General features: G+C 40.9%; 1 protein-coding gene across 1 annotated transcript; it reads right to left on the reverse strand.

Annotated features, from left to right (window-relative positions):
* Positions 1-21,037: 21,037 nt before the first annotated feature.
* On the reverse strand, positions 21,038-55,932 carry MPG (N-methylpurine DNA glycosylase). Its single transcript, XM_053694511.1, has 4 exons — positions 55,709-55,932; positions 34,567-34,836; positions 27,020-27,224; positions 21,038-22,067 (listed from the first exon to the last, which is right to left on the reverse strand). The coding sequence occupies exons 2-4, from the start codon at positions 34,765-34,767 to the stop codon at positions 21,700-21,702; spliced, it is 774 nt and encodes a 257-aa protein (XP_053550486.1). The 5' UTR covers positions 34,768-34,836; positions 55,709-55,932; the 3' UTR covers positions 21,038-21,699.
* Positions 55,933-72,089: the final 16,157 nt, after the last annotated feature.

A 72,089-nucleotide genomic window follows, 5' to 3' on the forward strand; every position in this document is an offset into this window, starting at 1 on the left:
GGTATATAAGGCGGGTGATGGTGTTGGGGTTATATTGTTTATAGGTTCTTATTTAATGGAACCAGATTCTGACATTTTACAAAGGTATGCGGAACACACCAAAACGTTATGTCTACCTTTTATTGATGCAATAAACGCTATGTTCTATAATACAAGACCAGTGAGTGCCTTTTTTGGGATGGAGTATTGAATCGTTATATGGAAGTGCACCCTGGCAGCTGAGACACTCGTAAGACTGTGCTTATCCTTTCTTGGAAGCTTTTATACATATATCACATATAAGAATATAGGAATAAAAAAGTGCTGGTTCTTATAATGGGTTTAGAACATTTTGCTATACATAAAACCTATACACATATGTATACAGAATATATATGTTGATATTCACAAAGTTCCCAATGGGATGTATATATATATATATATATATATATATATATATATATATATATATATATATATAGATGTAAAAGCAATATAAATGGATTTTAACAGTTCTCCTTCAGGTCAGACAGTATAAGACCTTTTATTTGATCCCCCTTTGGGTGTCCACTTACTTTATACTACCTCAATCGTTATGAGGTAAGTATTAGACGTATCCAGTGTATCTGCTCTCAGGTAAATGTTTTCACAGTAGCTTGTCTTGGGAAAATAATGCCTTTTATCAGTGGTAGAAACCTCCAGGTTAGAAACTTTCTCTCAGGTCACTGTATATTCTTGTATTTTTTTATGAAATATATTAAGATTCTTTTTTACTGCAGTTATATTTCAATAACCAAACTCCACCATCCATGTGCCTTATTTGGAGAAGCCAATCTGGGTGTTAGTCCACATACAACAAGGCAAGTCGCAGTCATAAAAATTGTATAAAGTGTTTCGCTTTGCAGTTATCTGATGAAGTCGGTAAGGGACAGATATGTCAGCCTTGAGAAGCCAGCAGGGAGCATTCCAAGTTCTGGCTGCAGGTCACTAAACAGCTCCGCCAGCTACCCAAAACTCTCTCCCCCTGAGTCTACACGGCCACAAAAACAGTATATATATATATATATATACACACAGTATATATATATATATATATATATATATATACTGTATATATATACACAGTATATATATATATATATATATACACACACACACACACAGAGCACACTCACAGGAACGAACAAGCGGCTCAATACCATCTATGGCGATTTACCACCTGGGTGCAGCTTCTTTTAGCCCGCCTATCACGGTCAGTCCAGCACCGAAATACTAGGCAATGCCTCTCTGAATAAGGGACACAGCAACCCCAGACGATCTTTTCAGCCTTCATTGGGCCTCGTCAGTGAGGTGTAGCCATGTTCCTCTAAACACAATGAGCAAGGAGTCCACGTCTGGTTTCCCCTTTTTCCCATAGGGAGACTAAATACACACAGAGAGAAGCACACTCACAGGAACGAACAACCGGCTCAATACCATTGTTAGCCTGTTCTATGGTGATTTACCACCTGGGTGCAGCTTCTTTTAGCCCAGTAATGCTTTTCACAGAGTAGAACTTTCCTGTAACATATCAGTCTGATCCCGCCTATTACGGTCAGTCCAGCAATGGAGGCCGAAACGATCGTCTGGGGTTGCTGTGTTCCTTGTTCAGAGTGGAATTGCCTGGTATTTTGGCGCTGGACTGACCGTTATAGGCGGGATCAGACTGATATACTACATGAAAGTTCTATTCTGTGAAAAGCATTACTGGGCTAAAAAGCTGCACCCAAGTGGTAAATCGCCATAGAACAGGCTAACAATGGTATTGAGCCAGTTGTTCGTTCTTGTGAGTGCACTTCTCTCTGTATGTATTTAGTCTCCCTATGGGAAAAAAGGGGAAACCAGATGTGGACTCCTTGCTCAGTGTGCTTAGAGGAATACGGCTACACCTCACTGACAAGGCCCAATGAAGGCCGAAACGATCGTCTGGGGTTGCTGTCTTCCTCGTTCAGAGTGGAATTGCCTGGTATTTTGGCGCTGGACTGACCGTTATAGGCGGGATCAGACTGATATACTACAGGAAAGTTCTACTCTGTGAAAAGCATTATTGGGCTTAAAAGCTGCACCCAAGTGGTAATTCGCCATAGAACAGGCTAACAAAGGTATTGGGCCAGTTGTTCGTTCTTGTGAGTGCACTTATCTCTGTATGTATTTAGTCTCCCTAAGGGAAAAAAGGGGAAACCAGATGTGGACTCCTTGCTCAGTGTGCTTAGAGGAATATGGCTACACCTCACTGACAAGGCCCAATGAAGGCCGAAACGATCGTCTGGGGTTGCTGTGTTCCTTGTTCAGAGTGGAATTGCCTGGTATTTTGGCGCTGGACTGACCGTTATAGGCGGGATCAGACTGATATACTACATGAAAGTTCTATTCTGTGAAAAGCATTACTGGGCTAAAAAGCTGCACCCAAGTGGTAAATCGCCATAGAACAGGCTAACAATGGTATTGAGCCAGTTGTTCGTTCTTGTGAGTGCACTTCTCTCTGTATGTATTTAGTCTCCCTATGGGAAAAAAGGGGAAACCAGATGTGGACTCCTTGCTCAGTGTGCTTAGAGGAATACGGCTACACCTCACTGACAAGGCCCAATGAAGGCCGAAACGATCGTCTGGGGTTGCTGTCTTCCTCGTTCAGAGTGGAATTGCCTGGTATTTTGGCGCTGGACTGACCGTTATAGGCGGGATCAGACTGATATACTACAGGAAAGTTCTACTCTGTGAAAAGCATTATTGGGCTTAAAAGCTGCACCCAAGTGGTAATTCGCCATAGAACAGGCTAACAAAGGTATTGGGCCAGTTGTTCGTTCTTGTGAGTGCACTTATCTCTGTATGTATTTAGTCTCCCTAAGGGAAAAAAGGGGAAACCAGATGTGGACTCCTTGCTCAGTGTGCTTAGAGGAATATGGCTACACCTCACTGACAAGGCCCAATGAAGGCCGAAACGATCGTCTGGGGTTGCTGTGTTCCTTGTTCAGAGTCGAATTGCCTGGTATTTCGGCGCTGGACTGACCGTTATAGGTGGGATCAGACTGATATACTACAGGAAAGTTCTACTCTGTGAAAAGCATTACTGGGTTAAAAAGCTGCACCCAAGTGGTAAATCGCCATAGAACAGACTAACAATGGTATTGAGCCAGTTGTTCGTTCTTGTGAGAGCACTTCTCTCTCTCTATATATATATATATATATATTATATATACACACACACCTGTGTATGCGTGTGTATGTGTATATATGTATATATATATGTGTGTGTGTTTGATACCTACACTAGTACATATACATAGGTGATACTTACACTAGTACATATATATACTGTATATGTATATATATATATATGTGTGTGTAAGACCTACACTAGCACACACACATATATATATATATATATATATATATATATATATATAATGTGAGACCTACACTAGAACATGTATATAGGTAAGACCTACACTAGTACATATATATATATATATATATATATATGTGAGACCTACACTAGTATATACATATATATATATATATATATATATATATATATAGGTGAGGCCTACACTAGTACATATACATATGTAATACCTACACTAGTACATATATAAATACGGTAGCTCACAAAAGTGAGTACACCCCTCACATTTTTGTAAATATTTTATTATATCTTTTCATGTGACAACAATGAAGAAATGACACTTTGCTACAATGTAAAGTAGTGAGTGTACAGCCTGTATAACAGTGTAAATTTGATGTCCCCTCAAAATAACTCAACACACAGCCATTAATGTCTTAACCGTTTGCAACAAAAGTGAGTACACCCCTAAGTGGAAATGTCCAAATTGGGCCCAAAGTGTCAATATTTTGTGTGGCCACAATTATTTTCCATCACTGCCTTAACCCTCTTGGGCATGGAGTTCACCAGAGCTTCACAGGTTGCCACTGGAGTCCTCTCCCAGACTCCTACCACCATGCTTGACTGTAGGCAAGACACACTTGTCTTTGTACTCCTTACCTGGTTGCCCCACACACGCTTGACACCATCTGAACCAAATAAGTTTATGTTGGTCTCATCAGACCACAGGATATGGTTCCAGTAATCCATGTCCTTAGTCTGCTTGTCTTCAGCAAACTGTTTGCAGGCTTTCTTGTGCATCATCTTTAGAAGAGGCTTCCTTCTGGGACGACAGCCATGCAGACCAATTTGATGCCGTGTGTCGTAGGGTCTGAGCACTGACAGGCTGAGCCCCCACCCCTTCAACCTCTGCAGCAATGCTGGCAGCACTCATATGTCTATTTCCCAAAGACAACCTCTGGATATGACGCTGAGCATGTGCACTCAACCTCTTTGGTTGACCATGGCGAGGCCTGTTCTGAGTGGAACCTGTCATGTATAACCGCTGTATGGCCTTGCCCACTGTGCTGCAGTTCAGTTTCAGGGTCTTGGCAATCTTCATATAGCCTAGGCCATCTTTATGTAGAGCAACAATTCTTTTTTTCAGATCCTCAGAGAGTTCTTTGCCATGTTGAACTTCCAGTGACCAGTATGAGAGAGTGTGAGAGCGATAACACCAAATATCACACACCTGCTCCCCATTCACACCTGAGACCTTGTAACACTAATGAGTCACATGACACCAGGGAGGGAGAATAGCTAATTGGGCCCAATTTGGACATTTCCACTTAGGGGTGTACTCACTTTTGTTGCCAACGGTTTAGACATTAATGGCTGTGTGTTGAGTTATTTTGAGGGGACAACAAATTTACACTGTTATACAGGCTGTACACTCACTACTTTACATTGTAGCAACGTGTCATTTCTTCAGTGTTGTCACATGAAAAGATATAATAAAATATTTACAAAAATGTGAGGGGTGTACTCACTTTTGTGGGCTACTATGTATATAGGTGATATATTGTTTATAGGTTCTTATTTAATAGAACCGGATTCTGACATTTGACAAAGGTGTGAGGAACACACCGAAACGTATAATATATAGGCGAGACCTACACTAGTACATACATATAGGTGAGACCTACACTAGTGTATATATATATATATATATATATATATATATATATATATATATATATATTTCTTTCATGTAATTAGCAAGAGTCCATGAGCTAGTGACGTATGGGATATACATTCCTACCAGGAGGGGCAAAGTTTCCCAAACCTCAAAATGCCTATAAATACACCCCTCACCACACCCACAATTCAGTTTTTACAAACTTTGCCTCCGATGGAGGTGGTGAAGTAAGTTTGTGCTAGATTCTACGTTGATATGCGCTCCGCAGCAAGTTGGAGCCCGGTTTTCCTCTCAGCATGCAGTGAATGTCAGAGGGATGTGAGGAGAGTATTGCCTATTTGAATGCAGTGATCTCCTTCTACGGGGTCTATTTCATAGGTTCTCTGTTATCGGTCGTAGAGATTCATCTCTTACCTCCCTTTTCAGATCGACGATATACTCTTATATATACCATTACCTCTGCTGATTCTCGTTTCAGTACTGGTTTGGCTTTCTACAAACATGTAGATGAGTGTCCTGGGGTAAGTAAATCTTATTTTCTGTGACACTCTAAGCTATGGTTGGGCACTTTGTTTATAAAGTTCTAAATATATGTATTCAAACATTTATTTGCCTTGACTCAGAATGTTCAACTTTCCTTATTTTTCAGACAGTCAGTTTCATATTTGGGATAATGCATTTGATTTAATCATTTTTTTCTTACCTTCAAAAAATTTGACTCTTTTTCCCTGTGGGCTGTTAGGCTCGCGGGGGCTGAAAATGCTTCATTTTATTGCGTCATTCTTGGCGCGGACTTTTTTGGCGCAAAAATTCTTTTCCGTTTCCGGCGTCATACGTGTCGCCGGACGTTGCGTCATTTTTTGACGTTATTTTGCGCCAAAAATGTCGGCGTTCTGGATGTGGCGTCATTTTTGGCGCCAAAAGCATTTAGGCGCCAAATAATGTGGGCGTCTTATTTGGCGCTAAAAAATATGGGCGTCGCTTTTGTCTCCACATTATTTAAGTCTAATTTTTCATTGCTTCTGGTTGCTAGAAGCTTGTTCTTTGGCATTTTTTCCCATTCCTGAAACTGTCATTTAAGGAATTTGATCAATTTTGCTTTATATGTTGTTTTTTCTCTTACATATTGCAAGATGTCTCACGTTGCATCTGAGTCAGAAGATACTACAGGAAAATCGCTGTCTAGTGCTGGATCTACCAAAGCTAAGTGTATCTGCTGTAAACTTTTGGTAGCTATTCCTCCAGCTGTTGTTTGTATTGATTGTCATGACAAACTTATTAATGCAGATAATATTTCCTTTAGTAAAGTACCATTGCCTGTTGCAGTTCCTTCAACATCTAAGGTGCAGAATGTTCCTGATAACATAAGAGATTTTGTTTCTGAATCCATAAAGAAGGCTATGTCTGTTATTTCTCCTTCTAGTAAACGTAAAAAATCTTTTAAAACTTCTCTCCCTACAGATGAATTTTTAAATGAACATCATCATTCTGATTCTGATGACTCTTCTGGTTCAGAGGATTCTGTCTCAGAGGTTGATGCTGATAAATCTTCATATTTATTTAAAATGGAATTTATTCGTTCTTTACTTAAAGAAGTTCTAATTGCTTTAGAAATAGAGGATTCTGGTCCTCTTGATACTAATTCTAAACGTTTGGATAAGGTATTTAAATCTCCTGTGGTTATTCCAGAAGTTTTTCCTGTTCCTAATGCTATTTCTGCAGTAATTTCCAAAGAATGGGATAAATTGGGTAATTCATTTACTCCTTCTAAACGTTTTAAGCAATTATATCCTGTGCCGTCTGACAGATTAGAATTTTGGGACAAAATACCTAAAGTTGATGGGGCTATTTCTACCCTTGCTAAACGTACTACTATTCCTACGTCAGATGGTACTTCGTTTAAGGATCCTTTAGATAGGAAAATTAAATCCTTTCTAAGAAAAGCTTATCTGTGTTCAGGTAATCTTCTTAGACCTGCTATATCTTTGGCTGATGTTGCTGCAGCTTCAACTTTTTGGTTGGAAACTTTAGCGCAACAAGTAACACATCATGATTCTCATGATTTTATTATTCTTCTTCAGCATGCTAATAATTTTATCTGTGATGCCATCTTTGATATTATCAGAGTTGATGTCAGGTTTATGTCTCTAGCTATTTTAGCTAGAAGAGCTTTATGGCTTAAGACTTGGAATGCTGATATGGCTTCTAAATCAACTCTACTTTCCATTTCTTTCCAGGGTAACAAATTATTTGGTTCTCAGTTGGATTCTATTATTTCAACTGTTACTGGTGGGAAAGGAACTTTTTTACCACAGGATAAAAAATCTAAGGGTAAAAACAGGGCTAATAATCGTTTTCGTTCCTTTCGTTTCAACAAAGAACAAAAGTCTGATCCTTCATCCTCAGGAGCAGTTTCAGTTTGGAAACCATCTCCAATCTGGAATAAATCCAAGCCAGCCAGAAAGGCAAAGCCTGCTTCTAAGTCCACATGAAGGTGCGGCCCTCATTCCAGCTCAGCTGGTAGGGGGCAGGTTACGTTTTTTCAAAGACATTTGGATCAATTCTGTTCACAATCTTTGGATTCAGAACATTGTTTCAGAAGGGTACAGAATTGGTTTCAAGATGAGACCTCCTGCAAAGAGATTTTTTCTTTCCCGTGTCCCAGTAAATCCAGTAAAAGCTCAAGCATTTCTGAATTGTGTTTCAGATCTAGAGTTGACTGGGGTAATTATGCCAGTTCCAGTTCAGGAACAGGGGATGGGGTTTTATTCAAATCTCTTCATTGTACCAAAGAAGGAGAATTCCTTCAGACCAGTTCTGGATCTAAAAATATTGAATCGTTATGTAAGGATACCAACGTTCAAGATGGTAACTGTCCACAATAGATTTACAGGATGCATATCTGCATATTCCGATTCATCCAGATCATTATCGGTTCCTGAGATTCTCTTTTCTGGACAAGCATTACCAGTTTGTGGCTCTGCCGTTTGGCCTAGCTACAGCTCCAAGAATTTTTACAAAGGTTCTCGGTGCCCTTCTGTCTGTAATCAGAGAACAGGGTATTGTGGTATTTCCTTATTTGGACGATATCTTGGTACTTGCTCAGTCTTTACATTTAGCAGAATTTCATACGAATCGACTTGTGTTGTTTCTTCAAGATCATGGTTGGAGGATCAATTTACCAAAAAGTTCATTGATTCCTCAGACAAGGGTAACCTTTCTGGGTTTCCAGATAGATTCAGTGTCCATGACTCTGTCTTTAACAGACAAGAGACGTCTAAAACTGATTGCAGCTTGTCGAAACCTTCAGTCACAATCATTCCCTTTGCTCGTTTTCACATGCGACCTCTTCAGCTTTGTATGCTGAATCAATGGTGCAAGGATTACACAAAGATATCTCAATTAATATCTTTAAAACCGATTGTTCGACACTCTCTAACGTGGTGGACAGATCACCATCGTTTAATTCAGGGGGCTTCTTTTGTGCTTCCGACCTGGACTGTAATTTCAACAGATGCAAGTCTCACAGGTTGGGGAGCTGTGTGGGGATCTCTGATGGCACAAGGAGTTTGGGAATCTCAGGAGGTGAGATTACCAATCAATATTTTGGAACTCCGTGCAATTTTCAGAGCTCTTCAGTTTTGGCCTCTTCTGAAGAGAGAATCGTTCATTTGTTTTCAGACAGACAATGTCACAACTGTGGCATACATCAATCATCAAGGAGGAACTCACAGTCCTCTGGCTATGAAAGAAGTATCTCAAATTTTGGTTTGGGCGGAATCCAGCTCCTGTCTAATCTCTGCGGTTCATATCCCAGGTGTAGACAATTGGGAAGCGGATTATCTCAGTCGCCAAACGTTGCATCCGGGCGAATGGTCTCTTCACCCAGAGGTATTTCTTCAGATTGTTCACATGTGGGAACTTCCGGAAATAGATTTGATGGCGTCCCATCTAAACAAGAAACTTCCCAGGTATCTGTCCAGATCCCGGGATCCTCAGGCGGAGGCAGTGGATGCATTATCTCTTCCTTGGAAGTATCATCCTGCCTATATCTTTCCGCCTCTAGTTCTTCTTTCAAGAGTAATCTCCAAGATTCTGAAGGAATGCTCGTTTGTTCTGCTGGTAGCTCCGGCATGGCCGCACAGGTTTTGGTATGCGGATCTTGTCCGGATGGCCTCTTGCCAACCGTGGACTCTTCCGTTAAGACCAGACCTTCTGTCACAAGGTCCTTTTTTCCATCAGGATCTGAAATCCTTAAATTTAAAGGTATGGAGATTGAACGCTTGATTCTTCGTCAAAGAGGTTTCTCTGACTCTGTGATTAATACTATGTTACAGGCTCGTAAATCTGTATCTAGAGAGATATATTATAGAGTCTGGAAGACTTATATTTCTTGGTGTATTTCTCATCATTTTTCTTGGCATTCTTTTAGAATTCCGAGAATTTTACAGTTTCTTCAGGATGGTTTAGATAAAGGTTTGTCCGCAAGTTCCTTGAAAGGACAAATCTCTGCTCTTTCTGTTCTTTTTCACAGAAAGATTGCTATTCTTCCTGATATTCATTGTTTTGTACAAGCTTTGGTTCGTATAAAACCTGTCATTAAGTCAATTTCTCCTCCTTGGAGTTTGAATTTGGTTCTGGGGGCTCTTCAAGCTCCTCCGTTTGAACCTATGCATTCATTGGACATTAAATTACTTTCTTGGAAAGTGTTGTTCCTTTTGGCCATCTCTTCTGCCAGAAGAGTTTCTGAATTATCTGCTCTTTCTTGTGAGTCTCCTTTTCTGATTTTTCATCAGGATAAGGCGGTGTTGTGAACTTCTTTTGAATTTTTACCTAAAGTTGTGAATTCCAACAACATTAGTAGAGAAATTGTGGTTCCTTCATTATGTCCTAATCCTAAGAATACAAAGGAGAAATCGTTTTCCAAAATTCTTTGGATGTTGTTAGAGCTTTGAAATATTATGTTGAAGCTACTAAATCTTTCAGAAAGACTTCTAGTCTATTTGTTATCTTTTCCGGTTCTAGAAAAGGACAGAAAGCTTCTGCCATTTCTTTGGCATCTGGGTTGAAATCTTTAATTCATCTTGCCTATGTTGAGTCGGGTAAAACTCCGCCTCAGAGAATTACAGCTCATTCTACTAGGTCAGTTTCTACTTCCTGGGCGTTTAGGAATGAAGCTTCGGTTGATCAGATTTGCAAAGCAGCAACTTGGTACTCTTTGCATACTTTTACTAAATTCTACCATTTTGATGTATTTTCTTCTTCTGAAGCAGTTTTTGGTAGAAAAGTACTTCAGGCAGCGGTTTCAGTTTGAATCTTCTGCTTATGTTTTTCGTTAAACTTTATTTTGGGTGTGGATTTTTTTCAGCAGGAATTGGCTGTCTTTATTTTATCCCTCCCTCTCTAGTGACTCTTGTGTGGAAAGATCCACATCTTGGGTAATCATTATCCCATACGTCACTAGCTCATGGACTCTTGCTAATTACATGAAAGAAAACATAATTTATGTAAGAACTTACCTGATAAATTCATTTCTTTCATATTAGCAAGAGTCCATGAGGCCCGCCCTTTTTTTGTGGTGGTTATGATTTTTTATAAAGCACAATTATTCCAATTCCTTATTTTATATGCTTTCGCACTTTTTTATCACCCCACTTCTTGGCTATTCATTAAACTGAATTGTGGGTGTGGTGAGGGGTGTATTTATAGGCATTTTGAGGTTTGGGAAACTTTGCCCCTCCTGGTAGGAATGTATATCCCATACGTCACTAGCTCATGGACTCTTGCTAATATGAAAGAAATGAATTTATCAGGTAAGTTCTTACATAAATTATGTTATATATATATATATATATATATATATATATATATATATATATATAGGTGAGACCTACACTAGTGCATACATATAGGTGAGACCTACACTAGTACATATATATATATATATATATATATATATATATATATATATATATATATAGGTGAGACCTACACTAGTACATACATATAGGTGAGACCTACACTAGTACATACATATAGGTGAGACCTACACTAGTGCATACACACACACATATATATATATATATATATATATATATATATATATATATGTGAGACCTACAACGCTAGTACAAATATATAGGTCAGACCTACACTAGAACATTATATATATATATATATATATATACACATGCAGTATATATATGTATATATGTGAGACCTACACTAGTACATATATATAGGTGAAACCTACACTAGTGCATATATATAGGTGAGACCTACACTAGTACATATATTTAGGTGAGACCTACACTAGTACATATATATAGGTGAGACCTACACTAGTACAGATATTTAGGTGAAACCTACACTAGTACATATATATAGGTGAGACCTACACTAGTACATATATATATATATATATATATATATATATATATATATATAGGTGAGACCTACACTAGTACATATATTTAGGTGAAACCTACACTAGTACATATATATATAGGTCAGACCTACACTAGTACATATATATATATATATATATATATATATATATATATATATATATATATATATATATATATATATAGGTGAGACCTACACTAGTACATATATATATATATATATATAGGTGAGACCTACACTAGTACATATATTTAGGTGAAACCTACACTAGTACATATATATATATAGGTCAGACCTACACTAGTACATATATATATATATGTGAGACCTACACTAGTACATATATATAGGTGAGACCTACACTAGTACATATACATATATATAGGTGAGACCTACACTAGTACATATATATATATAGGTGAGACCTACACTAGTACATATATATAGGTGAGACCTACACTAGTACATATATATAGGTCAGACCTACACTAGTACATATATATAGGTGAGGCCTACACTAGTACATATATTTAGGTGAGACCTACACTAGTACATATATATAGGTGAAACCTACACTAGTGCATATATATAGGTGAGACCTACACTAGTACATATATTTAGGTGAGACCTACACTAGTACATATATATAGGTGAGACCTACACTAGTACATATATTTAGGTGAAACCTACACTAGTACATATATATAGGTGAGACCTACACTAGTACATATATATATATATATATATATATATATATATATATATATATATATATATATATATATAGGTGAGACCTACACTAGTACATATATATAGGTGAGACCTACACTAGTACATATATATATATATATATATATATATATATATATATATATATATATATATATATATATATATAGGTGAGACCTACACTAGTACATATATATATATATATAGGTGAAACCTACACTAGTACATATATATATATATATATATATATATATATATATATATATATATATATATATATAGGTGAGACCTACACTAGTACATATACATATATATAGGTGAGACCTACACTAGTACATATATATATATATAGGTGAGACCTACACTAGTACATATATATAGGTCAGACCTACACTAGAACATATATATAGGTCAGACCTACACTAGTACATATATATAGGTGAGACCTACACTAGTAGATATATATAGGTGAGACCTACACTAGTACATATATATATATAGGTGAGACCTACACTAGTACATATATTTAGGTGAAACCTACACTAGTACATATATATAGATGAGACCTACACTAGTACATATATATATATATATATATATATATATATATATAGGTGAGACCTACACTAGTACATATATATATATATATATATATATATATATATATATATATAGGTGAGACCTACACTAGTACATATATTTAGGTGAAACCTACACTAGTACATATATATAGGTCAGACCTACACTAGTACATATATATAGGTGAGACCTACACTAGTACATATACATATATATAGGTGAGACCTACACTAGTACATATATATATATATATATATATATATATATATATATAGGTGAGACCTACACTAGTACATATATATATATATATATATATATATATATATATATATATATATATATATATAGGTGAGACCTACACTAGTACATATATATAGGTCAGACCTACACTAGTACATATATATATATATATATATATATATATATATATATATATATATATATATATATATATATATATATATATATATATATATATATATACTATATATATATATATGCCAGACCTACACTAGTACATATATATAGGCCAGACCTAAACTAGTACATATATATAGGTCAGACCTACACTAGTACATATAAATAAGTGATGCACTTACTGTGCACAAACCATAATTGATGACCATGCTCATTAGCATAATGTTAAATAACTGATTACACAGCATATCTCAAAAGCTAAGGCTGTCAGACTGATTTAAAATGATCACTTGTTTCTTATTTAAATTCCAACACCATAGAAGTTTCAGTGTGACAGGAACTTTTATTTCTGTTTTATACTTTGTTATTTATATTGACCTGGCCCTTACTAATACCAAACATTTTTGTAAGATAAAATTCATAAGAGAAGTGCTCAACTGGGGACAGATAGTGCTTAATAGCCCATCTTGTGAGATGGTACCCACCCAGGGTGCAGCTTCTTTCTGCCCTATCTATGCTTTTAACAGAAGATAACTTTTCTTATAGTACATCAGTCTGACCCGTCCAAAAGCAAGTCCATCCCTGAAATACCAGGGGATTCTCATCAGAACAAAGGATTTGTACAGCTAAACCCAGAGATACGTTTAAGCCTATATGTTCCTTGTCAGTGGAGGTGCCGCTATATCCCACTAGGCACAGTAAGGGTAACATGTAAGGATAAGTGTTCAACTGGTAGAGTGCTTCTCTTTCTGTATGCACATGTATAATGTCCCTGGGGAAGTCTTATTAAGGGTGATGGGGTAAACAAGACATGGACTACTTGCCCAATGTGCTTAGAGGGATGTGGCTGCACCTCTCTGATGAGCCCCAATGAAGGCCCAAACAATTGTCTGTGGTTGTCATGTTCCTTGTTCAGAGGACAATTGCCTGTTATTTTGGCACTGGACTGACCTAACTAGGTGGGATTAGACTGATATACTTTAGGAAAGTTATGCTCTGTGAAAGACACAATTGGGCTAAAAGAACCTGCTTTCAGGTGGTGACTGGGCCATAGAACAAGCTACTGAGCTGTTGTTCTTTTTTGGAAAACTGCTTCTCTTTCTTTATGGTCTAATAATGTCACTGCAGGGCGAAGTATCTGATGAGCAATAGTGTGTTCTTATCTGTGAAGCCCCCGCAGTATTGTGTAGTATTCCAGTAAAATAAAGACAAACTGGACAGATACCAGCAATTTAATCATCCCAACTCACACACCCCAGACAGATATTTATGGGTGGATTTGGAAGAGAGATCACTCCAGGACAGAGAATGCAGCAGGACTTGGCACCTCCCTGTGGGTCAGTTTGTTTTCATATCAATTGGATGTCCTGAGCCTTTATTTTGTTCTCTGCGGATGGGAATGAAATATACCGTTATAAATTCTCTACACAAGACACGGATTAACTTATATCTATTTCTGATGCCATCTCCTTTGTTGCAGACATGATGTCTGCAGAATGTATTCCAGCCTTTAAGTAAATTACAGGAAAAGTGTGCAAAACACATAATTAGCGTATGTGCCCTTGTGACATAAAGTACACGCCCTTGTGACATAAAGCATGCACCCTTGCTTTCATAAAGTACGTGCCCTTGCTGGCATAAAGTACGTGCCCTTGCTGACATAAAGTACGTGCCCTTGCTGACATAAAGTACCTGCCCTTGCTGGCATTAAGTACACTCCCTTGCTGGCATTAAGTACGCGCCCTTGCTGGCATAAAGTACGCGCCCTTGCTGGCATAAAGTACGCGCCCTTGCTGACATAAAGTACGCGCCCTTGCTGACATAAAGTAAAGTACGCACCCTTGCTGACATAAAGTACGCGCCCTTGCTGGCATAAAGTACGCGCCCTTGCTGACATAAAGTACGCGCCCTTGCTGACATAAAGTATGCGCCCTTGCTGGCATAAAGTACGCGCCCTTGCTGGCATAAAGTACGCGCCCTTGCTGACAAAGTACGCGCCCTTGCTGACATAAAGTACGCGCCCTTGCTGACATAAAGTATGCGCCCTTGCTGACATAAAGTACGCGCCCTTGCTGACATAAAGTACGCGCCCTTGCTGACATAAAGTATGCTCTCTTATTCGCATTGCTGGGTTCGGGGCAGAGATTCAAATGTGATAAACTGCACTTGCACATTTATAGGTATAACCAGCTTCCTTTTCAGGTGAGAATTGTTCCTACTCTGAATAAAGGCTCATGTTGTATTGTACAGCGAGAAGGGAAATGATTGAGAACGTTACAAAATAATCAGGGTTGTTCTGCATGAATGAGTCATCCAAGGTTGGCAGAAGGTTTCTCCAAACAGAAGTAACTTTTTAAGTGCCAGCAAAATGTGTCCTCCGGGGCTACACTAGGGCCATGTCTGCTAAGTACCAGCACGAAAAGGGAGAGCAGGGCACATGAGAGACATGGGACCCCCTGTCATAGCTCCAAGTACCAGCAGGCCTTGAAGAGCAGACAGAAGTACTTATATCCCACTGATATTCATTCATGTGTATTCAGCAGAGATGTTTAAAGGGACACTTTGTTACACGCTCCCTAGGTAGACCAGAACACAAATTGCCTAAAGCAGCTGTTGCAGGTTACAGACTTAGGGAGCGTGTGACAAGCGCCGTTGTAATGTCCTTTTAATGACTGACATCAGTCTCACAACATGCCGGTTAATCCCTCAGTTTACTTCAGTACAGTTCAGTTCCTCTAGTTGTTTTCACACATTTCCATTAAAAACTTTCTGTTGAAGGAACTTTCCATATTTGTTGTTTGGTGCAATCTTTGTTTTTATTGAGACCCTTCGGCTTTGCACTGTATTACTATATTATTATTATATTAACCAGTATCTGTATGTTACAATGAGCACACACGGGGAAACCAATATAACACTATGGGCCAGATTACAAGTGGAGGGCTAATTAACGTTGCCCTTGAGTGTTAACTGTGCTAGAAGTAAGCTTTTTGCACTTGTATTATAAGTTGAAAGTAAACTGTTTTCGCTTGTGCGCTAACCCGACAAATGCAAAAAGCTAAACCTTCAATATTGCGTGTGCATTCACATATTCCCTCATAGAAGTCAATGGAGAAAAGTAAAAAAAAAAAAATCTCTTACACAAACCCAATCGCATATTCTCATATGCACTAACCCAACATAAAAAAATTAATATTTCGGGGGCGTGTCCGTGCAGTGTCCTAGATAGGACGCATTTTCTGAAGGCTCCAACGGATTCTTTGATAATCCGCCGATTGTTAAGGGTTAACGGCAAAGATAAGAACTTAATACATGTAAGCTCCAAGATCTGGCATCTGGGACTCTAAATCACATTTCTCTGCTGTTTTTATGACATTGGGGACTCAGCTCGGAGAAAGGCCAAAGGCGGCGGCCTGTTATTTGGTATCCACCCCCCCCCCCGGGAAGAGCCGGGTTACCAGTGCTGTCAGAGCAATCTGGCTTACTGGGCCTCTTCAATTTGAAAAGCAAAGTTAAGGGGTAGCAGCACATCTAATAACTGAGACGTGGGCAGAAAATTCCTACATCATGTGTGACCCTATACTTATTCGACTGGAAGCAATATTCAAAGCACTAATTGACAAGGCTCCTTCGGAGCTGGAAATACAATTGCTCATGAGCAAAATACCGCATAGATCTGCGAGTGCTCCGGAATCACTAGAGCCTATCAATTCAAGCAACAACCCGGCATCATGCAGCAAGCAATTGAGTGGGGATTTCTGCCGGCCATTTGACTGTGTATTAGTAAATTCTTGGCGGCTCACACAGAACGACCATTCCATGCACACAGATGATATCAATTGGAAATCTCTACAAACAACACCTCATTCATTAAAAACAGACAAGTCGATACAATGCATCACCGCTCCTCATATGCCGACATCGGGCTCGAAGCAGCATGGAACTAAGTTTGAAACACCAGATAAAATTCTAACAACAGACATGTATGGGGGCAAAAATACATCGATGAGAGCAAATAATGATAACCCTGAAAAGAAGAGAACTCAACAAGTCAGTCCCATCACCGGCTTGCTGTTTAGACAAAACCTTCAGGTAGAGGCACTGAATGCTATCTATTAGATTAATATGTTGCAAGAGTTCCTCCCGTGGCCAGCGGCCGAGGCCTGGGCGGGGCAAAAGTAGGAGAGCTTCTGGGGCAAAAAATAAATAAAATACATGGATATGTAACATGCTTGGTCGGAGTTCAGACCACCCATAAGGGCAATAGTGAGGGTGACAACCGAATTGTATAGCATCCCACAATGGCAACTGAGGTTTATCTAACATATATAGCATTCCCTATAATGCACATTGCACTTTAAACCTCAATAAAGTAGCTCTATTAACCTTTACCCTCTCATTATTAAAACCATATTTATAGCAAAAGCCTATTTAACCCTTCCCTGATGGCAGGCTATGCCACACATCACTGCTTCATTGCCAGCATCTTGTATATGAGAGGGTCTGCCGGTTGGGACCTTGGATGTTTGCTGTCCCTTCATAGACTTAGTACAGGATTAGCCTTCATATCCCATTAACCCTATAATTTATCTTACATATAGGGTCACCACAGGAGTGCTGAGTCCAAATAGCCCTCTCTTCTCTTTGACTCAGGTTCTAAACTACCCCAACTTTACAATTATTATGCACTATTAATGGACCCTTGAGTGGTCAACCCAGCATGTATTAGAGATAAAAATGAGGATGCTGTTCACCTTTTAATACCAGTTGCGGTGGCAAGGCATGGAATTTTGAAACTTAGAAACTCTTGGATTATATGTAAATTTATTCCTGTTTTGCCTCTATGATGATGCTCAACATGTTAAAGTGTACATTCATGTAAACTGTATACTGGTTTTGTGTTTGTAAACTTCTTTTTCCTCAATAAAAATATAATAAAAAAAAAAAAAAAAATGAATATTTCACATTCTGATGTTCTTCACATACAATATGTTCTATATTTTCATAAATACATATTTCTTTCTATCTATATATGTTTGATTTTTATTTATATATATATATATATATAAAAATATATATATATATATATATAGTACGTAAGCACAAATCACTGCAGTGTGCGCTCCTAGAACAGGTCCGGTGTGTATACTCGAAGTCGGCACAATGGAGAGTGGGCGGGGGGACACCCCCTGTATACGGCCTGAAGATTGGCTGCTACTCCGGACGGGACTGCCAGGCACGCCCCAAACATAGAGAATATGCAAACAACAGGAATAAAGTAGCGCTCAATCGTCGTAAAAGGCTCAAATCCAATATATATGAAAGGAAGAGACTCCCAGCAGCATGGTGTATAAAAAAATATCCAAACTTTATTTCATATGTAAAAAAGATGTAGAAAAAACACATCTCAATAAGAAGCCAGCAATGACACAAACAATCAGGCAGAAGAGCTGATCTCCATGCAGACGCGTTTCGTGCGCATGCGCACTTGTTCACTACTTCATCCGCACGAAACGCGTCTGCATGGAGATCAGCTCATCTGCCTGATTGTTTGTGTCATTGCTGGCTTCTTATTGAGATGTGTTTTTTCTACATCTTTTTTACATATGAAATAAAGTTTGGATATTTTTTTATACACCACGCTGCTGGGAGTCTCTCCCTTGGATTACCTTTCATATATATTGGATTTGAGCCTTTTACTACGCTTGAGCGCTACTTTATTCCTGTTGTTTGTATATATATATATATATATATATATATATATACACACACACACACACACACACAATTATATACAGTTGTGCTCATAAGTTTACATACCCTGGCAGAATTTATGATTACTTGGCCATTTTTCAGAGAATATGAATGATAACACAAAAACTTTTCTTTCATTCATGGTTAGTGTTTGACTGAAGCCATTTATTATCAATCAACTGTGTTTACTCTTTTTAAATCATAATGACAACAGAAACTGCCCAAATCACCCTGATCAAAAGTTAACATACCCTGGTGATTTTGGCCTGATAACATGCACACAAGTTGACACAAAGGGGTTTGAATGGCTATTAAAGGTAACCATCCTCACCTGTGATGTGTTTGCTTGTAATTAGTGTGTGTGTATAAAAGGTCAATGAGTTTCTGGACTCCTGACAGACCCTTGCATCTTTCATCCAGTGCTGCACTGACATTTCTGGATTCTTGGGGAAAGCAAAAGAATTGTCAAAGGATCTGCAGGAAAAGGTAGTTGAACTGTATAAAACAGGAAAGGGATATAAAAAGATATCCAAGGAATTGAGAATGCAAATAAGCAGTGTTCAAACTCTAATAAAGAAGTAGAAAATGAGGGGTTCTGTTGAAACCAAGCGACGGTCAGGTAGACCAACTAAAATTTCAGCCACAACTGCCAGGAAAATTGTTCGGGATGCAAAAACAAACCAACAAATAACTTCAGGTGAAATACAGGACATGTGGTGTGGCTGTTTCAAGATGCACAATAAGGAGGCACTTGAAGAAAGATGGGCTGCATGGTCGAGTCACCAGAAGAAAGCCATTACTACGCAAATGCCAAAACTATCCCGCTTACAATACGCCAAACAGCACAGAGACAAGCCTCAAACCTTCTGGCACAAATTCATTTGGAGTGATGAGACCAAAATTGAGCTTTTTGGCCACAACCATAAACGCTACATTTGGAGAGGAGTCAACAAGGCCTATGATGAAAGGTACACCATTCCTACTTTGAAGCACGGAGGTGGATCGCCGATGTTTTGGGGATGTGTGAGCTACAAAGGCACAGGAAATTTGGTCAGAATTGATGGCAAGATGAATGCAGTATGTTATCAAACAGAACGCCTCATTTTCCACTTCTTGATTAGAGTTTGAACACTGCTGATTTGCATTCTCAATTCCTTGGATATCTTTTTATATCCCTTTCCTGTTTTATAAAGTTCAACTACCTTTTTCCCAAAGATCCTTTGACAATTCTTTTTCTTTCCCCATGACTCAGAATCCAGAAACGTCTGTGCAGCACTGGATGAAAGATGCAAGGGTCTGTCAGGAGTCCAGAAACTCATTGACCTTTTATACACACACTAATTACAAGCAAACAGATCACAGGTGAGGATGGTTACCTTTAATAGCCATTCAAACCCCTTTGTATCAACTTGTGTGCATGCTATCAGGCGAAAATCACCAGGGTATGTAAACTTTTGATCAGGGTCATTTGGGTAGTTTCTGTTGTCATTATGATTTAAAAAGATTAAACACAGTTGATTGATAATAAATGGCTTCAGCCAAACACTAGCCATGAATGAAAGAAAAAAGTTTTTGTGTTATCATTTATATTCTCTGAAAAATGGCCAAGAAATCATAAATTCTGCCAGGGTATGTAAACTTATGAGCAGATCTGTATAGGTATAGATATATACAGATATATATATATATAGGAATATCTATTTATAAATACATAGGACATATTCTACTATGTGCAGAACATTGGAATGTGAAATATTTACAGTAACTACATAGCTAAATACTTTATTAAATATGAATATTGCATAAATATGCTTTTACATGTTTTCATCTACTTAACTACAAAGGGCTCCAATGCATTTATATATATGTCTATATATGTGCACATATGTAGTAGTGTGTTTATATGTGTATATATGTCTGTAAATACATATATACACTATAAAAGCATAAATACATACTGTATGTACACACATATAGGCATATAAATATACATAGATATCTATCATGTAGACATGTATATGTATGTATCTCAATGTTAAAGTCCTTTGCTTTAACAGGCCTGAGGAAACGACCTGCAAATTAAAACCCTTTTTAACTTTTACAATCACTCTGGATTCTGTTTTGTTCTCTTTTCTGTTCGTATTTATTGCTCTCTCGGTAGCCGGATTCTACGTTCTTATTTCCACAGTGCTTGGAACTAACTTGCTTATCAATAGCAGTCCGAGTCTTTGGAGGTACCTGTTGATCATGGAGCCTTGGATACTAGAGGGGAGACCAGTGCCCACACCAGGTTCATCACAGGAGAATCTTCCAATTTATAATCCACAGCCGAGGGTATCGGTCAGTGTGCGGACCACTGTAAATGTCAGTCTGCTTCAATTGTGATTTTCATTTTACCATCTGTCCATCACTGATTACAGAAATATATAAGGCGCCCCTTGTTTTCTGTTTGATTTTAGAGTGACTTGACTTACTTACCTGGACATCACACACTTATTTGGACTTTGCTTTGCCGTATCCTGACCTCTTTTCTCATTTTCAGATTTCTGTTGGATATTTTTCTAGTTTTATAAGTCACAACTTTTTGGTTATTGTTGTAGTGCATTCCACACATTGCCCCTTTTTTAATTTTATCATTTTATATTTTTTATACAATTAGAATAGATACAGTGGTGCCCTTTTGGCATTTGGTGTGGGCAGTGTGCCCCCTTGAAGGTGCTTTGTTGAAGATTACCATTATATACCGTTACCGGTTTTGTCTCATAAACTTGTGCATTTACACCATAAGTGCTTCAGCCATTTTGTCTCGCACACTTACGTATTTGTTTCCTTTTACATAAAATCTAAGAGGTTTTTTAGTCCACTCCCCTGCGTAGCTGATGCCGATTCGTGGGCAAAATACAATGTCTTTGTCTAGTATCTTAGATCCTGGTTCCAACCAGGTAATTTCATCATTAGAGAGATCTCTCTTGTCAAAACTCTTATCCATATCAAGTGCCAGGCAGAGTTTAGAAGGCCCATTGCAGAGTTCAGTGTCTTTAAGAGCTTTAGCCTTTTCTTTTCTTCTGAGTTCTCTAAACTTTCTCATCACATCAAGACCCTCCAAAGGCTCGAGAGATCGCAGAAGAACAGCGGCACCGTCACCTGCAGAGATAAAGGTACAAATAGCATTTCTGGCACTGAGTGGGGAAACACAAAAAGCTCTGCTATTAAGGCCTTTGTACAACTGGTATTCACAGAAAGAGTTTTCAGGTTGAATTACAACTGAGCATTTCTATTGCAACAGACACGGCAATAGACTTTTATTAGTTCAAATCATTTAAAAGCAGGAAATCGGTGCAGCAACACAGCAGGAAAATGCCAGTAGGTTTTTGGTTGGTTTGTTTTGTTTTGTTTAAGGAGAGACACTAACAGAGGTATCAATGCTGCTAGTCAGATATCACCACAAATATTGAGTAGATATCCAAAAAGTTCCAAATAAATTACAAAAAAAGTAAAATAAACTCTTTATGTTCTTCCCGGGAAGAAGACAGTGAATAATTCAGCAGCTACATATGGAAGTACTGTTTTAAACAAAGGAAGTATCAGGGGAGCAGCCTTGCAGACGTTTTGGGGACAGGATACAATAGTTCAGGGACCCTGGAGATATACTGAGGGATATTTGTTAAGTTTGTAAATAAAGAATCAGATCATCAGAGCAGCTGGGCACAAAACTTAATGATGTGCCAGGTGCTGTATCTGCCCACTCCTATGGTTCTTTATCACTTCCACAAAACAGAAGGGTTAATGGAGAATATCTGCAAACTCATCCTGATACAGACAGGCAGATAGTAGGGTACGTTAACAGTTTTAGTAACTTATTGAATGTAATGATGCAAATCTCTAGGTTTTTGTGGTTTTCTTGTTATTGTGCTCTGTGCATGGTTTGATTAAGTCATATGAGCGCCATGTGAGGTGGGTGAGACGGGCACACAGAGGTGGAGGAGGGGCACGGCAGTCACATGGTAGCTCTGTGTATTCTGCCAAAGCTCTTGTTACACTGAGACACAGCTAAGATTGCCCAGACTAAACTAGCAGATCTGTAAAATGGTTCATCAAGCCCAGCTGAAGCCAGGTGCTCCCTCGCTCCTGCTACATATCCCTTTCTGGCACCAGCCAGCACCCTGACTGCTCATACAGTGGCACTAGGGTCTACTATTGCACCTTTATAGAGTGAGATCTTTGGGGAAAGAATTCCATAAGGTTTTAGAAGCAGGGTCTCTCCTTATACCACTCCTTGGGTTACGGTCTCTCTAATATATTTCAAACATCATTTTTATTACACCGCTAGTCGGTGCTATGGTCACTGTCTTTGGAATAGGCAAGGAAGGAGCTAAGCAGGATGTAACCTATTTAAGGGCCACTCACTTTTGGCCTGGGCTTTAACCGTGGATATTATTGTGTCCTAGCAAACCCCCTTTATCGTATACTGACTGTAAGTCACTACCCACAATGTTCAGCTGCAAGGAAAATGCTGCATATGGAATTATTCATGGCAGAGCTAAGGTTGTCTAGTGACTGAGTGCAGTGCTAATTACTGCTACCACTCATGCAATAACTATGATTTCAGATTTTTGTGTGCATCGGGTACAGCACGTATTACAAGTTGAAAGTAAAAAGTTTTAACTCACACGCTAACCCGACATGCGCAAAAAGCGGAGGTTAATACTGCATTAACGTATTTACCCATAGACTTCAATAGAGAGCAAAAAGCAGAGGGGAAAAACTAACACCCAACAAGTCGCTCAAACCCAAGCACATTTTTCTCAAGTGCGCTAACCCGACATGAAATATTAAAGGGCCAGTAAACCTAAAAAATAATGTTATATACATTATATATTATACATAGTGCAGCGTAGGCAGTCTCCCATGATCCAAAACTGGCCTTGAAATTATTATTTTTTTTTTTATCTTTACTAATAGTGTTAACGTTGGAACTTAGTTCTGATGTGAACACTATAGCACCGCCATGAAGGCGTTAACATGTTTTTATCTACTTGACTGCAAAGGGCTGTGTATATATGTCTGTAAATACCTAAATACACATTTAAATACCTAAATACACATATAAATGCATAAATACACATATTAATACACAAATACAGATATAAATGCATAAATACACATATAAATGCATAAATACACATATAAATGCATAAATACACATATAAATGCATAAATGCACATATTAATACATAAATACACATATAAATGCATAAATACACATATAAATACACATATTAATACATAAATACATATATAAATGCATAAATACACATATAAATACATAAATACACATATAAATGCATAAATACACATATAAATGCATAAATACACATATAAATGCATAAATACACATATTAATACATAAATACACATACAAATGCATAAATACACATATAAATGCATAAATACACATATTAATACACAAATACACATATAAATGCATAAATACACATATTAATGCATAAATGCACATATTAATACATAAATACACATATAAATGCATAAATACACATATAAATACATAAATACACATATAAATGCATAAATACACATATAAATACATAGATACACATATAAATGCATAGATACACATATAAATGCATAAATACACATATAAATGCATAGATACAAATATAAATACATAAATACACATATAAATACATAAATACACATATTAATACACATATAAATGCATAGATACACATATAAATACATAAATATACATATAAATGCATAAATACACATATAAATGTATAAATACATATATAAATGCATAAATACACATATAAATACAGGGAGTGCAGAATTATTAGGCAAATGAGTATTTTGACCACATCATCCTCTTTATGCATGTTGTCTTACTCCAAGCTGTATAGGCTCGAAAGCCTACTACCAATTAAGCATATTAGGTGATGTGCATCTCTGTAATGAGAAGGGGTGTGGTCTAATGACATCAACACCCTATATCAGGTGTGCATAATTTTTAGGCAACTTCCTTTCCTTTGGCAAAATGGGTCAAAAGAAGGACTTGACAGGCTCAGAAAAGTCAAAAATAGTGAGATATCTTGCAGAGGGATGCAGCACTTTTAAAATTGCAAAGCTTCTCAAGCGTGATCATCGAACATTCAAGCGTTTCATTCAAAATAGTCAACAGGGTCGCAAGAAGCGTGTGGAAAAACCAAGGCGCAAAATAACTGCCCATGAACTGAGAAAAGTCAAGCGTGCAGCTGCCAAGATGCCACTTGCCACCAGTTTGGCCATATTTCAGAGCTGCAACATCACTGGAGTGCCCAAAAGCACAAGGTGTGCAATACTCAGAGACATGGCCAAGGTAAGAAAGGCTGAAAGACGACCACCACTGAACAAGACACACAAGCTGAAACGTCAAGACTGGGCCAAGAAATATCTCAAGACTGATTTTTCTAAGGTTTTATGGACTGATGAAATGAGAGTGAGTCTTGATGGGCCAGATGGATGGGCCCGTGGCTGGATTGGTAAAGGGCAGAGAGCTCCAGTCCGACTCAGACGCCAGCAAGGTGGAGGTGGAGTACTGGTTTGGGCTGGTATCATCAAAGATGAGCTTGTGGGGCCTTTTCGGGTTGAGGATGGAGTCAAGCTCAACTCCCAGTCCTACTGCCAGTTTCTGGAAGACACCTTCTTCAAGCAGTGGTACAGGAAGAAGTCTGCATCCTTCAAGAAAAACATGATTTTCATGCAGGACAATGCTCCATCACACGCGTCCAAGTACTCCACAGCGTGGCTGGCAAGAAAGGGTATAAAAGAAGAAAATCTAATGACATGGCCTCCTTGTTCACCTGATCTGAACCCCATTGAGAACCTGTGGTCCATCATCAAATGTGAGATTTACAAGGAGGGAAAACAGTACACCTCTTTGAACAGTGTCTGGGAGGCTGTGGTTGCTGCTGCACGCAATGTTGATGGTGAACAGATCAAAACACGGACAGAATCCATGGATGGCAGGCTTTTGAGTGTCCTTGCAAAGAAAGGTGGCTATATTGGTCACTGATTTGTTTTTGTTTTGTTTTTGAATGTCAGAAATGTATATTTGGGAATGTTGAGATGTTATATTGGTTTCACTGGTAAAAATAAATAATTGAAATGGGTATATATTTGTTTTTTGTTAAGTTGCCTAATAATTATGCACAGTAATAGTCACCTGCACACACAGATATCCCCCTAAAATAGCTATAACTAAAAACAAACTAAAAACTACTTCCAAAACTATTCAGCTTTGATATTAATGAGTTTTTTGGGTTCATTGAGAACATGGTTGTTGTTCAATAATAAAATTAATCCTCAAAAATACAACTTGCCTAATAATTCTGCACTCCCTGTACATAAATACACATATAAATACATAGATACACATATAAATGCATAAATACACATATAAATGCATAAATACATATATAGAGATATATACAAATACACACACATATATACACATATTTAGACATGCATATTTATGTTTTCCTATAATAAAGCCCTTTGCAGCCTTTTTTTTCTTTCTTTCTAACACCCGAAACCTCATATCTTTGAGCCCTTATAACTTTTGTGCAATATTTTTTTAATACTTTTTATTAGACAGTAGACAGTGTTATTTTGATGTATTTTGTGCAACTTTTTATTCAAGGCTGTGCTATCCCGACACGAGTTAAATTGAATTGCACTTGAGCGAACACGTTTACTTTCAAGTTGTAGTATGCGCACTACTTCCGGCGCTCGCAAACAGCCACAATAAACCCAATATCGCTCGTGCACAACTGTAATCTAGTCCACTCCTGTATTTATACTGAGGGTTTATATCTAACACCTCTTTATCCACCAAAACAAAAATATGTGCCGTGAGCATCAGAGGGCAGAGATCAGCATGCTAATGACAATACCCAGCATACAGTGCGGTGGCTGGTGACACTTCTATCTGGTCTGTTTGTATATAACAAAGAAATCTATTAAACAAAATGATACAATGCAGACTTATTTGTATGTCATTACCCAGAATACTTTACTCAGGTGGAAAGAGAGCTCACCCTGGCTGGAGATGTTCATGCAGAAATAGACGCCATAGATCTGATACACATATACTGTTCCTGGCTTCATGTACATAGCTTTGTTCCTCTCTGTGCGTTTTCCTCCCTTTGAGTGTGAGGCTTCATCCTCTCCCCCCAAGTAGGACTCCGTCTCTACAATCCGTCCTCGGAGTTCTGTTCCATCTGGCAGCTTCCGGACCAATATCTGCAGCATTACAATAAAGGATGGTGCAGTCTGTGTGGTTATCTCATCATTTAACTACATTGCTTCTGCCTGAACACATGAGGTAGGGTAGGTGTATATAGCAGGGTCCCGGGGAGTTATATTAAAACAGGATCAAAATACAACTCCAAATTTTCATTTATTTGTGTGACACTGCAGAAAAAGCTGCCTCCTATATCATAAAACTACCTCCTATATCACACAGCTGCCTCCTATATCACATAATCTGACTCCTATATCACATGATCTGAGTCCTATATCAATAACTATGTATTTCACAGCGCTACAACCAGAGTTAATCCTTCTAGCTCCTAGGAGTTTGGGTACCTAGCTAACCCTAAATAGATGCAATTAAATTGTTAAAAATCCAAGGAGCGCCTAGTGAGAAAGGCTAAGGAGATATATTTAAAATAATGTCATTTAATTAACAACTTAAAGTCCAAATAAAATACATATATTCACAGTAAATACAATACATAAAATTGAATTCAAAATAAATATAAAAACATGGATCCATGTGATTAAATAAATGAGGAAAATACAATGTGGTCCTGATTGTACAATCTGTTACAAATTGATTATACTCGCAATTAGTAATGTCCAGTTCTGATTGGTTCCTTGTAGAGTAGAAAAAATATCCTTGAGAGATAGTGAATTTTCAAAAATAAGCAAAGTGTGCCAATAAATAAAAAAAAGGCAAAAATATGTGATAAGAAAAAACAAAAAGTAAAAAAACTTAAAATGTGGTGAAAAAAATGTGAATAAAAAGTATATCCAAAGAATAATGTATTACTAAGTGACGTGGTTGTGTTCAATGTTGGTGATAGAAAATAATAATCCTCCTGTTAGTGTATCCTCAGAGCGTGAATGAAAAAACTAAAAAATACTGATGAAAAGGATATCCGGTCTCTATCCAAGACTCAGTCCCCTAGTATTAATCCTGTGAACAAAATAAATATAACATTGTGCAATAATGCTAGTAGAATCATAAGTGAAATCAGAATGAAGCTCACCTTATAATGTCAACGCGTTTCCGCCCTTCCTTAGGCCTTTAACAAGACTATACTGTGGTGTGCTATGGTGGCTTCTTTTATTAGTGTAGGTAGCCAATCACTGTTATCGTTATTTTGGCGCCAAACTGTATCTATTATCAACCGGAAATAATACCTTCCTTTTATTTACCTTCCGTTCTGAGCCTGACATCTTTCAGTATCCTATATACCTCCTTTACATTTGTTTAGCCTGTTTATTCAGTCTTCTAGACTCATTGGGATGTGTGATTACCCTTAATGTCAGGAGTCTCATAATGTGTATGTCGCTATTTACTTGTGTCTTTAGATTCGCCAAACCGGAAGTGACGTCACTCTTTATTGTGTCACTTCCGGTATCGATAATGTAATTTCCGGTTTCGTGTTCTAACGGTTAGCTATTATGTTAGCCAATTCAATGTCACTTCCGGTTTCATAATTAAGTATATCGCTATCATGTTCCAGACTCAACTGGGTATAAATTTGCCAAATAGGCTACTTCTTACAAAGGTAATAGGGATTCTAGGATTTGCAATGCTGCCTATATTAAGCAAAATATGATTGTACTTTACATAACTTTACTAAGGATCATAATAATGTGATTTTAAAAAATGTACATTAAAAGTATACATTAAAAATGATACATTAGAAATTATATTAAAAACACTCACATGCTCCAACTCTTAAAATGTAACCTAGTGGGTATGTTATGTACAAATGAATACATACTCACATATACATTAACAATACTTATTACCTAAAAGAATACATTTAGTACGTTAAAATATTCATAAAGTGAGGTATAATATCAAATTACAATGTCAATTACTAAACATGATAAGGGAACAGTTTTGTCCGTGTACTGTTGGTTTTATATAATTGGTAAGGTCAGAGATCATATGTATTAAAAATTAGAGAATTATAAAACATAAAAATCTTCAAACAAATATTTACTGTGAATATATGTATTTTATTTGGAATTTAAGTTGTTAATTAAATGACATTATTTTAAATATATATCCTTAGCCTTTCTCACTAGGCACTCCTTGGATTTTTAACAATTTAACTGAGTCCTATATCATACAGCTGCCTCCTATATCATAAAACGACCTCCTATATCACACAGCTGAATATAGGAGATATTCTAAAAAAAACTCCTATATCACACGGCTGCCACCTATATCATACAGCTGCGTCCTATATCACATGAGCTGACTCCTACATCACATGAGCTGACTCCTATATCATACAGCTGCCTCCTATATCACACAAAGACACCTATATCACACGGCTGCCTCCTATATCACATGAGCTGCCTCCTATATCACACGAGCTGACTCAAATATCACATGAGCTGACTCCTATATCACACAGCTGTCTCCTATATCACATGGCTGCCTCCTATATCACACAAGCTGACTCCTATATCACACAAGCTGACTCCTATATCACACAAGCTGACTCCTATATCATACAGCTGCCTCCTATATCACACAAGGACACCTATATCACACGGCTGACTCCTATATCACATGAGCTGACTCCTATATCACACAGCTGACTCCTATATCACACAGCTGACTCCTATATCACATGAGCTGACTCCTATACCCTAAAACTACTGCATATATCACACAGTTGCCTCCTATATCCTAAAACTACCGCCTATATCACACGGCTGCCTCCTATATCATACAGCTGCCTCCTTCATCACATGAGCTGACTCCTATATCACATGTGCTGAATCCTATATCAGATGAGTTGACTCCTATATCAAACGAGCTGACTCCTATATCACACAAGCAGACTCCTATATCACACGGCCCCTCCTATATCATACAGCTGCCTCCTAAATCACATGAGCTGACTACTATATCACACGGCTGCCTCCTGTATCATACGGCTGCCTCCTATATCACGGCTGCCTCCTATATTATACAGTTGCCTCCTATATCACATGAGCTGACTTCTATATCACACAAGCTGCCTCCTATATCACACGGCTAGCTCCTATATCATACAGTTGCCTCCTATATCACATGAGCTGACTATTATATCACATGAGCTGACTACTATATCACACGAGCTGACCGCTATATCACACGGCTGCCTCCTATATCACACATGCTGCCTCCTATATCACACATGCTGCCTCCTATATCACACAAGCTGCCTCCTATATCACACAGCTGTCTCCTATATCACATGAGCTGACTCCTATATCACATGAGCTGACTCCAATATCACATGAGCTGACTCCAATATCACATGAGCTGACTCCTATATCACACAAGCTGACTCCTATGTCACATGAGCTGACTCCTATATCACACAAGCTGACTCCAATATCGCACGAGCTGACACCTATATCACACGAGCTGACTCCTATATCACACAAGCTGACTCCTATATCACACAAGCTGACTCCTATATCACACAAGCTGACCCTTATATCACACAAGCTGACCCTTAAATCACACAAGCTGACTCCTATATCACACAAGCTGACTCCTATATCACACAAGCTGACTCCTGTATCACACAAGCTGACTCCTGTATCACACAACTGCCTCCTATATCACATGGCTGCCTCCTATATCATACAGCTGCTTCCTATATCACATGGGCTGACTACTATATCACTTGAGCTGACTACTATATCACACAAGCTAAATGCTATATCACACAGCTGCCTCCTGTATCACACAAGCTGCCTCCTATATCACGCGGCTGCCTCCTATATTATACAGTTGCCTCTTATATCACTTGAGCTGACTTCTTTATCACACAAGTTGCCTTCTATATCATACAGCTGACTCCTATATCATACAGTTGCCTCCTTTATCACATGAGCCGACTATTATATCACATGAGCTGACTACTATATCACATGAGCTGACTGCTATATCAAACAGCTGCCTCCTATCACACAAGCTGCCTCCTATATCACACAAGCTGCCTCCTATATCACGCGAGCTAACTCCTATATCACGCGAGCTGACTCCTATATCACGCGAGCTGACTCCTATATCACACAAGCTGACTCCTATATCACACAAGCTGACTCCTATAATCACACAACTGCCTCCTATATCACACAAGGACACCTATATCACGCGAGCTGACTCCTATATCACGCAAGCTGACTCCTATATCACGCGAGCTGACTCCTATATCACGCGAGCTGACTCCTATATCACGCGAGCTGACTCCTATATCACATGAGCTGACTCCTATATCATACAGCTGCCTCCTATACCCTAAAACTACTGCCTATATCACACAGTTGCCTCCTATATCCTAAAACTACCGCCTATATCACACGGCTGCCTTCTTCATCACATGAGCTGACTCCTATATCACATGTGCTGACTCCTATATCACATGAGTTGACTCCTATATCAAACGAGCTGACTCCTATATCACACAAGCAGACTCCTATATCACACGGCCCCCTCCTATATCATACAGCTGCCTCCTAAATCACATGAGCTGACTGCTATATCACACGGCTGCCTCCTGTATCATACGGCTGCCTCCTATATCACGGCTGCCTCCTATATTATACAGTTGCCTCCTATATCACATGAGCTGACTTCTATATCACACAAGCTGCCTCCTATATCACACGGCTAGCTCCTATATCATACAGTTGCCTCCTATATCACATGAGCTGACTATTATATCACATGAGCTGACTACTATATCACACGAGCTGACCGCTATATCACACGGCTGCCTCCTATATCACACATGCTGCCTCCTATATCACACATGCTGCCTCCTATATCACACATGCTGCCTCCTATATCACACAAGCTGCCTCCTATATCACATGGCTGTCTCCTTTATCACATAAGCTGACTCCTATATCACATGCAGGAAAAAGAGGCAGGCACTACTCGGGGGTTAAAAAACAAGCAGTAGTTTATTGATATATTTAAGCCATACAAAAAAGAAAATAGGCTTAAAAAGAACACCAACAGCAAACAGGCAGATAGATAGACACAGAGGGACAGACGGCCTGACGCGTTTCGCGCCCCCTAATGGCGCTTAATCATAGGCTAGGGGCGCGAAACGCGCCAGGCCGTCTGTCCCTCTGTGTCTATCTATCTGCCTGTTTGCTGTTGGTGTTCTTTTTAAGCCTATTTTCTTTTTTGTATGGCTTAAATATATCAATAAACTACTGCTTGTTTTTTAGCCCCCGAGTAGTGCCTGCCTCTTTTTCCTGCATTACTTACCTTGGGCTTGATCTCCCTGGCTACGGTACTCCGGAGTAGCTGTTCCACTATTGGATGACCCTGTGGTCCACCTGCAGTTCCGGTTCCGGATCAGTGCAGCCGCACGCCGTATCTTTCTTCCTATATCACATGAGCTGACTCCTATATCACATGAGCTGACTCCAATATCACATGAGCTGACTCCAATATCACATGAGCCGACTCCTATATCACACGGCTGACTCCTATATCACACGAGCTGACTCCTATGTCACACGAGCTGACTCCTATGTCACACAAGCTTACTCCTATATCGCACAAGCTGACACCTATATCACACGAGCTGACTCCTATATCACACAAGCTGACTCCTATATCACACAAGCTGACCCTTATATCACACAAGCTGACCCTTAAATCACACAAGCTGACGCCTATATCACACAAGCTGACTCCTATATCACACAAGCTGACTCCTGTATCACACAAGCTGACTCCTGTATCACACAAGCTGACTCCTATATCACACGGCTGCCTCCTATATCATACAGCTGCCTCCTATATCACATGGGCTGACTACTATATCACTTGAGCTGACTACTATATCACACAAGCTAAATGCTTTATCACACAGCTGCCTCCAGTATCACACAAGCTGCCTCCTATATCACGCGGCTGCCTCCTATATTATACAGTTGCCTCTTATATCACATGAGCTGACTTCTTTATCACACAAGCTGCTTTCTATATCATACAGCTGACTCCTATATCACACGGCTGGCTCCTATATCATACAGTTGCCTCCTATATCACATGAGCTGACTACTATATCACACGAGCTGACCGCTATATCAAACAGCTGCCTCCTATATCACACATGCTGCCTCCTATCACACAAGCTGCCTCCTATATCACACAAGATGCCTCCTATATCACGCAAGCTGACTCCTATATCACATGAGCTGACTCCTATATCACATGAGCTGCCTCCTATATCATACAGCTGCCTCCTATATCACATGAGTTGCCTCCTATATCATACAGCTGCCTCCTATATCACATGAGCTGCCTCCTATATCATACAGCTGCCTCCTATATCACATGAGCTTACTCCTATATCACATGAGCTGACTCCTATATCACACGAGCTGACTCCTATATCACACGAGCTGACTCCTATATCATACAGCTGCCTCCTATATCCTAAAACGACTTCCTATATCACACAGCTGCCTCCTATACCCTCAAACTACATGCTATATCATACAGCTGCGTCCTATATCCTAAAACTACCTCCTATATAACACAGCTGCCTCCTATACCCTAAAACTACCGCCTATATCACACGGCTGACTCCTATATCATACAGCTGCCTCCTATATCACATGAGCTGACTCCTATATCACATGAGCTAACTCCTATATCACATGAGCTGACTCCTATATCATACAGCTGCCTCCTATATCACACAAGCTGCCTCCTATATCACACGGCTGCCTCCTATATCACACGGCTGCCTCATATCATACGGCTGCATCCTATATCATACAGCTGCCTCCTATATCACGAGCTGCCTCCTATATCACATGAGCTGCCTCCTATATCACACAAGCTGACTCCTATATCATAAAGCTGCCTCCTATATCATACAGCTGCCTCCTATATCACACAAGCTGCCTCATATCACACGGCTGCCTTCTATATCATACAGCTGCCTTCTATATCATACAGCTGCCTCATATCATACGGCTGCCTCCTATATCATACGGCTGCCTCCTATATCACATGAGCTGCCTCCTATATCACACAAGCTGCCTCCTATATCACATGGCTGCCTCCTATATCATATATATCACACGGCTGCCTCCTATATCACATGAGCTGCCTCCTATATCACACAAGCTGACTCCTATATCATAGAAGCTAACTCCTATATTACACAAGCTGACTCCTATATCACACAAGCTGACTCCTATATCACACAAGCTGACTCCTATATCACACAAGCTGACTCCAATATCACACGACTGTCTCCTATATCACACAGTTGCCCCACAATTCTCACACACGTGTTACCTGCCCCAGGAAGGATTTGGCCAGATCAGTACACGCCTGATTGTAGAAGTCTGATTGGAGTCTGTTCTGGAAGTATTTACTGGTCATTTCATCCTGTTCTTTTCTCTGACTAACGGTTATATCATTATCTTTCTTTTTGGGGACAGTTATGTTCGGCTCCTGAACATTTAAGTTCTCTATTCGCCGTCTCTTTATAGGCATCCTGTTGCCACAACAAAATGTGCCCAAGCAAACCCTGAGAGTCTAATCACAAACTGAGATGTACAAAGCCTGGAAAAGACAAGAGAGGCAAAAGGTTACAAAACAGGCTGCAGCATTTTCTCAGTGCTTAAAGGGACAGTAAAGCATAGAGCATGTGATTTTAAACAACTTTCTAATTTACTTCTATTCTCAAATTTGCTTTGTTCTCTTAATATCCTTTGTTAAGAGTAAAGCTAGGTAGGCTGATAGGAGCTCAGGAGTGTGCACGTGTATTTAGCCATCTATGTATAACATTACTATAAGCAATGTTATGATGGCTACAGAAACATGCACGCTCCTGAGCTCACTCCGGATTACTCTTCAAAAAAAAAATACCAAGAGAACTAAGCAAAATTGATAACAGAAGTATATTGTAAAGTTGTTTAATATTTGATGCTCTATCCAATCAATTTAAGGTTTACAAGCCTATCCCTTTCATTTCGGCTTTACTGTTCCTTTAAGGAATCCCATGTACAAATGTGAGGGGGTATAAAGCACCTACTCACTCACCAGCAATAAACTGGTAAATATTGCCAAAAAGAAGCCCCTAGGTTCCACCAGATGAAACATAAACCACATTTAGCCAAATAAAATGAGTTCTATTTATGTTAGATAGCAAATGCTACACAAACCTCTGCACTAAGAAATATCATCAGGGTGACTAGCTTTCTATAAGCTTTCCTGTAGCATTAACACAATCATTATTTTGGGGAGTCTACATGAAGCAAAGTTCTGCCTAAGCAGCAAATATCCAAAATAAGAGATATATTTGTAAAATAAAATCACAGGGGAGGCGAAGGCTGGTATTATACTTGCAAGTGACCTAGGGGAGGTTTGTATCAGTTTTATACCCTCAGGTGACTGCAGGGGAAGAGCATATCAGCATTATACCCTCAGGTGACTGCAGGGGAGGGTAGTTTCACTGTTATACCCTCACATGACTACAGGGGGGGGGGGGGTTTGTCACTGTTATACCCTCAGGTGACAGCAGGGGAAGAGCATATCAGCATTATACCCTCAGGTGACTGCAGGGGAGGGTAGTTTCACTGTTATACCCTCACATGACTACAGGGGGGGGGTTGTCACTGTTATACCCTCAGGTGACAGCAGGGGAAGAGCATATCAGCATTATACACTCAGGTGACTGCAGGGAAAGAGCATATTATCATTATACCATCAGGTGACTGCAGGGGAGGGTAGTTTCACTGTTATACCCTCAGGTGACAGCAGGGGAAGAGCATATCAGCATTATACCCTCAGGTGACAGCAGGGGAAGAGCATATCAGCATTATACACTCAGGTGACTGCAGGGGAAGAGCATATTAGCATTATACCCTCAAGTGACTGCAGGGGAGGGTTGTGTCACTATTATACACTCAGGTGACTGCAGGGGAAGAGCATATCAGCATTATACACTCAGGTTACTGCAGGGGAAGAGCATATTAGTATTATACCCTCAAGTGACTGCAGGGGAGGGTTGTGTCACTGTTATTTCCTCAGGTGACAGCAGGAGAAGAGCATATCAGCATTATACACTCAGGTGACTGCAGGGGAAGAGCATAATAGCATTATACCCTTAGGTGACTGCAGGGGAGGGTAGTTTCACTGTTATACCCTCACATGACTACAGGGGAGGGTTTTGTCACTGTTATACACTCAGGTGACAGCAGGGGAAGAGCATATCAGCATTATACACTCAGGTGACTGCAGGGGAAGAGCATAATAGCATTATACCCTCAGGTGACAGCAGGGGAAGAGCATATCAGCATTATACACTCAGGTGACTGCAGGGGAAGAGCATATTAGCATTATACCCTCAGGTGACTGCAGGGGAGGGTAGTTTCACTGTTATACCCTCACATGACTACAGGGGAGGGTTTTGTCACTGTTATACCCTCAGGTGACAGCAGGGGAAGAGCATATCAGCATTATACACTCAGGTGACTGCAGGGGAAGAGCATATTAGCATTATACCCTCAAGTGACTGCAGGGGAGGGTTGTGTCACTGTTATACACTCAGATGACTGCTGGGGAAGAGCATATCAGCAATATACACTCAGGTGACTGCAGCGGAAGAGCATATTAGCATTATACCCTCAGGTGACTGCAGGGGAGGGTAGTTTCACTGTTATACCCTCACATGACTACAGGGGAGGGTTGTGTCACTGTTATGCCCTCAGGTGACTGCAGGGGAAGAGCATATTAGCATTATACCCTCAGGTGACTGCAGGGGAGGGTAGTTTCACTGTTATATACTCACATGACTACAGGGGAGGGTTGTGTCACTGTTATGTCCTCAGGTGACTGCAGGGGAAGAGAATATTAGCATTATACCCTCAGGTGACTGCAGGGGAGGGTAGTTTCACTGTTATATACTCACATGACTACAGGGGAGGGTTGTGTCACTGTTATGCCCTCAGGTGACAGCAGGGGAAGATCATATCAGCATAATACACTCAGGTGACTGCAGGGGAAGAGCATATCAGCATTATACACTCAGGTGACTGCAGGGGAAGAGCATATCAGCAATATACACTCAGGTGACTGCAGGGGAAGAGCATATCAGCATTATACACTCAGGTGACTGCAGCGGAAGAGCATATTAGCATTATACCCTCAGGTGACTGCAGGGGAGGGTAGTTTCACGGTTATACCCTCACATGACTACAGGGGAGGGTTGTGTCACTGTTATACCCTCAGGTGACAGCAGGGGAAGATCATATCAGCATAATACACTCAGGTGACTGCAGGGGAAGACCATATTAGCATTATACCCTCGGGTGACTGCAGGGGAAAAGCATATTAGCATTATACACTCAGGTGACTGCAGGGGAGGGTAGTTTCACTGTTATACCCTCACATGACTACAGGGGAGGTTTGTGTCAGTTTTATACTCTTAAGTGCCTGAAGAAAAGGGTTTTTTCACTGTTATACCCTCACATGACTACAGGGGAGGTTTGTGTCAGTTTTATACTCTCAAGTGCCTGCAGGGGAGGGTTGTGTCACTGTTATATCCTCAGGTGACTGCAGGGGAGGGTAGTTTCACTGTTATACCCTCACATGACTACAGGGGAAGTTTGTGTCAGTTGTATACACTCAAGTGCCTGCAGGGGAGGGTTGTGTCACTGTTATATCCTCAGGTGACTGCAGGGGAGGGTAGTTTCACTGTTATACCCTCACATGACTACAGGGGAGGTTTGTGTCAGTTTTATACTCTCAAGTGCCTGCAAGGGAGGGTTGTGTCACTGTTATATCCTCAGGTGACTGCAGGGGAAGAGCATATCAGCATTATACCCTAAGACGACTGCAGGGGAAGAGCATATCAGCATCATACCCTCAGGTGACTGCAGGGGAAGAGCCTATTAGCATTATACCCTCAGGTGACTGCAGGGGAGAGTTGTGTCACTGTTATATCCTCAGGTGATTGCAGGGGAAGAGCATATTAGCATTATAACCTCAGGTGACTGCAGGGGAGGGTAGTTTCACGGTTATCCTCTCAGATGACTATAGGGGAGGTTTGTGTCAGTTTTATACTTTCAAGTGCCTGCAGGGGAGGGTTTTGTTACTGTTATACCCTCAGGTGACTGCAGGGGAGGGCTGTGTGTTATACCCTCAGATGGCTGCAGGGGAGGGGCATGATGTCAGCGTCATACCTTCAGGTGACCAAAGGGGAGGAGCATATCAGCATTATACCCTAAGGTGTCCTCAGGGGAGGGTCATGTCACTGTTAAAGAGACATTCTACTTGATAATGTTTATTGTTTAAATAGATAATCACTTTATTACCCATTCCACAGTTTTGCATAACTAACACAGTTATATTAATATACTTTTACCTCTGAGATTACCTTGTATCTAAGCCTCTGCAGACTGCCCCATTATCTCAGTTCTTTTGACGGACTTGCATTTAGCCAATCAGTGATGACTCATAAATAACTCAATGGGAGTAAGCACAATGTTATCTATATGACACACATGAACTAGCACTGTATAGCTGTGAGAAACTGTCAAAATGCCCTGAGATAAGAGGACTTTAACGGCTTAGAAGATAGCATATGAGCCTACCTAGGTTAACTTTCAACAAAGAGTACCAAGAGAACAAAGCAAATGTAATGATAAAAGTAAATTGGAAAGTATATGAATCATGACAGTTTAATTTTAACTAGACCGTCCCTTTAAATCCGTAGGTGACTGCAGGGGAGGTGCATATCAGCAGTGTACCCTCAAGTCTCAGGTGACTGCAGGGGAGGGGCATATCAGCATTATAGCCTCAAGTAACTGTAACGGAGGTGCATATTGGCAATATACCCTCAGGTCTCAGGTGAGTGCAGGGGAGGTGCATATCAGCAGTATACCCTCAGGTCTTAGGTGACTGCAGGGGAGGGGCATAACAGAAGTATCCCCTCAGGTGACTGCAGGGGAGGTGCATATCAGCAGTATACCCTCAGGTCTCAGGTGACTGCAGGGTAGGTGCATATCAGCAATATACCCTAAGGTCTCAGATGACTGCAAGGGAAGGTGCATATCAGCAGTATACCCTCTGGTCTCAGGTGACTGCAGGGGACTGGCATATCAGCAGTATACACTCAGATGACTGCAGGGGAGGTGCATATCAGCAGTATACCCTCAGGTCTCAGGTGACTGCAGGGTAGGTGCATATCAGCAGTATACCCTAAGGTCTCAGATGACTGGAAGGGAAGGTGCATATCAGCAGTATACCCTCAGGTCTCAGGTGACTGCAGGGGACTGGCATATCAGCAGTATACACTCAGATGACTGCAGGGGAGGTGCATATCAGCAGTATACCCTCAGGTCTCAGGTGACTGCAGTGGAGGTGCATATCGGCAGTATACCCTCAAGTCTTAGGTGACTGCAGGGGAAGTGCATATCAACAGTATACCCTCAGGTCTCAGGTGACTGCAGGAGAGGTGCATATCAGCAGTATACCCTCAGGTCTCCGGTGACTGCAGGGGAGGGGCATATCAGCAGTATACCCTCAGATAACTGCAGGGGAGGTGCATATCAGCAGTATACCCTCAGGCCCAGGTGGCTGCAGGGGAGGTGCATATCAGTAGTATACCATCAGGTCTCAGGTGACTGTAGAGGGGTTGTCTATCAGCAGTATACCCTCAGGTCTCAGGTGACTACAGGGGAGGTGCATATCAGCATTATAGCCTCGTGACTGCAGGGGAGGGGCATATCAGCATTATAGCCTCAAGTGACTGCATGGGAGGTGCATATCGGCAGTATACCCTCAGGTCTCAGGTGACTGCAGGGGAGGTGCATATCAGCAGTATACCCTCAGGTCTCAGGTGACTGCAGGGTAGGTGCATATCAGCAATATACCCTAAGGTCTCAGATGACTGCAAGGGAAGGTGCATATCAGCAGTATACCCTCTGGTCTCAGGTGACTGCAGGGGACTGGCATATCAGCAGTATACACTCAGATGACTGCAGGGGAGGTGCATATCAGCAGTATACCCTCAGGTCTCAGGTGACTGCAGGGTAGGTGCATATCAGCAGTATACCCTAAGGTCTCAGATGACTGCAAGGGAAGGTGCATATCAGCAGTATACCCTCAGGTCTCAGGTGACTGCAGGGGACTGGCATATCAGCAGTATACACTCAGATGACTGCAGGGGAGGTGCATATCAGCAGTATACCCTCAGGTCTCAGGTGACTGCAGTGGAGGTGCATATCGGCAGTATACCCTCAAGTCTTAGGTGACTGCAGGGGAAGTGCATATCAACAGTATACCCTCAGGTCTCAGGTGACTGCAGGAGAGGTGCATATCAGCAGTATACCCTCAGGTCTCCGGTGACTGCAGGGGACTGGCATATCAGCAGTATACACTCAGATGACTGCAGGGGAGGTGCATATCAGCAGTATACCCTCAGGTCTCAGGTGACTGCAGGGTAGGTGCATATCAGCAGTATACCCTAAGGTCTCAGATGACTGCAAGGGAAGGTGCATATCAGCAGTATACCCTCAGGTCTCAGGTGACTGCAGGGGACTGGCATATCAGCAGTATACACTCAGATGACTGCAGGGGAGGTGCATATCAGCAGTATACCCTCAGGTCTCAGGTGACTGCAGTGGAGGTGCATATCGGCAGTATACCCTCAAGTCTTAGGTGACTGCAGGGGAAGTGCATATCAACAGTATACCCTCAGGTCTCAGGTGACTGCAGGAGAGGTGCATATCAGTAGTATACCCTCAGGTCTCCGGTGACTGCAGGGGAGGGGCATATCAGCAGTATACCCTCAGATGACTGCAGGGGAGGTGCATATCAGCAGTATACCCTCAGGCCCAGGTGGCTGCAGGGGAGGTGCATATCAGTAGTATACCATCAGGTCTCAGGTGACTGTAGAGGGGTTGTCTATCAGCAGTATACCCTCAGGTCTCAGGTGACTACAGGGGAGGTGCATATCAGCATTATAGCCTCGTGACTGCAGGGGAGGGGCATATCAGCATTATAGCCTCAAGTGACTGTATGGGAGGTGCATATCGGCAGTATACCCTCAGGTCTCAGGTGACTGCAGGGGAGGTGCATATCAGCAGTATACCCTCAGGTGACTGCAGGAGAGGGGCATATCAGCAGTATACCCTCAGGTGACTGCAGGAGAGGTGCATATCAGCAGTATACCCTCAGATCTTAGGTGACTGCAGGGGAGGGGCATAACAGAAGAATCCCCTCAGGTGACTGCAGGGGAGGTGCATATCAGCAGTATACCCTCAGGTCTCAGGTGACTGCAGGGGAGGTGCATATCGGCAGTATTACCCTCAGGTCTCAGGTGACTGCAGGGGAGGTGCATATCAGCAGTATACCCTCAGGTGACTGCAGGAGAGGTGCATATCAGCAGTATACCCTCAGATCTTAGGTGACTGCAGGGGAGGGGCATAACAGAAGTATCCCCTCAGGTGACTGCAGGGGAGGTGCATATCAGCAGTATACCCTCAGGTCTCAGGTGACTGCAGGGGAGGTGCATATCAGCAGTACACCCTCAAGTCTCAGATGACTGCAAGGGAAGGTGCATATCAGCAGTATACCCTCAGGTGACTGCAGGAGAGGTACATATTAGCAGTAAACCCTCAGGTCTCAGGTGACTGCAGGGGAGGGGCATATCAGCAGTATACCCTCAGAAGACTGAAGGGGAGGGGCATATTAGCAGTATACCCTCAGGCCCAGGTGACTGCAGGGGGGGTGCCTATCAGCAGTATACCCTCAGGTGACTGCAGGGGAGGTGCATATCAGTAGTATACCCTAAGGTTACAACAGGGTAGGTGCATATCAGCACTATACCCTCAGGTGACTTCAGGGGAGGCTCATATCAGCAGTATACCCTCAGCTCTTAGGTGACTGCAGGGGAGATGCATATCAGCAGTATACCCTCAGGTCTCAGGTGACTGCAGGGGAGGTGCATATCAGCAGTATACCCTCAGGTCTCAGGTGACTACAGGGGAGGTGCATATCAGCAGTATTCTCTCAGGTCTCAGGTGACTGCAGGGGAGGTGCATATCAGCAGTATACCCTCAGGTTACTACAGAAGAGGTGCACATCAGCAATTTACCCTCAGGTGACTGCAAGCGAGGATTATTTCTGCAGTATACTGTCAGATCTCAGGTGACTGCAGGGGAGGTGCATATCAGCAGTATTCCCTCAGGTGTTAGGTGACTGCAGGGGAGGCTCATATCAGCAGTAAACCCTCAGGTGACTGCAGGGGAGGCTCATATCAGCAGTATACCCTCAGATCGCAGGGGAAGCTCATATCAGCAGTATACCCTCAGGTTTCAAGTGACTGCAGGGGAGGCTCATATCAGCAGTATACCCTCAGGTCACAGGGGAGGCTAATATCAGATAGTAGCAGTAGATGGCGCTGGTCTATTGAGTGATTTTCTCTAGTAAGTGAAGAGAAAAAAGGCTTGATGCATATATTGAAGCCAATTAATATGGGTGCAGTGTACTCACTCCATAAGATGAATCTTTACAGCTGAAAGGGGACGTAAGCGTCAGATGGCAAGAGTCCACAGGTTCCTGGAGTCAAATACTGAATTTTCAGGTTTATCCAAAAGTGGACTATAAATGAATAGAGACCCAAATGACAAAAGTATCCAGTGTATAATTGAAAAAAATGTAGTAAATTACTCCATAAATAAGGAGATTCCAGCTCAGCACAGCAAAACAAGATCTTGACAATCTTTCAACAAAGGATAAAAGGTTTTATTTGCTCAACGCGTTTCAACGTATTACACGTCTTTATCAAGAGCATACATTAAAACAAGTAAAACAGGTAAGTAAAACCAAGTATTGAGTTTGAATACTTTATTTTACTTACCTGTTTTACTTGTTTTAATGTATGCTCTTGATAAAGACGTGTAATACGTTGAAACGCGTTGAGCAAATAAAACCTTTTATCCTTTGTTGAAAGATTGTCAAGATCTTGTTTTGCTGTGCTGAGCTGGAATCTCCTTATTTATGGAGTAAGTTACTACATTTTTTTCAATTATACACTGGATATTTTTGTCATTTGGGTCTCTATTCATTTATAGTCCACTTTTGGATGAACCTGAAAATTCAGTATTTGACTCCAGGAACCTGTGGACTCTTGCCATCTGACGCTACGTCCCCTTTCAGCTGTAAAGATTCATCTTATGGAGTGAGTATACTGCACCCATATTAATTGGCTTCAATATATGCATCAAGCCTTTTTTCTCTTCACTTACTAGAGAAAATCACTCAATAGACCAGCGCCATCTACTACTACTATCTATCTATACACAGTCACAAGGGAGAGACTGCAAGAAGGCTGCGGTCTGACCTAAAGGAGAGTATCAGTTCTTAATTCATTTGTACAGAATATTGTGTGTTTTTTTCCATCTTGCACCTCTGTATATTGTTTTCCTTTTTGAGGCTAATATCAGCAGTGTACCCTCAGGTGACTGCAGTGGAGGTGCGTATCAGCAGTATACCCTCAGGTCTCAGGTGACTGCAGGGGAGGTGCATATCAGCAGTATAACCTCAGGTGACTGCAGGGGAGGTGCATATCAGCAGTATACCCTCAGGTGACTGCAGGGGAGGTGCATATCAGCAGTATACCCTCAGGTGAATGCAGGGGAGGTGCATATCTGCAGTATTCCCTCAGGTATCAGGTGACTGCAGGGGAGACTCATATCAGCAGTAAACCCTCAGGTGACTGCAGGGGAGGCTCACATCAGCAGTATACCCTCAGATCGCAGGGGAGGCTCATATCAGCAGTATACCCTCAGGTCGCAGGGGAGGCTAATATCAGCAGTATACCCTCAGGTGACTGCAGGAGAGGTGCATATCAGCAGTATACCCTCAGGTCTCAGGTGACTGCAGGGGAGGTGCATATCAGTATGTAAGGGATACTGTGCCTTTAATTCATTCTACCTGTTAATTGGGTAATTCCCCTTTAAATAGCAAGAACAACTAAGCATCATTGCTTAGTTATTCTAATTCGTTTCTACGAACACCTGAGTGCCAAGCCTCTTTTCCAAGTTCAGTAAGCTGAATCTCTCATCTCTGCACGACTAAGCTGTGTCATTACCAGCTCCACTACAGGACAGGATTCCTCACTTACCTTCCTTCAACTTACTGGAGATTGAGTATTTCGACCTGGCAAGCTGTACTTTACTCCTAATCCTTAAACAGCAAGTATTTACATTTTACTTTGTTTATTGCCTTCCATGCAGTATTGAACTACATTTCCCAGAAGGCCTCTGGACTAAAAACCGGAACTTCCTGTGAAACACAAACCAGTGTCTCACAGCACAGCTCAATACCAGAGTGCTGACAGGTAAAAGGGATAACTCTCTGCTGGGGAATAAGGTATCAAATTGAGACATTAACAACTATCTTTGCCTAAATACATTTCTGGGAAACTGAAAGCATTTCAACATCTCTGCTTTATCGATGTATTGTGGAACTGTTTAATAAGACTACTAAGCCTTTATACTTTATAATATTCTGTGATAATCTAACAATATATCTGCTTATAATTGTTCTCCTCAGTTGTTTTTCACAAAAGGATAGCTAAGTTAAATTACCTTTCATTCCTGATATTTGATACTCTGAATTCCACATCTATTTGCCATTTCTTTTTTTTAATAAACTCTATCAGAACCACATTAGTTTTGGTTCTTATGACACAATCATTCTAGATTAACTCACTGCTGTATCAGATTGCCTTAAAGAAATTGGGTACTCATTACTAGCAGTGATACAAACATATTATAATATCTGTATTTTGTGTTCCTTTATTGGATATTCCTTACATAATAACTAAGCCCAAAAGATGGAACTGGAACCAACAGATATCCCACAAATCGTTTATAACCTATCACAGAAAGTTGATCAACTTGCACAAGCAGTCCATGATGTGCAAATTGAGAATCAATCTTTAAGAGCTATTTTAAGGGATTCTATAAGTCTTAGATCAACACAACAGGAGAATACCCCAGAACCCCAGGTTATGTTACCAGAACCCTTTTCTGGAAACCATAAACTCTATAGACAGTTCAAAAATTCCTGTCAACTCTTGTTTAAATTAAAACCCAGAACATACCCAACTGAGAGGGTTAAGGTTCTGAGTATTATTTCATTCATGAAAGGTAAACCCCGTTCTTGGGCGGATAATCTATGTGAGACAGAAGATCCACTATTGGGTTCACTAGAAGAATTTTTTGAAGCTCTTGATAACCTATATCAAGATAAAGATGTACAATTAACTGCAGACTCCTCCATGAGGAATCTTAAACAGGGTAAGAGGCCAGTCGAGGACTATGTCGCTGACTTTAAGCTATATGCATCTGACTCCCAATGGAGCCAAGTTGCACTTCGCAACCAGTTCAGACTTGGTCTTGCTGATGCTTGCCAGAGTCGAATTACCTAAATCTCTAGAAGCATTAATGAGAACAGCCACACTGTTAGATCGCAGACTACGTGAAAGACGTGCTGAACGATTTAACTCTGATATTCGTCCGAAAGTTTATTCAGGACAAAGCTCACGTGACCTACCTACAACCTCAAAAGCAGCTGAACAACCTATGGAGATAGGTATAGCATGAGGACCGCTCACACCTGAAGAAAGACTTCGACGTAGGATTAAATCCTTATGTATGTACTGTGCCAACCCACAACATACCGTCCATGATTGTCCTATCCTCCAAAAGAATAAACGCAGTAAGTCTGGTTATACTTGTACTACAATATTGACTGTACATAACCCAGCTTATTTCACTCTATCCCTCTCTCTACAGTGGGATCAAAGACATCTGACGATTGACGAGATTATAGATTCAGGAGCCTACGGCAACTTTATTGATTTGCAAATTGTTAAATCTAATAAAATCCCCCTTATTCGTAAAACAAAACCTATCTGTGTCCGTGTGATTGATGTTTCACCCATAACTACAGGTCCTGTTACACATCAAACCATACCCATTCACATGTCCTCATTTGGTCATAGCAAATTCATTTCATTTGATGTTTTACCCTCTCCAAACTATCCTGTAGTATTAGGAATTAACTGGTTGCAACAACACAATCCACTTATACAATGGTTACCTGCACATATTAAGTTTAACTCACAATTCTGTATTGAACATTGCACCAATAACCAAACTTGTCTAAATATTGAGTCATCAGAATCTCCAATTCCTACGGAGTATTTTAACTTCAAGGATGTATTTAGCAAGACTGAAGCTGAAAACCTACCACCACATAGACAGTACGACTGTCCCATCGATTTACAGCCCGGAGCAGCCATCCCATATGGACACCTTTATCCACTCAGTCAGCCGGAACTTGAGCATCTCAAGGCTTACCTGGAAGAAAACCTCAGGAAGGGGTTTATTAGACCATCTACTTCCCCAGCAGGAGCTGGCATTTTCTTCGTGGGCAATAAGGATTCATCTATCAGACCTATCATCGATTACGACAATTAAATAAAGTAACGATCAAGAATCGCTATCCGCTACCGCTTATACCAGAGCTCATTGAGCGTCTGTCAGAAGCCACCATATACACCAAATTTGATTTAAGAGGAGCCTACAACCTCATCAGGATTAAAGAAGGGCATGAGTGGCTAACTGCTTTTAGAACCCGATATGGCTTATATGAATACCTCGTTATGCCATTTGGGTTGTGTAACGCCCCTGCCACATTTCAGCACTTTATTAATGATATTTTTCACGATCTCTTGGATACTAGTGTTGTTATATACTTGGACGACATTTTAATTTATTCAAAGAATTATACTGATCACGTAGATCATGTAACAGAAGTACTCCGACGATTAAGATTACACAAACTATATGCGAAACCTGAAAAATGTTTGTTCCATACTGACAAAGTAACTTTCCTGGGATATAATTTATCCCCAACAGGCATTGAAATGCAACAAGAAAAGGTTGAGGCTGTTTCCAATTGGGAAATACCTAAGACCAGGAAAGACCTTCAGAGATTCCTGGGTTTCTCAAATTATTATAGGAAGTTTATTAGAGATTTCTCAAAAGTTGCTAAACCTCTAACAAAGTTGACTAGTATATCTATTCCATTTCAATGGACTTCAGAAGCTGATGTAGCGTTTAACACCTTAAAAAGCCTTTTTACTACAGCACCTATTCTGACATTTCCAAATCCTTCATTCTACTATATCTTAGAAGTCGATTCCTCTGACTTCGCAATTGGGGCTGTATTATCCCAACAAAAGGATCTCATTAGTCCCTTACACCCCATCTCTTATTATTCCAAAGTTATGACACCAGCAGAGAGGAATTATCCGATCGGAGACAAAGAACTTCTTGCTATAAAACAGGCTCTTGAATACTGGAGACATCTTTTAGAAGGAACAATACATCCTATCAAGATTTACACTGACCATAAAAACCTCCAATATTTACAATCAAACAAAACATTATCCGCAAGACAAGTTCGTTGGAGCCTCTACTTTTCTAGATTCTCTTTTAACATTATTTATAGACCAGCGAATAGAAATGGGAAGGCGGACGCGCTTTCAAGGTTACCTCAGAAACCTGAACCCCAAAACTATCCAACGGAGATTATTCCTAAACACCATTTCATTGGTCTCACTGACACCTTTATGTCAGAACTAAAAAGGCATACCAGTCAAGAGACCGAACAAGATCACTCAACACATCAAATCAAGTCTGGGATTTACTATCACAAAGGGAGGATCTATGTACCTGTTTCACTGAGAACAAAACTTCTACAGATCCATCACGATACTCCCCTTTCGGGACACCCTGGAATCCAACGTACTCTAGAGTTACTCAAAAGGTCTTTTTGGTGGCCAAAGATGAGAGAGAGCGTTCAACAACACATTCAAACTTGCATTATATGCAACACATCCAAACCAGAGAGAAAACCTCCGTATGGGTTACTCATGTCACTCCCTATACCCACCAAACCATGGCAACATCTATCGATGGACTTTATCGTTGACTTACCTCCATCAAAAAATCAAACTACGATTTTTGTGGTAGTAGACATTTTCACAAAAATGGCCCATTTCCTACCTTTCCACAAATTGCCAACATCCGCTGAAACATCTCAATTGTTCCTAGACAACATAGTAAAACTTCACGGAATACCTTCTATCCTCACAACAGATAGAGGTACACAGTTCACCTCTAGGTTTTGGTCAAAATTATGTGATCTCACTCAAATAGATCATAGATTTTCTACCTCATTCCATCCACAAACAAATGACCAGGCAGAACGCGTGAATCAGTCGTTGGAACAATACATAAGATGCTTTTGTTCCTTCCATCAAAACAATTGGGTTGACTTCATATCTACCGCTGAGTTCGCTTACAATAACTCTATTAATTCATCAACAAAACTCACACCATTTTTTGCTAACTATGGATATCATCCCACCTTTCTACTGGACTCAAATGACGACTTAAATTTTCCTCTGGTGGATGACTTACACAATTCACTAGTTGATCATTTCAACTTCATTCACCGGAATATCGAGGACTCGCAAGCTGCACAAAAAAAGTTTTATGATTTACGCAGAAGATCCCCTCCAAATTACTCCATCGGAGAGAAGGTTTGGTTGTCCACAAAAAACCTGAAGCTACAATTACCCAGTAAAAAGTTGGCAAGTCTTTTCATCGGTCCATATCGCATTAAAGGTATAGTTAATCAAAATGCTGTCACTCTCGAACTTCCTGATAGCCTTCGTATTCACCCAACTGTACATGTGTCACTTCTAAAGCCTTATATGGAGCAGAGGGATACCACCATTTTACTACCTCCTCCTCCACTCCTTCTCGACCCAGATGAGTTCGAAGTTCAATCCATTATGGACTCCAGATTGTGTCAGGGTACCTTACAATATCTTATTCGGTGGAAGAATTTCTCTTCCGATGAGGATTCTTGGGAACCTGCTTCTAATATCAATGCTCCCAGGTTGATCTCTTCTTTTCATCGCCGTCACCCCGACAGACCTCGTCCAACCGCTGTGGAACAGCGTCCTTGAGTGGGGGGTCCTGTAAGGGATACTGTGCCTTTAATTCATTCTACCTGTTAATTGGGTAATTCCCCTTTAAATAGCAAGAACAACTAAGCATCATTGCTTAGTTATTCTAATTCGTTTCTACGAACACCTGAGTGCCAAGCCTCTTTTCCAAGTTCAGTAAGCTGAATCTCTCATCTCTGCACGACTAAGCTGTGTCATTACCAGCTCCACTACAGGACAGGATTCCTCACTTACCTTCCTTCAACTTACTGGAGATTGAGTATTTCGACCTGGCAAGCTGTACTTTACTCCTAATCCTTAAACAGCAAGTATTTACATTTTACTTTGTTTATTGCCTTCCATGCAGTATTGAACTACATTTCCCAGAAGGCCTCTGGACTAAAAACCGGAACTTCCTGTTAAACACAAACCAGTGTCTCACAGCACAGCTCAATACCAGAGTGCTGACAGGTAAAAGGGATAACTCTCTGCTGGGGAATAAGGTATCAAATTGAGACATTAACAACTATCTTTGCCTAAATACATTTCTGGGAAACTGAAAGCATTTCAACATCTCTGCTTTATCGATGTATTGTGGAACTGTTTAATAAGACTACTAAGCCTTTATACTTTATAATATTCTGTGATAATCTAACAATATATCTGCTTATAATTGTTCTCCTCAGTTGTTTTTCACAAAAGGATAGCTAAGTTAAATTACCTTTCATTCCTGATATTTGATACTCTGAATTCCACATCTATTTGCCATTTCTTTTTTTTAATAAACTCTATCAGAACCACATTAGTTTTGGTTCTTATGACACAATCATTCTAGATTAACTCACTGCTGTATCAGATTGCCTTAAAGAAATTGGGTACTCATTACTAGCAGTGATACAAACATATTATAATATCTGTATTTTGTGTTCCTTTATTGGATATTCCTTACACAGTATTATACCCTCAAGTCCCAGGTGACTGCAGGGTAGGTGCATATCACATTATACCCTCAGGTCTCAGGTGACTGCAGGGGAGGTGCAAATCAGCAGTATACCCTCAGCTCTCAGGTGACTACAGGGGAGGTGCATATCAGCAGTATTCTCTCAGGTCTCAGGTGACTGCAGGGGAGGTGCATATCAGCAGTATACCCTCAGGTTACTACAGGAGAGGTGCAAATCAGCAGTATACCCTCAGCTCTCAGGTGACTACAGGGGAGGTGCATATCAGCAGTATTCTCTCAGGTCTCAGGTGACTGCAGGGGAGGTGCATATCAGCAGTATACCCTCAGGTTACTACAGGAGAGGTGCACATCAGCAATTTACCCTCAGGTGACTGCAAGGGAGGATTATTTCTGCAGTATACTGTCAGATCTCAGGTGACTGCAGGGGAGGTGCATATCAGCAGTATTCCCTCAGGTGTTAGGTGACTGCAGGGGAGGTGCATATCTGCAGTATCCTCCCCTCAGGTATCAGGTGACTGCAGGGGAGGCTCATATCAGCAATAAACCCTCAGGTGACTGCAGGGGAGGCTCATATCAGCAGTATAGCCTCAGATCGCAGGGGAGGCTCATATCAGCAGTATACCCTCAGGTTTCAAGTGACTGCAGGGGAGGCTCATATCAGCAGTATACCCTCAGGTCACAGGGGAGGCTAATATCAGCAGTGTACCCTCAGGTGACTGCAGGGGAGGTGCGTATCAGCAGTATACCCTCAGGTCTCAGGTGACTGCAGGGGAGGTGCATATCAGCAGTATAACCTCAGGTGACTGCAGGGGAGGTGCATATCAGCACTATACCCTCAGGTGACTGCAGGGGAGGTGCATATCAGCAGTATACCCTCCGGTGACTGCAGGGGAGGTGCATATCAGCAGTATACCCTCAGGTGACTGCAGGGGAGGTGCATGTCAGCAGTAAACCCTCAGGTCTTAGGTGACTGCAGGGGAGGTGCATATCTGCAGTATTCCCTCAGGTATCACGTGACTGCAGGGGAGACTCATATCAGCAGTAAACCCTCAGGTGACTGCAGGGAAGGCTCACATCAGCAGTATACCCTCAGATCGCAGGGGAGGCTCATAGCAGTATACCCTCAGTTTTCAAGTGACTGCAGGGGAGGCTCATATCAGCAGTATACCCTCAGGTCGCAGGGGAGGCTAATATCAGCAGTATACCCTCAGGTGACTGCAGGGGAGGTGCATATCAGCAGTATACCCTCAGGTCTCAGGTGACTGCAGGGGAGGTGCATATCAGCATTATACCCTCAGGTCTCAGGTGACTGCAGGGGAGGTGCATATCACATTATACCATCAGGTCTCAGGTGACTGCAGGGGAGGTGGATATCAGCATTATACCTTCAGGTCTCAGGTGACTGCAGGGGAGGTGCAAATCAGCAGTATACCCTCTTCAGGTCTCAGGTGACTACAGGGGAGGTTCATATCAGCAGTATACCCTCAGGTGACTGCAGGTGAGGTGCATATCAGCAGTATACCCTCAGGTCTCAGGTGACTGCAGGGGAAGTGCATATTAGCAGTATACCCTCAGGTCTCAGGTGACTGCAGGGGAGGTGCATATCAGCAGTATACCCTCAGGTGGCTACAGGGGAGGTGCATATCAGCAGTATTCTCTCAGGTCTCAGGTGACTGCAGGTATCAGCAGTATACCCTCAGGTTACTACAGGGGATGTACATATCAGCATTATACCCTCTGGTCTCAGGTGACTGCAGGGGAGGCTCATATCAGCATTATACCCTCAGGTCTCAGGTGACTGCAGGGGAGGTGCATATAAACATTATACCCTCAGGTCTGCGGTGACTGCAGGGGAAATGCACATCAGCAGTATACCCTCAGGTGACTGCAGGGGAGGTGCACATCAGCAGTGTACCCTCAGGTCTCAGGTGATTGCAGGGGAGGTGCATATCAGCAGTATACTTTCAGGTGACTGCAGGGGAGACTGATATCAGCAGTATACCCTCGGGTCTCAGGTGATTGCAGGGGAGGTGCATATCAGCAGTATACCCTCAAGTGACTGCAGGGGAGGTGCATATAAGCAGTATACCTTCAGGTCTCAGGTGACTGCAGGGGAGGTGCATATCAGCAGTATACCCTCAGGTGTCAGGTGACTGCAGGGGAGGTGCATATCAGCATTATACCCTAAGGTCTCAGGTGACTGCAGGGGAGGTGCATATCAGCAGTATAACCTCCTCAGGTCTCAGGTGACTGCAGGGGAGGTGCATATCAGCAGTATACCCTCAGGTCTCAGGTGACTGCAGGGGAGGTGCATATCAGCATTATACCCTCAGGTCTCAGGTGACTGCAGGGGAGGTGCATATCACATTATACCATCAGGTCTCAGGTGACTGCAGGGGAGGTGGATATCAGCATTATACCTTCAGGTCTCAGGTGACTGCAGGGGAGGTGCAAATCAGCAGTATACCCTCTTCAGGTCTCAGGTGACTACAGGGGAGGTTCATATCAGCAGTATACCCTCAGGTGACTGCAGGTGAGGTGCATATCAGCAGTATACCCTCAGGTCTCAGGTGACTGCAGGGGAAGTGCATATTAGCAGTATACCCTCAGGTCTCAGGTGACTGCAGGGGAGGTGCATATCAGCAGTATACCCTCAGGTGGCTACAGGGGAGGTGCATATCAGCAGTATTCTCTCAGGTCTCAGGTGACTGCAGGGGAGGTGCATATCAGCAGTATACCCTCAGGTTACTACAGGGGATGTACATATCAGCATTATACCCTCTGGTCTCAGGTGACTGCAGGGGAGGCTCATATCAGCATTATACCCTCAGGTCTCAGGTGACTGCAGGGGAGGTGCATATAAACATTATACCCTCAGGTCTGCGGTGACTGCAGGGGAAATGCACATCAGCAGTATACCCTCAGGTGACTGCAGGGGAGGTGCACATCAGCAGTGTACCCTCAGGTCTCAGGTGATTGCAGGGGAGGTGCATATCAGCAGTATACTTTCAGGTGACTGCAGGGGAGACTGATATCAGCAGTATACCCTCGGGTCTCAGGTGATTGCAGGGGAGGTGCATATCAGCAGTATACCCTCAAGTGACTGCAGGGGAGGTGCATATAAGCAGTATACCTTCAGGTCTCAGGTGACTGCAGGGGAGGTGCATATCAGCAGTATACCCTCAGGTGTCAGGTGACTGCAGGGGAGGTGCATATCAGCATTATACCCTAAGGTCTCAGGTGACTGCAGGGGAGGTGCATATCAGCAGTATAACCTCCTCAGGTCTCAGGTGACTGCAGGGGAGGTGCATATTAGCAGTAAACCCTCGGGTCTCAGGTGACTACAGGGGAGGTGCATATAAGCAGTATACCCTCAGGTCTCAGGTGACTGCAGGGGAGGTACATATCTGCATTATACCCTCAGGTGACTGCAGGGGAGGTGCATATCAGCAGTATACCCTCCTCAGGTCTCAGGTGACTGCAGGGGAGGTGCATATCAGCAGTATACCCTCAGGTCTCAGGTGACTGTAGGGGAGGTGCATATCAGCAGTATATCCTCAGGTCTCAGGTGACTGCAGGGGAGGTGCATATAAGCAGTATATCCTCAGGTCTCAGGTGACTGCAGGGGAGGTGCATATAAGCATTAAACCCTCAGGTCTCAGGTGACTGCAGGGGAGGTACATATCAGCATTATACCCTCAGGTCTCTGGTGACTGCAGGGGAGGTGCACATCAGCAGTATACCTTCTGGTCTTAGGTGACTGCAGGGGAGGTGCACATCAGCAGTGTACCCTCAGGTCTCAGGTGATTGCAGAGGAGGTGCATATCAGCAGTATACCCTCAGGTGACTACAGGGGAGACTCATATCAGCAGTATACCCTCAGGTGACTGCAGGGGAGGTGCATATCAGTAATATACCCTCCTCAGGTCTCAGGTGACTGCAGGGGAGGTGCACATCAGCAGTATACCCTCAGGTGTCAGGTGACTGCAAGGGAGGTGCATATAAGCAGTATTACCTCAGGTCTCAGGTGACTGCAGGGGAGGTGCATATCAGCATTATACCCTCAGGTCTCCGGTGACTGCAGGGGAGGTGCACATCAGCAGTATACCCTCAGGTCTCAGGTGACTGCAGGGGTTTGTTGTATGTGGTTGTGCAATAAAGCTACTTTTTTTTTAATGTGACTTTAGTGGGAAGCTACTTTAATGATAAGTCTCTATCTTACTTAGGGTTTCAAGGTGTCCAATATATAACTGGGAGGGGGGTGTCGGCGCAGTAGCGGGTGAAGCCACCTCCCTGAAATTAGTTTTTGCAAGTTGAGATGTCTGATATCAGCAGTATACCCTCAGGTCAGGTGACTGCAGGGGAGGTGCATATCAACAGTATACCCTCCTCAGGTCTCAGGTGACTGCAGGGGAGGTGTATATCAGCATTATACCCTCAGGTGACTGCAGGGGAGGTGCATATCAGCAGTATACCCTCAGGTCAGGTGACTGCAGGGGAGGTGCATATCAGCATTATACCCTCAGGTGACTGCAGGGGAGGTGCATATCAGCAGTATACCCTCAGGTGACTGCAGGGGAGGTGCATATCAGCAGTATACCCTCAGGTGACTGCAGGGGAGGTGCATATCAGCATTATACCCTCAGGTGACTGCAGGGGAGGTGCATATCAGCAGTATACCCTCAGGTGACTGCAGGGGAGGTGCATATCAGCATTATACCCTCAGGTGACTGCAGGGGAGGTGCATATCAGCAGTATACCCTAACGTCAGGTGACTGCAGGGGAGGTGCATATCAGCATTATACCCTCAGGTGACTGCAGGGGAGGTGCATATCAGCAGCATACCTTTAGGTGACTGCAGGGGAGGTGCATATCAGCAGCATACCCTCAGGTGACTGCAGGGGAGGTGCATATCAGCAGTATACCCTCAGGTGACTGCAGGGGAGATGCATATCAGCAGTATACCCTAAGGTCAGGTGACTGCAGGGGAAGTGCATATCAGCAGTATACCCTAAGGTCAGGTGACTGCAGGGGAGGTGCATATCAGCATTATACCCTCAGGTGACTGCAGGGGAGATGCATGATGTCAGCGTTACCTCAGGGGGCCATTGGGAGGGGCTGTTCGCGTTACACTTTCAGGTGCCACAGGGGAGGGGTTTTGCTTAGCCTGATTGTGCTGCACATTATTTCTGGCTATATAACTGGCACATAACCAGACTCTTGATACGTATTGTAAGGATCCTGGGAGACCATAATGGCACTAAATACCAGCGCTGTGTTCAGGACATATCGCCATTAACTACAGTAAAACAGGTACGTGTTGCCGAGCGCTGCCGCTGACCTTATTTATTTTTGTAAGTTACATAAACATCCCTAGATAGTCACATAGTACCTCCCTCTCCCCGGAATACAGTGGTTTCGCCCTCACTCACTTTGGCGGCTGAACAGGTCACACCGGAAGGAACAGGCAGTCACGGCCGCATCTATTGCAAAGGATGGGGGTGGGACGGAATGTACCAACAGGAGGAGTCTGATGTTCACACCCTCTGTACTTGTTCAGTGGTCTCGCCCTAACAGTTATCTGTAGAATCTGAAAGGTTATTGAGATGAGACTAGAGACTCAGAGTCAGTGATGGAGCAGTGGGATCTCAGTTATCCTCCATGTGCATCTGTTCCACTGAGAGATCCTCCATAGGGATCTGTTCCACTGAGAGATCCTCCATAGGGATCTGTTCCACTGAGAGATCCTCCATAGGGATCTGTTCCACTGAGAGATCCTCCATAGGGATCTGTTCCACTGAGAGATTCTGTAGTGATCAGTTACACTGAGATCCTCAATAGGGATCAGTTACACAGATCCTCCACAGTGCTCTGTTAAAGGAATATGAAACCCAATTTTTTTCTTTCATCATTCAGAAAGAGCAGTCATTTTAAGCAACTTTCTAATTTACATCTATTATCAATTTTATTCTCTTTGCATCTTTATTTGAAAAGCAGGAATTTAAGCTTAGGCGCAGGCCTATTTTTGGTTCAGAACCTGGGTAGCGCTTTCTGATTGGTGGCTATACAATGTTATCCTGTACAGAGATCTGTTACATACAATGTTATCCAGCTCAGAGATCTGTTACATACAATGTTATCCAGCTCAGAGATCTGTTACATACTATGTTATCCTGTACAGAGATCTGTTACATACTATGTTATCCTGTACAGAGATCTGTTACATACAATGTTATCCTGTACAGAGATCTGTTACATACAATGTTATCCTGTACAGAGAACTGTTACATACAATGTTATCCTGTACAGAGATCTTTTACATACAATGTTATCCTGTACAGAGAACTGTTACATACAATGTTATCCTGTACAGAGAACTGTTACATACAATGTTATCCTGTACAGAGATCTTTTACATACAATGTTATCCTGTACAGAGAACTGTTACATACAATGTTATCCTGTACAGAGAACTGTTACATACAATGTTATCCTGTACAGAGAACTGTTACATACAATGTTATCCTGTACAGAGATCTTTTACATACAATGTTATCCTGTACAGAGAACTGTTACATACAATGTTATCCTGTACAGAGAACTGTTACATACAATGTTATCCTGTACAGAGATCTTTTACATACAATGTTATCCTGTACAGAGAACTGTTACATACAATGTTATCCTGTACAGAGAACTGTTACATACAATGTTATCCTGTACAGAGATCTTTTACATACAATGTTATCCTGTACAGAGAACTGTTACATACAATGTTATCCTGTACAGAGAACTGTTACATACAATGTTATCCTGTACAGAGAACTGTTACATACAATGTTATCCTGTACAGAGAACTGTTACATACAATGTTATCCTGTACAGAGATCTTTTACATACAATGTTATCCTGTACAGAGAACTGTTACATACAATGTTATCCTGTACAGAGAACTGTTACATACAATGTTATCCTGTACAGAGATCTGTTACATACAATGTTATCCAGCTCAGAGATCTGTTACATACTATGTTATCCTGTACAGAGATCTGTTACATACAATGTTATCCTGTACAGAGATCTGTTACATACTATGTTATCCTGTACAGAGATCTGTTACATACTATGTTATCCTGTACAGAGATCTGTTACATACTATGGTATCCTGTTCAGAGATCTATTACATACTATGGTATCCTGTTCAGAGATCTGTTGCACATCTCATGATGCCCCACATAATTCAGTTTATACAGTGATCATGTGAGGATACATTTACTTGTGGTTACATATAGAGTTTAGATATACACAGTAATATACAGTACAGTAATTAGGTAGTGTCATATGGTGCACAGATCACTACAAATTTTCACTAAAAATAAATCATTGCAGAAAGTGAAACAAAGTTCTGCCTTTGGGCAGATTACTACTGTGTGATCTGGTGCAATAAGTCTTTTACATATTGTGGTTACATACAGAGTTCAGATACACACAGTAATATACATTACAGGAATTAGGTAGTGTCATATAGTGCAGAGATCACTAAAGATCACTACTGTGTGATCTGGTGCAAATATTCTGTTATATATTGTGGTTACATAATCAGATACACACAGTAATATACTTTGCTGTGTACACAGGTAATTACTGGTAATGTGTGCACATATATAATACCTGGTTACAAACTAAACACAGAAAGGTTGATTGATTCATGGAATAAACTTCCACAAGAAGTAGTAATGACAAACACTGTGGGTGACTTTAAGAATGCCCGGGATAAGCATAAGGCTATCCTACCTACTAATTAATGCCTGACATAAGCATACGGCTATCCTACGTACTAATTACTGCCTGGGATAAGCATAAGTCTATCCTACATACTAATTACTGCCTGACATAAGCATACGGCTATCCTACGTACTAATTACTGCCTGACATAAGCATACGGCTATCCTACGTACTAATTACTGCCTGACATAAGTATAAGGCTATCCTACGTACTAATTAATGCCTGACATAAGCATAAGGCTATCCTACGTACTAATTACTGCCTGGGATAATAAGCATAAGGCTATCCTACATACTAATTACTGTATGACATAAGCATAAGGCTATCCTACGTACCAATTAATGTACTAATTACTGCCTGAAATAAGCATAAGGCTATCCTTAGTACTACTTACTGCCTGTGATAACCATAAGGCTATCCTACATACTAATTACTGCCTGGGATAAGGCTATTGTACATTTTATTTAATGCCTGGGATAATCATAAGGCTATCCTACGTACTAATTACTGTGTGATATAAGCATAAGGCTATCCTACATACTAATTACTGTCTGACATAAGCATAAGGCTATCCTACGTACTAATTACTGCCTGACATAAGCATACGGCTATCCTACGTACTAATTACTGCCTGACATAAGTATAAGGCTATCCTACGTACTAATTAATGCCTGACATAAGCATAAGGCTATCCTACGTACTAATTACTGCCTGGGATAATAAGCATAAGGCTATCCTACATACTAATTACTGTATGACATAAGCATAAGGCTATCCTACGTACCAATTAATGTACTAATTACTGCCTGAAATAAGCATAAGGCTATCCTTAGTACTACTTACTGCCTGTGATAAGCATAAGGCTATCCTACATACTAATTACTGCCTGGGATAAGGCTATTGTACATTTTATTTAATGCCTGGGATAATCATAAGGCTATCCTACGTACTAATTACTGTGTGATATAAGCATAAGGCTATCCTACATACTAATTACTGTCTGACATAAGCATAAGGCTATCCTTAGTACTAATTAATGCCAGGGATAAGCATAAGGCTATCCTATGTACTAATTAATGACTGTGATAAGCATAATGCTATCCTACATACTAATTATTGCCTGAGATACGCATAAGGCTGTTCTGTGTACTAATTAATGCCTGGGATAAACATAAGGCTATCCTACATACTAATTACTGCCTGACATAAGCATAAGGCTATCCTTAGTACTAATAAATGCCAGGGATAAGCATAAAGCTATCCTATGTACTTATTATTACCTGGGATAAGCATAAAGCTACCCTATGTACTAATTAATACCTGGGATAAGCATAAGGCTATCCTCTTTACTAATTACTGCCTGGGATAAGCATAAGGCTATCCTACATACTAATGAATGCCTAGGATAAGCATAAGGCTATCTTACGTACTTATTAATGCATGGGATAAGCATAAGGCTATCCTACATACTAATTAATGCCTGAGATAAGCATAAGGCTATCCTGTGTACTTTTTACTGCCTGGGATAAGCATAAGGCTATCCTACATACTAATTAATGCCTGGGATAAGCATAAGGCTATCCTACTCTCAATAAACTGAGACACATGTTTGGAAGTACTAGTAATAAGTGTTGGCGAGGTTGCAATCAGAGAGGCAACTTGTATCACATATGGTGGGAATGTGCGGAGATCACTAAGTTTTGGAGGGAGATTTTTGAGGCTGTTAGGAAGGTGGTGAATCTACAATTACCATTCTCCCCAGAAGTTACCATCTTCAATGACCTATCCTCTATCACATGTAAAATTAGACGCAGTCTAACCCGAATTATGCTCAATGTGGCTAAAAAACTTATTCCCAAATTTTGGAAATCCTCGACGATCCCTAGTTTGGAAATGTGGCAAGGACAGGTTGAAAATATGTTATTAATGGAGAGATATTTTTATTTTACTACGGGGAAAATAGACTTGTATTATGATATTAGGTTTCTTTGGGAACAATATAGCTACGCAGAAATATAATGGATAGGGACAAGTTAAGGGGAATATAATAGAATGTAGACAGCGATCGATCTAAATGGCAAATGTGACATGGAAATGTGGCTACACAGTACTTGACACAATGCAAACGTAACAACCTATCCCTGGGTAATGTTCTGTTGTTTTATGTTATTGTTTTGTTTAAAGGTTCTAATGCTTCCAAATTGTTTTAACAATAATTTTCTATTGATTTTGTAATGCTATAGACATATTGTAGTCACTCGAGATACAATTGAGTAGATCACATAACAGCCGTATGAGATATGTACAATATAAGCAGTAGTTATACTATAGAAATTTTGAACTGGCCTCGGAGAGACTCATTAAATCTGGAAAGGCCGGTCACGACCAAGTGAAAGGACAATGAACGATTGAGCAGGAAGCTAAGGCTAAGTTATATTACTGTTATTATGTTATTGGTTGAATGACATCAATGCAATTACCAATATTTGTATTTACGCCAAATGATATGTTATAGAGTATTGTATCTTAAGTCAATATCTTTAATAAAGAACAAATATAAATAAAATAAAAAAAAAAAGCATAAGGCTATCCTACGTACTAACTAATGCCTGAGATAAGCATAAGGCTATCCCACGTACTAATTACTGTCTGACATCATAAGCATAAGGCTATCCCACATACTAATTACTGCCTGACATAAGCATAAGGCTATCCCACATACTAATTACTGCCTGACATAAGCATAAGGCTATCCTACGTACTAATTACTGCCTGGGATAAGCATAAGGCTATCCTACATACTAATTAATGCCTAGGATAAGCATAAGGCTATCCTACGTACTTATTAATGCATGGGATAAGCATAAGGCTATCCTACATACTAATTAATGCCTAGGATAAGCATAAGGCTATCCTACGTACTTATTAATGCATGGGATAAGCATAAGGCTATCCTACGTACTAATTAATGCCTGGGATAAGCATAAGGCTATCCTGTGTACTAATTAATGCCTGGGATAAGCATAAGGCTATCCTACATACTAATTAATTCCTGGGATAAGCATAAGGCTATCCTACATGCTAATTAATGCCTGGGATAAGCATAAGGCTATCCTATGTACTAATTAATGCCTGCGATAAGCATAAGGCTATCCTACATACTAATTAATTCCTGAGATAAGCATAAGGCTATCCTACGTACTTATTAATGCCTGAGATAAGCATAAGGCTATCCTATGTACTAATAAATGCCTGAGATAAGCATAAGGCTATCCTTCATACTAGATAAGGCCTGGGATAAGCATAAGGCTATCCTACATACTAATTAATGCCTGGGATAAGCATAAGGCTATCCTACGTACTAACTAATGCCTGAGATAAGCATAAGGCTATCCTACGTACTAATTACTCTCTGACATAAGCATAAGGCTATCCCACATATTAATTACTGTCTGACATAAGCATAAGGCTATCCCACGTACTAATTACTGTCTGACATCATAAGCATAAGGCTATCCCACATATTAATTACTGTCTGACATAAGCATAAGGCTATCCCACATATTAATTATTGTCTGACATAAGCATAAGGCTATCCTACGTACTAATTACTGCCTGACATAAGCATAAGGCTATCCTACGTACTAATTACTGTCTGGCATAAGCATAAGGCTATCCTACGTACTAATTACTGTCTGACATAAGCATAAGGCTATCCTACATAGTAATTACTGTCTGACATAAGCATAAGGCTATCCTACGTACTAATTACTGTCTGACATAAGCATAAGGCTATCCCACATACTAATTACTGTCTGACATAAGCATAAGGCTATCCCACATACTAATTACTGTCTGACATAAGCATAAGGCTATCCTACGTACTAATTACTGCCTGACATAAGCATAAGGCTATCCTACGTACTAATTACTGTCTGACGTAAGCATAAGGCTATCCCACATACTAATTACTGTCTGACATAAGCATAAGGCTATCCTACGTACTAATTACTGTCTGACATAAGCATAAGGCTATCTTATTTTTAGGAAATATCGGCCAGACTTGCTGGGCTTATGGCTCTTATCTGCCATCAATATCTATAAATACCAAGGTTTATTCAGTCCTTCGAGGCTGGTATTATTCTGTTTCCTCACTGTATTGTACCTGTAGCGCTTTTTATCATATGTGGTTAAAGGGACAGTTTACTCAAAATGTTTCTCCCCTTTAATTTGTTTGTTCCCAATGATCCATTTTACCTGCTGGAGTGTATTAAACTGTTTACAAGTATATACATTACCTTTATATTGGCATTTGAAATAGTTGATTTAGCCTTTGGTATCCCCTCCTATCCTGAAAGATTTTGGCCTTAAGGCCAAGCTGTGGAAACACACCCAGTAGAAGAGATTACACTCCTAGTGGGGTATAGAAGACATACAGTAATAAAATGTTAATTTTCTATTGTTCTCTACAAGTATTGGTGATTGGTTTACAGATAGATATAAGATAAAGATCATGTATATGTACACAGTGTGATAAAGTAATGAGATCTGATTATACCTACAGATATAAGATAAAGACACATGTATATGTACACAATGTGATAAAGTAATGAGATCTGATTATACCTACAGATATAAGATACAGACACATGTACAGGGAGTGCAGAATTATTAGGCAAATGAGTATTTTGACCACATCATCCTCTTTATGCATGTTGTCTTACTCCAAGCTGTATAGGCTCGAAAGCCTACTACCAATTAAGCATATTAGGTGATGTGCATCTCTGTAATGAGAAGGGGTGTGGTCTAATGACATCAACACCCTATATCAGGTGTGCATAATTATTAGGCAACTTCCTTTCCTTTGGCAAAATGGGTCAAAAGAAGGACTTGACAGGCTCAGAAAAGTCAAAAATAGTGAGATATCTTGCAGAGGGATGCAGCACTCTTAAAATTGCAAAGCTTCTGAAGCGTGATCATCGAACAATCAAGCGTTTCATTCAAAATAGTCAACAGGGTCGCAAGAAGCGTGTGGGAAAACCAAGGCGCAAAATAACTGCCCATGAACTGAGAAAAGTCAAGCGTGCAGCTGCCAAGATGCCACTTGCCACCAGTTTTGCCATATTTCAGAGCTGCAATATCACTGGAGTGCCCAAAAGCACAAGGTGTGCAATACTCAGAGACATGGCCAAGGTAAGAAAGGCTGAAAGACGACCACCACTGAACAAGACACACAAGCTGAAACGTCAAGACTGGGCCAAGAAATATCTCAAGACTGATTTTTCTAAGGTTTTATGGACTGATGAAATGAGAGTGAGTCTTGATGGGCCAGATGGATGGGCCCGTGGCTGGATTGGTAAAGGGCAGAGAGCTCCAGTCCGACTCAGACGCCAGCAAGGTGGAGGTGGAGTACTGGTTTGGGCTGGTATCATCAAAGATGAGCTTGTGGGGCCTTTTCGGGTTGAGGATGGAGTCAAGCTCAACTCCCAGTCCTACTGCCAGTTTCTGGAAGACACCTTCTTCAAGCAGTGGTACAGAAAGAAGTCTGCATCCTTCAAGAAAAACATGATTTTCATGCAGGACAATGCGCCATCACACACGTCCAAGTACTCCACAGCGTGGCTGGCAAGAAAGGGTATAAAAGAAGAAAATCTAATGACATGGCCTCCTTGTTCACCTGATCTGAACCCCATTGAGAACCTGTGGGCATCATCAAATGTGAGATTTACAAGGAGGGAAAACAGTACACCTCTCTGAACAGTGTCTGGGAGGCTGTGGTTGCTGCTGCACGCAATGTTGATGGTGAACAGATCAAAACACTGACAGAATCCATGGATGGCAGGCTTTTGAGTGTCCTTGCAAAGAAAGGTGGCTATATTGGTCACTGATTTGTTTTTGTTTTGTTTTTGAATGTCAGAAATGTATATTTGTGAATGTTGAGATGTTATATTGGTTTCACTGGTAAAAATAAATAATTGAAATGGGTATATATTTGTTTTTTGTTAAGTTGCCTAATAATTATGCACAGTAATAGTCACCTGCACACACAGATATCCCCCTAAAATAGCTATAACTAAAAACAAACTAAAAACTACTTCCAAAACTATTCAGCTTTGATATTAATGAGTTTTTTGGGTTCATTGAGAACATGGTTGTTGTTCAATAATAAAATTAATCCTCAAAAATACAACTTGCCTAATAATTCTGCACTCCCTGTATATGTACACAATGTGATACAGTAATGAGATCTGATTGTACCTACAGATATAACATAAAGACACATGTATATGTACACAATGTGATACAGTAATGCGATCTGATTATACCTACAGATATAAGATAAAGACATATAGAAACATAGAAACATAGATATTGACGGCAGATAAGAGCCATAGGCCCAGCAAGTCTGCCCGACCTTACCTAACAGTATAAACTTATCTAGTTCGTAGGATAGCCCTATGCTTGTCCCATGCATTTTTAAAGTCCCCCACAGTGTTTGTTGCTACTACCTCTTGAGGAAGTTTATTCCATAAATCAATCACTCTTTCTGTAAAGAAGTGCTTCCTCAAATTACTTCTGAATCTACTACCCTTTAGCTTGAGCTCATGACCCCTTGTTCTTGAATTTTCCATTTTATGTAAAATACCCACAGCCTCAGTTTTACTAAACCCTTTAATGTACTTGAAAGTTGCTATCATATCACCTCTTTCCCTTCTCTCCTCTAAGCTATACATATTTAGGTCATTGAGCCTATCTTGGTAAGTTTTATTTTTTAGACCATGTACCATTTTGGTAGCCCTCCTTTGCACAGATTCAAGTTTGTTAATATCCTTCTGAAGATATGGTCTCCAGAACTGCACACAATACTCAAGATGAGGCCTAACTAATGATCTATAAAGTGGCATAAGAACCTTACTATTTCTGCTGCAAATACCTCTACCAATACATCCAAGCATTCTGCTAGCCTTACTCGCTGCATTACTACATTGTTTACTAAATTTTAAATCATCTGAAATAATAATTCCCAAGTCCTGTTCCTCGTCTGTAACAGTCAGTAAAGTGTCATTGAGTCTGTAATTAACATTTGGATTTTTCTTCCCTAAATGCATTATTTTACACTTTGCTCTGTTAAACTTTAGACCCCAGTCATTTGTCCAATCCTCCAATTGTTGTATATCACTTCTCATTTTGTCTACCCCCCCTGGAACATCCACTCTGTTGCAAATTTTTGTATCATCTGCAAAGAGACATACTTTCCCCTGTAGCCCTTTGCTGATATCGCAGATAAATATGTTAAACAAAACAGGCCCCAGAACTGACCCCTGAGGAACACCACTAGTAACAGCCCCCTCTGCTGAATGAACTCCATTTACTAAGACACTTTGTTTTCTGTCCTTAAGCCAGCATTCCACCCAGTTCACAATTTTTGAATCTAGACCAAGGAGATATAGTTTGTGAATAAGTTTATTGTGTGGGACGGTGTCAAATGCTTTGCTGAAATCTAGATATGCTACATCAACTGCTCCTCCCTTGTCTAATACTTTTGTTACATAATCAAAGAAGTCAATTAGATTAGTCTGTATCACAGTGTGATAATGTAATGAGATCTGTATGTACACAGTGTGATAATGTAATGAGATCTGATTATACCTACAGATATAAGATACAGACACATGTATATATACACAATGTAATACAGTAATGAGATCTGATTATACCTACAGATATAAGATAAAGACACATGTATATGTACACAATGTGATACAGCAATGAGATCTGATTATACCTACAGATATAAGATAAAGACACATGTATATGTACACAATGTGATAAAGTAATGAGATCGGATTATACCTACAGATATAACATACAGACACATGTATATGTACACAATGTGATACAGTAATGAGATCTGATTATACCTACATATATAAGATACAGACGCATGTAAATGTACACAATATAATACAGTAATGAGATCTGATTATACCTACAGATATAAGATACAGACGCATGTAAATGTACACAATGTAATGCAGTAATGAGATCTGATTATACCTACAGATATAAGATACAGACACATGTATATGTACACAATTTGATAATGTAATGAGATCTGATTATACCTACAGATATAAGATAAATACACATGTATATGTACACAGTGTGATACAGTAATGAGATCTGATTATACCTACAGATATAAGATAAATAAGCATGTATATGTACACAGTGTGATACAGTAATGAGATCTGATTATACCTACAGATATAAGATACAGACACATGTATATGTACACAATGTGATACAGTAATGAGATCTGATTATAACTACAGATATAAGATACAGACACATGTATATGCACACAGTGTGATACAGTAATGAGATCTGATTATACCTACAGATATAAGATAAATAAGCATGTATATGTACACAGTGTGATACAGTAATGAGATCTGATTATACCTACAGATATAAGATACAGACACATGTATATGTACACAGTGTGATACAGTAATGAGATCTGATTATACCTACAGATATAAGATACAGACACATGTATATGTACACAATGTGATACAGTAATGAGATCTGATTATACCTACAGATATAAGATACAGACACATGTATATGTACACAGTGTGATACAGTAATGAGATCTGATTATACCTACAGATATACGATACAGACACATGTATATGTACACAATGTGATACAGTAATGAGATCTGATTATACCTACAGATATAAGATACAGACACATGTATATGTACACAGTGTGATACAGTAATGAGATCTGATTATAACTACAGATATAAGATAAAGACACATGTATATGTACACCATGTGATACAGTAATGAGATCTGATTATACCTACAGATATAAGATACAGTCACATGTATATGTACACAATGTGATACAGTAATGAGATCTGATTATACCTACAGATATAAGATACAGACACATGTATATGTACACAATGTGATAATGTAATGAGATCTGATTATACCTACAGATATAAGATAGACACATGTATATGTACACAGTGTGATACAGTAATGAGATCTGATTATACCTACAGATATAAGATACAGACACATGTATATGTACACAGTGTGATACAGTAATGAGATCTGATTATACCTACAGATATAAGATACAGACACATGTATATGTACACAATGTGATATAGTAATGAGATCTGATTATACCTACAAACTCAATCCATTTTATTAGGTTGTGGCTTCAAAACACAAAATCAGCTATTTCATATACACAAATAAACCTTAAAAAACAAATTCTCATACATTTTATACTTTGCATTTGGTTTAAAAAGTAATTGGAAACACATTATGGGAAAAACAATTTTCTAGTATACTGTCCCATTAAGTGTGACCCGTCTGAATCATATTGAAAGAGTTTATACAACAGAGCTTCTGACAGCTGTATCTCATGTAATGTTCCTATGAAACTCACACTATTCCCTTTGTCTGTGAAGTGCAGCATTATTATTTTTGTTTTATTTTCATGTTTAACATCAGAAGATCCCATTGTGGTTTGTGAGTATGAAGCACTACATCCTATATAATAAAAGGCCAAGTGTGTTTGTCCGAAGCTGTCATGCGCAGTAGAAACTGCGCCCGAGGACAAACACACCTGGCCTTTTAACTGACCTGGCGTCATGTGTTGGAGTGGGCGTGACCGGGCGGGTGCGGAGTGGGCGTGGCTGGATGTGATGCGGGTGGGGCCGGGCGTGACACGGACAGGGCGGGCGCGGGCGGGGCCAGATGCCGGGAGACAGAGAGCTCTAAAGAGGGGGGATAGAGAGAGCAGAAGAGGGGGGATAGAGAGAGGGAGAGAGAGACAGCAAAAGAGAGAGGGATAGGGAGACAGCAAAAGAGAGGGGGGAGAGAGACAGCAATAGAGAGGGGGGCGAGAGACAGCAAAAGAGAGGGGGAGAGAGACAGCAAAAGAGGGGGGGAGAGAGACAGCAAAAGAGAGGGGGGAGAGAGACGGCAAAAGAGAGGGGGGGGAGAGACGGCAAAAGAGAGGGGGGAGAGAGACAGCAAAAGAGAGGGGGGGAGAGAGACAGCAAAAGAGAGGGGGGAGAGAGACAGCAAAAGAGAGGGGGGAGAGAGACGGCAAAAGAGTGGAGGGAGGGAGAGAGAGAGCAAAAGAGTGGAGGGAGAGAGAGAGCAAAAGAGTGGAGGGAGAGAGAGAGCAAAAGAGTGGAGGGAGAGAGAGAGCAAAAGAGTGGAGGGAGAGAGAGAGCAAAAGAGTGGAGGGAGAGAGAGAGCAAAAGAGTGGAGGGAGAGAGAGAGCAAAAGAGTGGAGGGAGCGAGAGAGAGCAAAAGAGTGGAGGGAGCGAGAGAGAGCAAAAGAGTGGAGGGAGCGAGAGAGAGCAAAAGAGTGGAGGGAGCGAGAGAGAGCAAAAGAGTGGAGGGAGCGAGAGAGAGCAAAAGAGTGGAGGGAGAGAGAGAGAGCAAAAGAGTGGAGGGAGAGAGAGAGAGAGAGAGAGCAAAAGAGTGGAGGGAGAGAGAGAGAGAGAGAGAGAGAGAGAGAGCAAAAGAGTGGAGGGAGAGAGAGAGCAAAATAGTGGAGGGAGAGAGAGAGCAAAATAGTGGAGGGAGAGAGAGAGCAAAAGAGTGGAGGGAGAGAGAGAGCAAAAGAGTGGAGGGAGGGAGAGAGAGCAAAAGAGTGGAGGGAGGGAGAGAGAGCAAAAGAGTGGAGGGAGAGAGAGAGCAAAAGAGTGGAGGGAGAGAGAGAGAGCAAAAGAGTGGAGGGAGAGAGAGAGAGTGCAAAAGAGTGGAGGGAGAGAGAGAGAGAGCAAAAGAGTGGAGGGAGAGAGAGAGAGAGCAAAAGAGTGGAGGGAGGGAGAGAGAGAGCAAAAGAGTGGAGGGAGGGAGAGAGAGAGCAAAAGAGTGGAGGGAGGGAGAGAGAGAGCAAAAGAGTGGAGGGAGGGAGAGAGAGAGCAAAAGAGTGGAGGGAGGGAGAGAGAGAGCAAAAGAGTGGAGGGAGAGAGCAAAAGAGTGGAGGGAGAGAGCAAACGAGTGGAGGGAGAGAGAGAGCAAAAGAGTGGAGGGAGAGAGAGAGAGCAAAAGAGTGGAGGGAGAGAGAGAGAGCAAAAGAGTGGAGGGAGAGAGAGAGAGCAAAAGAGTGGAGGGCGCGAGACAGAGCAAAAGAGTGGAGGGCGCGAGACAGAGCAAAAGAGTGGAGGGAGAGAGAGAGAGAGCAAAAGAGTGGAGGGAGAGAGAGAGAGAGCAAAAGAGTGGAGGGAGAGAGAGAGAGCAAAAGAGTGGAGGGAGAGAGAGAGAGCAAAAGAGTGGAGGGAGAGAGAGAGCAAAAGAGTGGAGGGAGAGAGAGAGCAAAAGAGTGGAGGGAGAGAGAGAGCAAAAGAGTGGAGGGAGAGAGAGAGCAAAAGAGTGGAGGGAGAGAGAGCGAGCAAAAGAGTGGAGGGAGAGAGAGAGAGCAAAAGAGTGGAGGGAGAGAGAGAGAGCAAAAGAGAGGAGGGAGAGAGAGAGAGCAAAAGAGAGGAGGGAGAGAGAGAGAGCAAAAGAGAGGAGGGAGAGAGAGAGAGCAAAAGAGAGGAGGGAGAGAGAGAGAGCAAAAGAGAGGAGGGAGAGAGAGAGAGCAAAAGAGAGGAGGGAGAGAGAGAGAGCAAAAGAGAGGAGGGAGAGAGAGAGAGCAAAAGAGAGGAGGGAGAGAGAGAGAGCAAAAGAAAGGGGGGAGAGAGAGAGCAAAAGAGAGGGGAGAAAGAGAGAGAAAAAGAGAGGGGTGAGAGCAAAAGAGAGAGGGGATAGAGAGAGAGCAAGGGGTTAGGGTTAGGTGGGACCGCTGTACTGCAAAAAATGGCACGTGTTCACAGGCTTTAGGACTAGTCCTACTATAAACTGTTATATGATAGAGTTGGTATCATGTGAGTAATTTTCCATATAATGACTAATATTATCAATAGCTCCCTATAAAATAACACGTGTATTCTCTTTGCTTTCTGAACTCATCGTCATTGTTGTAGCGCTACTAAATACCGTCTTAAGAAATATAATATATAAATATACAGGGAATTCTTTATAAGGAATTGATCACTCAATTATTTATTTTGTTATTGTTTTTGTTTGTATTAATGGTATTATTAATATTAATAATAAAATAAGGCTCAGAATAAAATGGCAGAGTCCCGGGAGCACCGTTAAATTGATACCAAACCTAACATTTCTCATTTGTGATTCGAGTAGAACATACAATTTTTTTAACAACTTTCCAATTTACTTATATTATTACATTTGCTTCATTCTCTTGGTATCCTTTAATAAAGTAACAGCACTACTGGGAGCTAGCTGAGCACATTGGTTGAGCCAATGAAAACAGGCATATATGGGCATCCACCAATCAGCAGCTATCTCCCAGGAGTGCATTGCTGCTCCCTATCCTACTTAGGTATGATTTTCAACAAAGGATACAAAAAGAAAGAAAAAACAAATTGTACATTTCATAAGTTGTATAAAATTGCACACTTTATCTGAAAGTTTATCTTTGAGTTTACTGTCAGTTTAAAGGACCAGTAAATACAGTAGATTTGCATAATCAATGTATGCATGATAAAAAGACAATGCAATAGCACCGAGTCTATACTTCAGATGAGTAGTAGATTTGTTTCTGACAAATTTCAAAGTTATGTCCATTTCCTCTCCCACTGCCTCTTGTGACATCCATCAGCCAATCACAAATGCATACACGTACCATGTGACAGCCATCAGCCAATCACAAATGCATATATGTATAGTCTGTGAATTATTGCACATGCTCAGTAGGAGCTCGTGTCTCAAAAAGTGTAAATATAAAAAGACATGCACATTTAGTTAGCAGAAGTAAATTGGAAAGTTGTTTAACATTGCTGCTGTATCTGAATCATGAAAGTTACATTTTGACTTGAGTGGCTCTTTAATGCTAATTTTATCCTTTTAGCATGCTTGGGTGGGACCCCTGTGTGGGCTCAGCTGTTGGGCTCAGGCCGTTTTCTGGTGTGATCTCACAAGTGCAGAGAGTCGCATTGTTCATGTGTATCATACTACTAGTTTCTCCCACTCCTTCCCATTATCTGCAGTAACTGGTATCTGTCACGGATTCTGAGCCAGCATGTTCAGACTGGTCCTAAACATCATATAAGTTAAGGGGAGATTTTACTGCTTAGTGTTTGCCTATTCATCACTCCCTGTGATGTATCTGCCTTGGTTAGCACTGGGTGTCCTATGAGTAATGCGCTAAATAGACATCACCCAGCTACAGATCTGTAAATACATCTACAGACACTATCACATGAGATATCATCACTAAAGTGTCTACTAGAGAGAGGAGATGAATAGAGCTAGCAGACATCAGCTACAGATCTGTAAATACATCTACAGACACTATCACATGAGATATCACTGAAGTGTCTAATAGAGAGAGGAGATGAATAGAGCTAAACATCAGCTACATATCTGTAAATACATCTACAGACACTATCACATGAGATATCACTGAAGTGCCTACTAGAGAGAGGAGATGAATAGAGCTAAACAGACATCAGCTACAGATCTGTAAATACATCTACAGACACTATCACATGAGATATCACTGAAGTGTCTAATAGAGAGAGGAGATGAATAGAGCTAAACAGACAGCTACAGATCTGTAAATACATCTACAGACACTATCACATGAGATATCACTGAAGTGTCTAATAGAGAGAGGAGATGAATAGAGCTAAACAGACATCAGCTACAGATCTGTAAATACATCTACAGACACTATCACATGAGATATCACTGAAGTGCCTACTAGAGAGAGGAGATGAATAGAGCTTAACAGACATCAGCTACAGATCTGTAAATACATCTACAGACACTATCACATGAGATATCACTGAAGTGTCTACTAGAGAGAGGAGATGAATAGAGCTAACAGACATCAGCTACAGATCTGTAAATACATCTACAGACACTATCACATGAGATATCACTGAAGTGCCTACTAGAGAGAGGAGA

The sequence above is a fragment of the Bombina bombina genome, chromosome 11 (assembly GCF_027579735.1).
Source record: "Bombina bombina isolate aBomBom1 chromosome 11, aBomBom1.pri, whole genome shotgun sequence".
NCBI classification, from domain to species: Eukaryota; Metazoa; Chordata; class Amphibia; order Anura; family Bombinatoridae; genus Bombina; species Bombina bombina.

Coding starts and splice junctions, on each gene's coding strand:
- MPG (XM_053694511.1), bottom strand. CDS start 34,767: ATGCCTATAAAGAGACGGCGAATAGAGAACTTAAATGTTCAGGAGCCG. Junction 27,225..34,566: donor CCAAATCCTTCCTGGGGCAG/GTAACACGTGTG, acceptor GTAATGCTGCAG/ATATTGGTCCGGAAGCTGCC. Junction 22,068..27,019: donor CATGAACATCTCCAGCCAGG/GTGAGCTCTCTT, acceptor TTATCTCTGCAG/GTGACGGTGCCGCTGTTCTT.